This window comes from Vombatus ursinus, unplaced genomic scaffold (assembly GCF_900497805.2).
Source record: "Vombatus ursinus unplaced genomic scaffold, bare-nosed wombat genome assembly UNPS02014909.1, whole genome shotgun sequence".
Classification (NCBI taxonomy): Eukaryota; Metazoa; Chordata; class Mammalia; order Diprotodontia; family Vombatidae; genus Vombatus; species Vombatus ursinus.
In genome coordinates, this window is record NW_020954687.1 from 7,401,473 (window position 1) to 7,473,561 (window position 72,089).

The 72,089-nt window shown below is 36.5% G+C and overlaps 1 pseudogene; it reads left to right on the plus strand.

Moving 5' to 3' along the window:
• Positions 1–13,090: 13,090 nt before the first annotated feature.
• Positions 13,091–54,364, plus strand: LOC114029065 (annotated as a pseudogene).
• The last annotated feature ends 17,725 nt before the right edge of the window (positions 54,365–72,089 follow it).

Below are 72,089 nucleotides of genomic sequence, written 5' to 3' on the forward strand. Positions count from 1 at the left end.
CTGCCCATCAATTGGGAAATGACTAAACAAGTTGGCAGGGTATGGTTGTGATGGAATACTATTGTGCTATAAGCAGTGACAAGCAGGAGGGTTTCAGAGAAACCTGGGAAGACTTATGTGAACTGTTACAAAGTGAAGTGAGCAGAACCAGGAGAACATTGTACACAGTAACAGCAATGTTGTATGATAATCAACTGTGAATGACAGATATTCTCAGCAATACAACGAATGATCCAAAACAGTTCCAAAGGACTTATGATGAAAAAATGCTATTCACTTTAAAAGAAAAAACTGATGGAGTCTCAATGCAGATCAATGCATACTTTGTTTATTTTCCTTGTTTTTTTTTTTTGTCTCTTGTCCAATATGGCTAATACGGAAATATGTTTTTCATGATGTATTTTACATGATTATGCACGTGCAATGTATAATCTATAGCAAATTGCTTGCCTTCCTAAGGATAGGGAAAGGGAGAGAGAGAAAATTCAGAACTCACAATTAAAAATATGTTAAAAATTGTTTTTATATGAAATTGAGAAGAAAATGATAAAAAAAGAATGTACCAACAAAAACCAAAACCCAAATACTAGCTCCAAAGTCCTGACTCTTGGTTTTTATCTGGTGTTTATAGGCTAGCTCAGAATAGGAAGGCGTTTTATAGGTCCCCAGGACCCACAACTACTACTTGCCAGCATTGCTGCCTTAGCATCTTTAATAAGATGACACTAGCCATAACAATACATTTCACTGCATTATTAGTTTTAAAACTAGTATTGGTTTGCTGACATGGATTTCTTACACACACTATAGAGTATATATACTTCACTCACTAGATAGCTTTTTTAACCCTAACTCAAATCATGTTTACTATTACTTTACATACAATTCTAATAAGATTAATTATATAGTTTCGAAACCCAGAACAAATTAGAAAGGTTAAAGACAGGCACATTGTCAATTAAATGAACTAACAGTTAAGACCCTCAAAACAAAAGCATGGACAAAAATGACAAAAATCAGAGATATACACACCTCCCAAAGATGAAAGGCACAGGAGACTGGGAACATTTAATGTAGGAGAAAACAATCCTACTGTACTTTAATAGCCCTTGAAGGCATTCCTGTTAGACAGAAAGGCATGGTAGTTGTTGTTTATAATGATGACACTATGTCAGGAAAAAAAGGTTAAATTATGTTCTGTGTACCCTTTAAAATGCAATGCATTTTAGCAACATTGCCATCCAAAATGGTTAAGATAAAATGTTTGAGTGCTTAAAAGCGTCTAAACTTCAGCTACATGGAAAACTTAGCTATCTGAATAATTTTTCCAGGAAGATCTTGCGTTACCTGAAGTTTCGTTGTATATTGAATTTATTGCCCCTATGAACCTGCATTTGAGAGCCAGCTGATAATGTGAAAACCTTCTAAAATAATGTCTGTTGCTATAATCCATGACAGTCAGTATCAAGAATATTCTGACTGCTCATTTTGTTAGCTGATATGTTCCTCTTGCCTGAGCTTTCACTGTCAAAGTTTTAAAAAGAACATACTTACTGTGTCCATTTCCTATCACACACTTACTCCTCAACCTCCTGTGTCTTGGCTTGTAACCTCACAACTCTATTGAAAAAAATATCTGAGACTATAGCAAGCTCAACATGAATCAGCAGAGGAACATGGACACCAAAAAAAGCTAACATTATCACAGGCTGCTCTAATAAGATACTGTCTCAAGGGAGGCAACAGATTCACTATACTCTCTCCTGGCAAGAGCACATCTGTAAAATCATGAATAAGTGGAGACATCGCATTTTAGGAAGAATAACCAGAAGCTATTTAGAAGTGGAGTGGGGGCGGAGCTAACCGTAATAGACCATGCCATATGATTGAAGGAAGTGGGGATGTTTTAGCTTGGAAAAGAAGAATCCTAGGAAATGCTAGTCCTTGTTAAGGATTTGAAACCTTATCATGTTTTGTTAAATTTGTTTTATTCAGAGGATATGCGTTGACATGACTAGCTTAAGTTGCAGAAAGTCAAGTTCATAGAATTACAGAACTTCAGAATTGGAAAGGACCTCATTGGCTATTTAGTGCAGCTCATACTTGGACAGGAATCTCTTTGCTAGAATACCTCTACTGAAGAGGATCCTGATATTTACCTGGAAACACTGTTCCACTTTTGGATAATTACAATCGTCACAAGTTTTTTACTTCATCAAGATATTGGCAGAGTATGTTGCATTGTGAGGTAGCAGTTCCCCCTTCATTGGAAGTCTTCCAGCAAAAGTTGCCTGACCACCTTGATAGGATATTGCAAAGGGGATATTTGATCAGATATGGGTTGTACTAGATGACCAATACCACCCTTTCCATTTCAAAGGATTTCTTTGTTCTTTCCATGGTCACCAGTGACTTTACAATTGACACGTACAAAAACCTTTCTCAGTCTTCATTTTCCTTGACTTTTCAATCTTATTTGACATTGTTAACTACTCCCTCCTTATTGACATTGCTTTTTTATGGTATTCCTCCTACCCATCTCAAAGCTACTTCTTAGGATACTACTATTTCAGAATAATGGACAAAATGATCAGTAGCTGGGTTTCATTTAAAGTTTATACTAATGGAATGAAATGAAGGTTCAACAGCCTCTTTGACTAGGAGATTCAATCACAGCATGATGTAAATTAGCAGCCCAGTCTTGTATCCCATGAAACCTAATTCCTGATTACTGGGGCCATGGTGAGCCCTTTCAACAATACAATCAGGAAATGTGTGGTCAACAGTCAGGAATGATAAGTAACATACAGAATGATTCTTTTTTTTTTTTTGAAGCAGAGGAGGTTTTGTGGAACAAAGGAGGATTGAGTATGGAAAAAATATATCAGCAATGCACTGAGTCACAGGCACCTAGATTTGGCTATCATGGGAGGGTGAAATGTGATCCATCTTCCCACTTCTTCTCTTGGTTGACTATAAACTCTTTGGAATCATGCCAGAAATGCTTAGTGGGCCTGATCTTGCTCCCCCCCCCCAGTATTCTGGAGGCCATGTTATATTGCTTTCATAAAATATATGAAGGAGAATTAAGGACATTTTGTCTAGACTTCTTCTAGAAGGTGGAGTTGGAAGGTTCTTCCTATAATACATCCAATGGATGATCATCCAGCCTCTCCAGGAGTAACAACTGATATTTATATTGGCTTTGAATTTTATAAAGCCCTTTACAAACATATGTACATATGTATGTATACATAGTTTTCTTTAACCTTGCTATGTTATATTATTTACATACCATACTACTTCTCTCCCTTTGTATCTTAAACAACTTGTGGGTTTTGACAGTTTTGTTTCCATCTTTATATCTCAAGCACCTTCGTATACTTCAAATTTATGGCAGAATTAAACAGGCCATAACATTTACTTGCAGATAGAAATTATGAAAAAATGCATCATCCAACATATATTACTAGTCATATAGTGAGAGCAAGGGCTAAAATATGGACAACCAAAATGTTGTCTTGGTATATGGCAGAATTCTGTATTTGGAAAAGTGCTATATTTAGATGTAGAGGATCTGGGTTCTAATTTTTCCTCTGCTACTTAAAAATTGTGTGACCTTAGACAACTCACTTAAACTCTCCTGGACTAAAACTAACTCATCTGTATGGAGGTTGGAAAGGATAATCTTCATGGTGTATTCTATCTCTAAATCTAAGATGTTTTAAAATAAGATAATGTTAAAATATTAAATTGGCTAGAGAAAGACTTCTTACATGTTAAATATATATACTGTGTAGGATTTAAGGGAGGGCATAGATTCATGGTTTGGGACCACCTGGAGAGGACCTATATCAGTGAGTTCATAGATTCCACAGATAGTCTAAGGAGGTATAAGTATCTCCAACATCTTGCACATTACATAGTAGGTACTTAAGAAATAGCTAAGCTGTTGGATCATAGATTTAGAGCTGGAAAATTACTCAGAGGAAGTCTGGTCTATCCTCATTTGACATATGTAAACCTTGGCCCAAAGAGCTAAGGTTAGAAGAGAAGAAGTGTAGTTCCAAAGACAGTCTCTCCCTTCAAATTGAAAGGAGGTTGGAATTCTGTGTCTTCTCTATCAAAGAGGGAAGTCGGAAGACTAGGATCTTTCTTCTCTCTTTCTCTTACCAACTCCACTCCTCACTCAGGGGTGGAACACCAAAGCACATCAATATTCACCAATAAGGATAGTCCCATGCAATGGGCCCTTTGAATCAAGAGTTTTGAACTAAGAATTACACTTATGAAGAAAATGAGGCCCAACCAGGTTAAGTGACTTGTCCAAGGTCACATAGGCAGTAAGTATCAGAAGCAGGATTTTAACTAAAACTCTGATTTCAGACAAGTGCTTCTTTCCCTTATACTGATTTGTTGATTTTCCTTTATGGCGTACAGTGCCTCCTTGTTCCAACAAAACCTTCACTTTCACAAAAACTTGCTGTGTATTAGTCATATATAATGTGGAGAGTATTTTGTTTAGCTTTTGTTTAGCTTTGTTTAGCTGTCTTAGCTAAGCTAAACAAATATGATTAATGTGAAGATATATTTGTTTCTACATCATGAAATTATCATTACTAACATGGTGAGATGAACTAATTTTATCTTAATAACATTCTGGTATGTTTTAAAATGATACCTAATGGAAATTATGGATTGAATGGGAATTATGTTAAACCAGGCGATACTATCTAATATCTCACAAAATTATATATAGATTACTGAGTAAATGCTTAAGAATTTGCTGTTTTACATATATTACCAACTATTGGTAGGAAGGAAATTCATTTTAGTTTTGTTTTATTTTGCACTGTACACATTAGCCTGATTGCATATGATAAATTGAAGGCTACAGGCTCCTCCCTTTAAAAACTTTTACTTAATCATTTAAAAAGATTTATGCAATTAAAAATAAGCATTCTTCTTAGCTAGCAATATTGACTAATATTAAATATAACAATATTTGGAGACTCAAATTCATGAATGTTACTTTGTTCTTGCTTACTTCTCTTTTTCCATTTGCTTCATAAGCAACTTTTCATTATCTAATTTTGTTGATTTTAACTATTTGCTTTCTCATCTATCCTTTTGTTAATTCCTCTTTTTTATCACACTCTTCCACTGTTAAAGTAGGCTTTTCTTTGTATTCCTTTTCTCTCCATATTCTTTTAATCACCTTTATGGGAAGTTAGGTGGTGCAACTATAGAGTCAGAAAGACTCTTCTTCAGGAGTTCAAATCTGACCCCAGACAATTCCTAGATGTATGATCCTAGGCAAGTCACTTAACCCTGTTTGCCTCGGTTTTCTCAGCTGTAAAAAAAAAAAATAATGAATTGGAGAAGGAATTGGCAAATCATTCCAGTATCTCTGCCAAGAAAACCCTAAATGGGGTCACGAAAAGCTGGACACAATTGAAAAATGACTCAACAACAATCTCTTTTATACTTTCCTCATTCTTTCTCTCTGTATGTGTCCTCACTGTACTAAAGAACAAACTTGGGTTTTAGAAACCATTTTTGAGGAAAAATCAGTCTGTTACAATTTTGGATCATCCCCGAAGAAGTCTTAGGGCTTCAAACACATTTCATCATAGATGAGAGCAATGGATAAGCAATGGTCCTTCCTCAAATAGTCTATTGCCAAAAGGTGACCATCTCCAGTCGTCCTGGACTATATCTTGCCACTGGACCCAGATGGCTCTGGAGGAGAAAATGAGGCGGGTGACTTTGCACAGCCCTCCCTCACTTAAATCCAATTCACTTGCAAGTCATGGCATCACCTTCCTGATGTCACGGTCTTTTTTGAGAATGAAGGACATACAACAATTGCCAAAAGGAAGGCAAAAGCAATGGAATCCAGAATCATTAAGAACAGATAGTTGAGGGGAAGTGAATCATGTTGAGACTTGTCATTCAATTTAAAAATATTTATCTCCTCCAATAAAATATCTTTCATGTATTACTTAAAGTTTGATGGTCCTTAATAGAGGCAAATAAGTAAGTCAACATTTATTAAGCTCTACTATGTGCCAGGCACTGTGTTAAGTACCAAGTATACAAATACAAATTAAAAGAAAGACAGTCCCTGGACTCTCAGCTGGAGCAGTAAACACCATTGACGAGCATGTAAATTTCCCTATTTTATGCCTCACTTAATATTGATGATCAGAAGATGTTAAAAATATAATTTCTGTTGTCCCAGAGGTTGATTTCTATTGCAGAATTGAAGAGATTGGGAACTTGTAAAAAGGAAGGTGATGAGACTGAGTGAGCTTTGAGGAATAAGGATGGGTGTAGTTGTTGTGTAGACAAGCCCTGAAATTGCATATCATGGTAAGAGTAGGATATTACCCAAATTCAGCCTTCTTATTAGTTGATCACACTCATACCCATTTGGGCCAAGATACAGACTCCTTGGGGTCAGGCCATGACTTCTCAGGTAGCCCCAACTCCAATTTTGGATTTAAGCAAAGGACTAAATATTTCATCCTCTTTATTTTTCCTAGATGGATTGTTAGGTTAAACATAAAAATGATGATAGTAACCACCAGTGTCTTCCCCATAAGGTTACCTTATATCTGCTTTATGTGAATTTCTATATAGCCATATACCTGCTGTGTATGTATTTTCGGTATTTGAACATAAGCTCCTTGAGGGCAGGGATTTTGGTTCTGTTTTTATTTATTTCCAGTGTCCAGTGCTTAGGTGGTATCTAATAAATGTTTGTTTATTTGCTTACCGTCATCATACTAGGTACTTCATTAATGCTTGTTGGACTGGATTTTATTTAAAAGGTTTCAAGGTCCTCTGGAACTAGATGGGATTAATACAATAGCATCCTAAAAATGGGGAACCTCTAGAAAATGTCATAATCTATAAAACTTCACTGATGCAAAACTTAATCTTTTTACACTATTTTAAAAGTGATAATATACGTCTTAGAATAATGGAACACCCCAGTCTTTGAAGACTAGCAACTAGGGACTGAACTCTGATCAATGGGGAGACACATGGTAGGTATAAATGGGTTGCAGCATATCACCAACAATGACATCTGTTCAAGAAGTGGTGTAAAAGATACCACTATGAAATGTATAATCAGAAAAGAAAGTAAAAACCTTAGAAATAATAGCTTGAATACTGCAGTGATACTCACAAATTGGGCAGCTAGGAGGCACAGGGGATAGAGTGCCAGGGTTAAAGTCAGGAAGACTTATCTTCCTGAGCTCAAATCTAGCCTTAGACACTTATAAGTTATGTGACCCTGGGCAAGTTACATAACCCTGTTTGTCTCAGTTTCTCATCTGCAAAACGAGTTGGAGAAACAAACGGCAAACCATTCCAGTATCTCTGCCAAGAAAACCCCAAATGAGGACACAAAGAATCAGACAGAATAGAAGAATAATTGAACCAAAAAACCCTACAAAGTATACAAAGATCATAAGAAAGTCCTTTAGTACATGATGTGGAGAATGGAGAATATATGGGAAGACATGGAAAGGAATCAGAGAGGTATTGATGGATTATCTGCATGACTGGAGGGAATATATAAACATTCATGTGGGTATGCATACACATATACACATATATGCACATCCAGACAGTGCATGCATATAACATGTACACGCACATTAAACTATAGGTATAACATACATGTACACATGAATATGTGTCTACTTGCACACATATTTATATATGTGTTTTTGTGACTGTATGTATGTATGCATGCATGCATGCATGTAAAGACTTTTTTGGACATGGTTCTTGAGTGTTATGACCCCCTATTTCAGTGTCTTAAGGGTGTACTCTTAAGGAGACTGAAAAAGTATCAAAATGAGACTTAAAAAAATAAAAAATACTGAACCTTTTCACCAGATAATACATTTCCACAAGAACTCACTCTCAGTTTTCTCTAGTTTCACTGTGATTTAGACTCAGGATACCTTCAGTTTCAGATTTTTCTTTTACATGCAGACACACACTGATGAGGGAGAAAGAACATTGGATTTGAAGGTAGAAGGACAGGTCTTCAGTGCTGGTTATGATACTTACAGGTTATGTAATTAAAGATAATGACTCCACTGTTCTGAACCTCGGCTTGCTCATCTAGAAGAGAGATGTCAAACACGCCACATTCGACACTTCTAAGGGCTGCCCAAACCAGATTAAAACATAATTAGGAAATATTTAACAAAATAAATAAAGTAAAACCTAGATAACATTACAAATAAAAAAAAATCCCTAATAAGCAGTCCACAAGGATCCTTATATGTGGATTAGTGTTTCCCTTCTCTGAGCTCGATGCCACTGACCTAGAGAATGGGGACACTGGCATTTGTATTATATATCTCAGGGGTTTATTTTAAGGAAAATCAGAGGAGTGATGGATTTGTAGTCAGCGAACCTGGACCTAAATCCTTACTCTTCTACTTATTATCTATGTGACCTTAAGTATATCAAAACCTCTCTGCCTCGAGTCTCTAAATAGTTAAAATGAAGGGATTGGACTATATGGCCTCTAAGATCCCTTTCAACTTGGAGTCTATGCTTCCAATGATTAATACTTCGTCAATGTAGAGCTCTATATAAAAATGACCTTGTCCCATTAGGTTTGGCCGTCTCTGCTTGGTCTCCTCCCACAACTGATTTGACTCTTGCTCTCATATTTGCCTATGCTCAAGCCTGTCCTCTACATCTGTTGCTCTGGTTCCCTAGCCTTTATAAGCCAGATCTTCTGGCACTGACACCAGTTAATAAATTTGGCTTCTCATGGCTAAATTCTATACTAGCTGTCCCTATGGCTCTTCCAGCTGGCTATGTTAATAACCAACAGGTGAGATCTAGCTTGGCCTAGGCTCAGTTGCCTTCTGTGGCTTGCCTGCCATATTAACTCTTTATTTTTTACTGTCTTCCAAGTGGACTCAGACAACATCCTATAATCTTTCAATTAATTTTCATGAATAATTATCACTCAGTTTTGACCTGACATGATATTAAATAAATGATCTGATAACTTTTTATCTAGGCCTTTTTGGACTTGAAATGTCTCTTAAACCATACAAGGTAAGGGAAAGGCAGTATAACATAGTGGTGAGAGCCTTGGCCATGATGTTAAAAATGCCAGAATTCAAATTCTAGCTCAGATCCTTATAAACTGTGTGATCTTCAGTAAGTCACAAAACCTTCCTGGGCCTCAGTTTTCTCACTTGTAAAATGAGGATAATAATCGCACCTACCTCACAGGGTTCTTTTGAAGATTAAATGAGATTGTATCTGTAAAGTTGTATTAGATGTCTGTTACTGTTACTTAATCTAAATACAGGACTCTAACTACATGCTTCTTAGATCATGTCTTCCCAACTCCCTGTCCCCTTCTCATACGTCACTCACTCACAAACACTCAAAACATAGACTTTTCAATCTCAACACCTTTCCCCCAGATAAATCAAGCCAAAAAATACTTATTAAGCACCTACTATGTGGCAGGCACTATGCTAAGTGTTATAGGAAAAGATTTAAGTACCAGAGGCCCTATTTATAAAAGAACATAAGATGTTTACAATTTTATTTTATAACTAAGATGAGCTTTTCATACCCCCACACACAAACACACAGGTACCTGTGCGCGTATATCTTCTAGTTGTTGAAAGTACAATTACAATTCTAACTCTGCATCAATCTTTCACTAGGGATTTTCTTATATTGTAAATACTGAGGGGGGCAGGGAGGGAATTTAACTTCAGAATGAGACATTTACTTCCTTCAAGTATTTTTTGAGCATCTTATTTGAAAAAGGCAATGTGCTAGGTGATCTGTGGGATGATAAATAGGATACAAAGCTGTAGAAAATACTGGTGGCCTCAAAGAGCTTACAATCTGGTTTTGGGATATAGGGAACCACATCACTATGAAGACAGGAAGGAAGATCTCTAGAAGCCCATCACAGGGACAGGATTTGGAGTATTTGTGACAATCACAGATTTAAGATTAACAAGGGAGATCATTAGAACTGAGAGGTTAACTTTCTGATTCAGCTAATTTTGTGTGGACAGTGGTTCTGGAGTTGTGGAGGAAGGACGGGATCAAGGTTATCTATTCACTATGGCACCGATCCTAAATGATTCTTCCTTAAATTCTAACTCCTGATAAACAAGTCATTAAATTTCCCCAGTGACAGTGCAGAAGAAGGAGCATCAGAGGAATGGACAGAACATCAGGGTTAGCACTGAAAGTGAAGCCAAAAATGATGTGCGAAGGAAATGAACAGGGAGGAAAGTGAAAAAGGCACTTATTATTACTATTTAATTACTATTACTATACCTCAGTCTTTAGCTATATTTCTAGATAGACAGATTCCTTTGCATGTTATACTCACGAACTGTGCATGCAGCAGGCAGGCTTTATTTCTGACAAAACTGTCAGGGTTCTTGGTGAAATTAGATCAATTGTAGGAACACCTTCACAAATCTCCCCTCCACCTTTCCTCTTTGTTCCTCACCTGCGCTTTGGAGATTTAATCTCTGTGTTGGATCTGATGTTCTGCCTTTCTCCTTGTTCTCTATTGCTTTCTCTCATCGCTGTTGCTAAAATACAACTGATTCTATTCATGTTGCTGGGAATGCTCAGAATGTAAGACAGGTTTTGTTACAAATCAGGCCTTTAAAAAAAACCCTCCAGAGAGAGGCCTTCTTAGCTAGGTCAAGGATTCAGCTCCCTGCTAGCTTTAGCTTTGAATTAAAAACTTGATACAAATGGCCAACTTGGGTGGGCCATCCCATTTACAAAGAAACCATGACTGTCTAATCTGCCAGTGGTAACTCAATGTTGTCACTATACCACTAATAGTATAACACCTCCTTTTACCCAGCAACCAGACTTTAATTTTTGTTTAAAGCCCATTTTAAAAATATCACTGCATACCCTCAGTGTGCAAACCATTGTTGTGAACAAATGAGTTGAGAGGTTAGCTGTCTTTCTCTGGCCTCCTTTGTGAAGAGTAATGAAGTATGTGATTGATATTCTTCTCACTTCAGGCTTCAAGAGAGGCAGCAAGGTGTAAGAGGTGGAGAGCTGGCCTTGAAACTAGGAAGACCTGGGTTCAACACACACCGTCTGTGTGAAGCTGGGCAAGGCACTTTATTTCTCAGTCCTCCAGGCAACTTTCTAAGATTATGTTTTGCTGAAAAGATGCCAAACTTCACTGGTAGAAGGAATTTCCTCAATTGAGAATTCCCTAATCAATGAAATCACAGGTCTAATCCCTATCCCTAGAGGCTTCAACTGATCCCAAACCTAGGTATTGGAGGAAACAATGTGAAAGACAAATTTAGGATGGCTCATATCATGTCAGATCTGTTCCAGTGTTAGCTATTATTATTCCAGTAAATGTAATCTTGTATCAATCTGCACCCTGGTGGAGAAAGCACTCTATCCTGAGAGGACACAGGTTCAAAGCTGGCCTCTGAAGCTTAGTTACTACTTGTGTGAATTCAGGCATATCCTGTAAACTGCCAGACCTCAGTTTCCTCAACTATAAATGACAAATTTGGACTAGATAGCCTTTAAAATCCCTTACATAGATCTATCGTCCTGAAAATGGTGGTATGTTCGTGCACATAGTAGGTACTCTGTAATTGTTGGATTAAATTCCATATTACCAAAATGCTCACATCATTTGACTAGCTCAGAGAAAAAATCCTGCATATCAAGACAGGTCAATATAACCTGAGAGACAGGATTGTATAGTGAACAGAAGGTTGGACTCAAAGTCAAGAAATCCTCTGACTCTACTACAGTGAATAGAGGGGAATCATTTAATGTCTCTGAGCTTCACTTCTCTTATTCATAAAATGGAGAAATATCCCTGCAGTATCTGACTCTCCAAGGAACAAATAAAGGTAAAGACAAATTTTTTAAAGCTCTATAGAAATTATTATCACAGTCATTATCACAGCCCAACTTGACAACAAGGTAGACTTATATAGACCTCAATATTTGTTAAAGCATTTTTATGTTTATTATGTTACTTCTCACAACTCTAGGTTGGTTTTGTATTGGTCCAACATTATATATGGGACAAAAAAAAATGCGTATTCTGTTCCCAAGGGCGAGGGAAACTCCTCACAGCCTCTAGAATTAGGGGAGGGAAAACGGGGAATCCCCTTTGGGATAAGAGGGGATTCCCTCAAGCAGGGAAAGCAGTTTTCCTTCCGCCCACCTAGGCTGGATGGAAATAAAGAGAGGTACCCAGATGCATAGAAAAAAAAGACCCCAGGCCCAGCAATCAGTCGCGTGGGCGGGCTGCTCCCACCCCTCCCTTGGGGCTGCTTCCCGGGGAAATCTGCTAATAAGCTCCCTTCCATTGGCTATCCCCGAGAAGCCTCCAGTGTCGTCACTGATTTATGCTAATGAGAAAAAATTTCATTGGTGGGGGCTCCAGCGGCAGCTCCAAATGACATTTGCGGGGAGCTAGGGCTTGGCGGCGTATCCGCGACTAAAAAAATAGCTTCCCCCTCCCCAGCCAGACTCCCCTACCAGCTGCACGGAGCCTAACCTAGAGCTTGGTCCGGGCTGACCCAGGGAGAATTGCAGCTGGGAGCCCCAGGCGAGAGGTGGAGGGGGAGCTCACCTGCTGCTCCCTGAAGTGGCTTCCCCCTCCCAGCCCCGCCCCTACCTTTCCCCAAGACCCTTTCCCCATTTCCCCTGTGCTGCAAGCTTGCCCCCCCAGAAGTAACTTTTGTACTCTCGCCTAGCCCCCGGATCCTCTTTGCCAGAGGCTGCGGCAAGCCCAAGCCCAGGGGCTGCTAGAAGCGCTAGCTGCTTCTCGCCAGAGTCCCACTTTGCTCCTGGGCTTGGTTTGCATCACCCCTATCTTACCCTCGGTTTCGAGGAACCTGCCCTGCTCCCTCTCAGTCCAGGCTTCCGGCTGGTTACTATTCCACCCCCCTCCCCCTTTCATCCTCTCCTATTAGACCTTTTCCTTTTATTTTTCCTCTCTCTCCCTTCTGTTTCTTCCCCCCTTTATTTTTTCCCCTTTGGCTGGAAAAGGATGGTTGACTTGGAGAGCGAGGTTCCCCCTCTGCCCCCAAGATACAGGTTTCGGGATTTGCTGCTAGGGGATCAAGGGTGGCAGAACGACGACAGGTGAGTGGCCCCGTGCACCTATGTTCTGCAAACACAGCTGGAGAAGAATCGGCGCTGTCTGTAGGAGAGCAAAAAGGGAGAACAAGGAAACTGGGGGAGGGGGCAAAAATCCATGATTGGATTCTCCATTTTGACTGGATAGAGCATTTAATATTAAGGACTTTTTTTTTTTAGTTTTCCTAGATCTAATGCAATTTTAATATAATTTATAAAGCAAAGTGAAGAAAAAGTGCTTATTCTGATTTGTGTTCTTCTTGGCTATATATAATACTGTGTAGCGTTTTCTGCATATTCGATTGACGTGCTGCAACTAATGCTAAATCTTTTTTTTTTTTGAAAAATTTTTCTTAAATGTCTGTATTTAAATTCAACAACGGATCCAACGTGACTTAATATAGATTAAAAACCCCATCTTAGAAACTTCCTGCTGTCATGCACCTTTTATTGCATGTGTCAGAGTTGCCTTATATACCCAGTTTCCTGATAAATTGATGCTATGTAGACATTTTACACAGGTAGGGAAATTAGTTTAAGTGGCAATATGTATACAGCACCTTTATTTTTTTTTAAGGATATTTTCAATAGAAAGTCCTTTGGTAGATAATTGGATATTTAGGGTTAGCATTTATGTAACATTATTAAAATCTGTATATTTCTCATATTAGTGGTGGGTGTATTTGAAAAGTTTGAAGCATAAACTTTGAGAAACAAACTCCTTAAACATTAGTAAAGCATTGCTCAACTATTTCAAGACTTGAGAAAATCACTTAGACTATCTTGGCTCTTATTATTCAGAGTTAAAGCCTACCTTTGTCATGCTTGGCTGGACTTGGGATTTTCTGGAAGTTTTTTCTTGTGTCAGAAGACAAAGATTTCCTTGCTTTGTTACAATGTATGCATAAGTAAAGGAATGAAATAAAATGAAATCTCAATTTGATTGAAATTTATTTCTATTGTGCTGTTTTTTTCAAAGTTTTAGAAAATCTATTGGCCCATTTTGGCCCACAACAATGGGTGGTAGCCTGGGCCTTATTCTGCACTCTGAAATATCTTCTTCCTATCTTTTATCTTCTCTTCCAGTTCCTTTTCCTCTAGTTGCTAGCCTGCTACTCTGGCACATGTGTAAAATTGCCTCAGTTATTCTTCCATACTTTGCTTCTCATTCTCATCAGTATTCTGAGGATATGGATGTGGCTGTGAAATCACAGAGGTTTGGAGTTGGAAGGCACCTTAGAGAGCATCCTCTCATTTTTACTGACATGGAAACTGAGGCTCAGAGAGTTTAAGTGACTTGCCCAATATCATACTCATCTTCTGATGCTCAATCTAATACTTTTCTGCAATAGCATACTATATTATGCTTATGTGTATATAATTGAGTCCTTTTGACTAAACATAGCTATTACTGAAGTTTGAATTATAACCAACCCTATATTGACCATAATGATTGAGGAATATGGTGTTTTGGTTAATAGACTTTTCTGATTAACTAAGATTTAACTATAAAAACATTTTTGATTCAACCAGTTTCCTTATTAAGGAAAATCTTTGTAAAATGTATTAGTCAACTTTTCTGGTTTAGCGAATGTAATTGAATAATAATTGAATTTTTCTTCAACAATTTTTAGAAAATCTTGTTTAGAAAATCTTACAGTAGGGCAGAGAGGTCATTCTTAGTCAAAGGCTGAGCTGCATTGGGGGGGCAGTGAAATTGCTTGAAGTTATAAATCCTTGGTTCTGCTTCCCTTTCTTCTCCCCTCTGCCTTTTTCCTCCCCTCCTTTCCCCTGTTCCTTCTTCCTTCTTCTTCTTATCCTCTTCCCCTTCATCTTCTTCTTCTTCCTCCTTCTCAATAAGCATTTTTTTCTCTTCCTCTAAACCTCCCCATTGAGAAAAAAAAATAAAAACAGAAATCTGTTAACAAACACACAGTTAAAACAAATTCTCACATTGGTCATGTCCAAAAGTGGATACTTTATTCTGTACCCTGAATATATCACCACTGTGTCAAGATGTGTACACATTATTTTCAGCTCCTTGGAATCATGTCTGGTCATTGCATAGATCAGAATTCTTAGCTTTTTTTCAAAGTTACTTGTCTTTAAAATGTTGTTATTGTAAAAATTGATTTCTTGGTCCTCCTTACTTTACTCTACTTACTTACTTTATGAACTAATGTTCATAAAATCTTCTCAAGGTTTCTCTGAAACCACCTCTTTCATCATTTTTTTTTCATTTTTATGGCACAAAAGTATTCTATTACATTCATGTATCATAATTTGTTTGGCCATTCTCCAATTGATAAGCACCCCCTTAGTTTCTAGTTTTTTTCCACCACAAAAAAGAGCTGCTATAAATATTTTTATAGATAAAGGTACTTTTCCTTCTTTTTAAAATTTCTTTGTAGTATAGCCCTTGTAGTAATTTTGCTGGGTCAAAGAGTATATGTAGTTTCATCACTTTTTAAAGCTATTTTTGTTCTTCTTGTTTAGTCGTTTTCAGAACTATCTGACTTTTTTGTGAGCTCATTTAGGGTTCTCTTGTCAAAGATGCTGGAGTGGTTTGCCATTTGCTTCTTCAGTTTGTTTTACAGATGAAGAAATTGAGACAAACAGGGTTAAGTGATTTGCCGAGGGTCACCCAGCTAGTAGGTGTCTGGGGCTGGATGTGAACTTTTGTCTTCCTGACTGGAGGCCTGGTGCTCTATCCACTGCACTACCTAGCTGGTCTTTTAAAGTAATAGTTTCAAATTAGGCAATTGATCCAAAATAGCTAGACCAATTCCCAGCTGCACCAGGAGTGCATCATAGTGTCTTTTTGCCTTGTAGTCCCTCCAACATTTGTCATTTTTGACTTTTGTCAACACTGCCAGTCTGATGAGGGTGAGGTAGAACCTCAGAATCACTCTTCTTTAAAATGGGAATAGTGATACCTGCCTACTCCACAGGGTACTTGAAAGGGAAGCATTCTATAAACCTTAAAGCACCATCAAAAAGTGATTTTATTATTATCTCTAAAACTTAGCGCTATCTTTTATCTCTCCACTCCATATCCAGTCACTTGGCAAACTTTATAATTTTGACTTGAAGATACTCTTGCATCCACCTTCCTTCTCTTAACTCATACTGCAGACAGACCTTCATTACCTTTGCTAGGACTATCATAATACCCTTCTAATGGTTGATCTCTCTTTATCTTATCTTTGCTCTATAATGCATCCTCCACAAAGCTGCTAATACAATCTTTCTAAAGCAACAAGGCTGTATTTAAAGTCTTCCAAAGTCTAGCTCACAGCTATCTTTCCAGTCTTATTAAATGTTACTTGGCTTCTCACATTCTACTCAGACATAAAACTAGGTTTTTGCACCTGAGTTGAGTCAAGGAAGGTACCTTTAGGTTGAGATGGAGTCTAAGAAAAGACAAAAACCCTAGGACACTAAGGTAAATTCGAGAGTGGTGGAGAAAATTCAGATAATCTGGTAGCTTCCAATTCAACCCAATGTAATAAGCATTTGTGAAAGTGCCAGGTATTGCATTAGACTCCTGAGATACAAGGACATAATAAGAAGGTCCTCCTGTCCTTAAGGGAGATACAAAATTGTATATGTAGGTATGTATGTGTATATGTGTTCATATGTGCAGATATGTATATACACACATACATAGACACATATATGTATAAATGTCTTCCTATATAAGGGTAGCTAGGCAGCAGAGTGGATCGAGTACTGGCTCTGAAGTTAGGAAGACACATCTTACTGAGTTCAAATCTGGCCTCAGACACTTATTAGTTATATGATGTGGGCAAGTTACTTAACCCTGTTTGCCTCTGTTTCCTCATCTGTAGAATGATCTGGAGAAAGAAATGACAAACCATTCCAGGATCTTTGCCAAGAAAACCCCAAATGAGATCACATAGAGTCAGACTCAACTGAAATGTCTGAACAGTAACAACTCCCTATATAATGTATGTGTATGTGATAATTTGAGGAGAGAAAACCAACAATTTCAATGGGAGGTTCCGGAAAGGCTTCCCAAAGATAGAGACAAATTAAACTTTGGAGGAAGCTTTGGATGCTAAGAAGTAGAGGTAATAAAGGAGTGGTTACTGATATAGAGGATAGCCTGTGTAAAGCATAGAAGCAGAAGATGAAGTGTTGAGTTTAGGGAACATTAACTATTCCAGTTTGGTAGGAAAATAGAGTGTGTAAGGGAGGTAACATGAAATAAGACTTCCAATGTAGACTGGAGCCAGATTGGGAAGAGCTTTAATTGTCAAACTTATTAGTTGTTAATTTACCTTAGGGATTCCATATATATTATTGACCAGGGAAGTGACATGGTCAAACTTGTACTTTAGAAAGATTACCTTTGCAGCTATGTAGAGGATGCATTAGAGATTCGAGAGACTAGCAGCTAGTCTTGGAGAATTATGATGATGAACTGCATTAAAATGATGACCAAATGACTAGAGAAATGTGGCCACATCACTAGAGTGATGGATATGAAAGATGCATAGGTAAGGACTACAAGACTTGGCATGGAAGAACGAGCTATAATTATACCTTTTTCTGTACCTAAAGCAACCAGTATGACCCAAGGCAAATGGCATGAAAGACAACCCATAGTTAGAGGCATCACTCCATTGGAGAAGCAAGAGATGCCAAGATATCCTGCAGCTGTCTACTCATACCTCAGAGCAAGCCCTTTTTTATTGTCAGCATTGAAACAAATTTCCAGTCCTTGAGAAGTTCCCTGCCCTAGGATGAATATCTCTTTAACCCATTCTTAGGCATTGCTTTGACTCTATGTTTCTATGAAAACTTACACTTTGTAGCTTTATGTTATTTTAGATGCTGTCCGCTATGAGGTTTAAATGCTGAACAGAGAAGATTGAATTTTACTCTAGAGGCAGGAGAAAGACAGTGAAGCTTTTTGAGAAGAGGTGTGACATGACCAGACTTCAAATTGAAGGTTGTGTGGAGGATGGATAGGGGTGAAACTTAAAGGAGCAGCAAACATTAATTAGGAAACATATAAGGCACACTTGGGAGATGATGAAGACCTGAGCAAAAGTGGTGGCCATGTGAATGGGAAGAAGGGGATGGATATGAAATATGGTGTGGAGATAGAATTGATAAGATTTCATTATACAGGAGTCAAGGATGACTCCTCCATTATGAACCCAGATCAATGGAAAAATACTGGTAGCTTAAAGAGAAATAGGGAAAGCTAGGAAGTGGGGTAAATTCAGGAGGAAACTAATAAATTCTTTTTCACATCTGAGATACATATGGGACATACAGGTAGAGATGTCTAGTAACCTGTTGCTAATTCAGTATTATAGTTCAGAAGAAAAGTGAGGTCTAAATATGTCAGTCTCGGAGTCCTCTGTGTAGAGATGATGATTACACCTCATGGAAGTTGAGCGGAGGTCATTAAGAGGGTAAAGAAAGAACTGAGTAGAGCTTGGGACAGAGTCTGTTCTACATTCATGTATAGGGGATAGGAAAAGGATTGTGATCAAGCAAAGGAGAATGAGAAAGAATAGTCAGACTGATAGGAAGATAACTATAGCAGAGCAATGCCACCAAAGCTGAGGAAGGAGAGAATATCTAGGATGGGATAGTTAGTAGTGTCAAATGTTGCAGAGAGGTAAAAAGAAAAAAAGAGTGAGGACTAAGAAGGGGCCGATAATTACTAAGTCCAGTGTCTTTGTAATAATGTTTATTAGTAACCACAGTGATAACATTTTCACTATATTGATGGGACATAAGCCACATTGCAAGGAGTTGAGAAATGAGTTGAAAATGAGAAAATAGAAGCATTATAGACATTTTTCTCTCAAGGCTATCAAAGGGATCACAGATAGGAATAGATTGATTCAGTGATAGGGCAAGTGAAAGGATGGAGGGAGATCTACACATTTTTGTAAGCAGCAGGGAATGAGCAAGTGGATAAGTGGATAAAGATATATAAGCAAAGGGTCAAGGAGACAGGAGAGGATGGGATCATGTGTTGAGAAGAGAGATAGGTGTTGGCAAGGAGAAAGGCTTCCTCATACTTTAGGCCTGAACAAAACTGGAAAGAATGGGGGTTGATGTTGAGGTAATTTAAAGTATGGAATTGGGTAGGAGTGGGACTTTCTGCTATACAGCCTTAATTTTTTCAATGAAGTATGTGTTAAGGTCTTTCACTCATTGGGAGAGAGAAGTGGGGAGGATAGTGTAATGTAAGTGGATGGAGGGAAAAGGTTTAGAACTATTGCAATTTTTAAAGAAATCCTTATGGATTGTTTTATTTTTATTATTGTTTGCTTCAAAATTAGGTTTAGTTCAAGTTCATGCAACAAACTACAATGAGATAAAGCCTTCTATTTGTATTTAATCTGGTCTCTTGGTTAATTAAGGTATTCATCTGGAAAATCCTTCTTAGAGTATAAATCCTTTGGGTAATGAACATTTACCATGTTTGGGGAGGTTGGCATCATTTTTTGAAGAGATTGGCATCACTTTAGAAGTTAATTTATTTATTTCCCATAAAGCAAGAATAGGGACATAATACTTTGAGTTGCCTGCAGAGGCATTTCATGGATACCCATGAGAAATTTTGCTCCAAGGGCAGCTGGGTGAATATTCTCTTCTTTCCCTGTCCAATTTGGGCTGCCCTTTTAAAATGGAGCTATCACTTGATTATCAAGCTCTCATATCTTGTTATCAGACAGTCTCTTAATTAGCAGTTACAATGTTGATGGAAACTTGTAGAAAGCCAGCTTAAAGCAGTGTGAGACTAGGCATAGAATTAGGGGAAGGCAAAAAGGTACTAAGAGAGATGGTGGTAAGTAGGTACTGAAGATTTTCATCCAACTTTATAATTTTTACTCTAGGTAGTTCTTTCTATGTCATTCAAAATCATCTCTGATGCCAGTTGTGGCTCGTGCTTTCTATATATTTGTGTGTGTATAAATGTGCACATGTATATGCATATATTGAATATACATATATATGCATGTGTATATAATATGCTATTTAAAAATCTATAAGAAAAGTAAAAAAATTATGTTAAATTATTCAGACATTTTGCCCTTCAAAAAAAGATATAGTCCATATACATGGAAAGACTTGAATGATTGGATTCCTGTTCTTTATTCTAATGTGTTTTTTTGGTCTGCAGACATATTAATGATAACATTCATTCATTTGGTTAACAAACATTTACTGATCAACTGTGTTGATGGGTTGGGAAATCTGTGGGATACAAAGATGAAAGAAATATAGTCCTTGCTCTGAAAGAGTTTATAATATAGTAGGGAGATAAGATATTTACATATAAATTATAATCTGTGAATTCTACTTTATAAGATATCATTAGTGTCCTCTTGCTTTTTAAAACTTTTAATTCACATGCTATTATTTACATGGCTCTAGATAGATTCCCCTCTTAATCTTAATACAAAAGGTCCTTACTAAAATTGTATTGATTAATTTTGGTTTCGATCCATTCTGGAACTTTTTCTTTCAAAGGAGAATTCACTCCATTCGTAATTATTATTATTATAAGTAATAGATTTTATTTGCTTTCTGTGCTTTTTTCTTATTATTTTGAGATTGCATAGGTGAAATGAAATCTACTTTAATCTATTTCAAACAGTAAAATCAGTAAATACAAAAAGATATGTCTTTTTTTTAAAAAGGTAGTAATTCTGATACCTTCCTTGGATGTAATTGCTTTTTTAATATAAATAGAGGAATTTTGCCTTTCAGACTTTTAGCTCCTTTCCCTTAAATTTTTTTTGTTCTTTACCTTTTTTTTCTGAATCAATGATAATATATATTACCCCCAAATAATGAATTTCAATAGTTAGAAAAAATTCATATATGTATATTATATGTGTATATACATATATATGTAATTACCTCTCTATGTTAAATGTTTTTTGAAAGTTTCATTGATGTCCTATGTTTTCATATTACAAAAATTTATATATTACTACATGAGAACTATCTTATAATACATTAAAAGTTGAGTAAAACTAATAATAGTGACCTCATTTGACAGTGTATGTAACATTTTACATATGTTACACCCCCACTTATTTTTTAAACAAAATGCACAAAAATCTATTTTCTCTCCTCTTTATTGGTTGAAAAAAATAGAAAATAAACATTTAAAAAAACAAATTTGCAGAATTAACCAAAACAAGTTCCCCCAATGACTGTGAATATGCATATATGTATGTATGGGTGCATATGTCTATATGTGTATGTACACATATTTATACAAGCCCTCAAAATTGTTCATTTTTGTAACACTGTTATTATACTATAAATTGTTCCTCAGATTCTGCTTACTTCATGCTGCATCAGTTCACAGAAATCTTCCTATGTCTTTTTGAAATCATCAATTCTTACAGCATGATAGTGCTCCATCACATTCAAGCATCACAACTTCTTCTGCCATTCCTCAATTTGTGGTCATCCCCATAACTTCCAGTTTTTGCCATCACAAAACTAGCTATATTTTTACATTAAGAACAAATATATTTTATATTAAGTATCTTTTTTTCTTTCTTTGATTTCTTTTTGATATAGACTTAGAGATGATATAGCTAGGTCAAAGAGCATATACTATTTAGTAACTTTTTGTTTATAATTTCAAAGTTTTTTTCCCCCCAGAAGAATCATACCCACAAATATTAACTATTAGTAGTAACAGGCTTAAAATATTCATCATCATCATTATTTTTTCTACAGAGAAATGAGTGCATTTATCAATGGCAAAATTGCAAACAGTGTTGTTTTAGAGAATGACCTACCTATATGCAATAAAAGGTGCAAAAATAATTATAATCCTTTACCCAACAATTGTTGTGGGAGATATTTTTAAAAGCCTATAATATAATAAGGTTTTTATAATAAATGGCAAAATATTATAAGTGCTCTGAGGTCTTAACTAGGATTGCAGAAGTTCAGAGGAGAAAAAATTGATTCTGACTGGGAAATAAAGCACAAAGGGAAAGGAAATCTTTGTTCACACAGAATTTTCAGTTTTAAAAATTTTGTCAGTAAGATTCTATATGCTTTATGGGCACAGCATTAACTGTGCATTTTAGAAATATACAGATGGAAAAATAAAATTGTTCTGTTTCAAACTAATAAAAAATCCTTGTGGTACATCTAATAATAAGAATGATGATAATAATGATAGTAATAAGTAGTGTTTGTATAAGAATTTATGGTTTGTGAAGTGTTTTATAAATATTACCTCATTTTATCCTCATAATAACTCTGGGAGTAGGGGCTATTATTATCCCCACTTTACAGATGAAGAAACTGAGGTAGATAGGATAAGAGATTTTCCCAGGGTTCTATGTTTAGTAAGTGTCTGAAGCCAGATTTAAACTTGGGGCTTAAGTGCAGCACTCTATCCACTTTACTGCCTAACTGCCTAAAAAGGGCTTTGGATCTTGAGTCCTGGGTTTGAATTTTAACTCTCTTTTTGACTACTTTTGTCCCTGCTTCGGTGTTGGCTCAACTCCATGCCTGGAATGCTCTTCCTCCTCATCTTCATTCGCTGTAATCCTTGGCTTCCTTAACATTCCAGCTAAAAGGCCATCTTCTGCAGGAAGCCTTTCTCAACCTCTCTTAATTCTAGTGCCTTCCTTCTTGTAATTATTTTCCATTTTTCCTGTATCTAGCTTGTTTGTACAGTTATATTTGTTGTCTCCTTTGGGGTAAGAACTTTTTTTTGCCACTTTTTGTACCCCCATTTGTACCCCAAGCATTTATTACAGTGGTTGACATATAGTAGGCACTTTATAAATGTTTATTGACTGACTGAAGTCATTCCATCTCACTGAGCCTGTTTTCTCATCTGTAATATAAGGGCGTTGGACACAATGATATGTAAAGTCATTTTCTATTTCTAGATGTAATGTTACATTTTGACTTTAGCACTTACAACATCAAACCAGTACCTCTATGTTGAATATGTTATTAAGAAACAGCGTATGACTGAAATGGTAAATCATTATTGATTTCATATTCATATGGAATTCCAGAGCATACTGCCTATGGTATTAAGAAGAGACCTAAGCTTTAAAGAGATCACCTCATCTGTAGACATGTTGGATCTATTGTAATTGATTTTTTCCCCATTTGCTGCATTATAGAATTTATAAGTCAACAAAGACCTTTCAATTTGATTATTTTCTACCATCTAATGATCAGAAATAATAAAAAGTTGTATTCTGGTTTTACTTCATGTTTTTAATGTTTCTAGTTAGCTTGTAATGCCCTATTACACATTCATCATGACTACGATTCTAAAGATTTATTGGGACAACGATTTACTTGACCTGGATAAATTGTCACAATTTCTACTAATGTTAATGGACACTGTCTCCTTATATTCACGGAAGTATAGGCTGTTTATTGAATTCCATCTTTATTCTTGATTTTTAAAGATCAAGACCAGCGCTTCCACTATAGTATTTCAATGACATGCTTCACTTCTGATACATAACATTTTAAAAATAATGGGAACAAATCTTCCAAGTTTATCTTAAACTAAGTCATTAAAAAGCCCACGTGGTCATGGAATAAATACAATTAAGCTAATTAACAGTTTAAAGAATAGTTAAGGGTGGGAAAGTGGGAGTAGCTTTTACTGTATGTAGAATCTAAGATAATAAAATCTCAGAACAGTTTTTTGGTATATACAAACAAAATTGGAAAGAACCTTGATCTGGTTTACATTTTTCATTTTGTATATAAGAAAAAAAAAGCTACTGGATCAGAGGAATATTTGGTCTGTTTTGTAATTAATAATTTTCATTTACAGAAATGCTTTTTTTGGGTTAATTGAAAACATGCTTACCAAATTACTACCATATTCCTTCTAACCAATGAGTTGGACATAGAAATAAATAGGAGAATGGTCTGAATTGCCTAGGAAACTGAACATTATTTTTAATGACTCCCTGAAATGAAAGCTTTTCCTGGAAATAAAAATCTAACTTTTTACCAACAGTATTCTTCCATCCATCTTGTTGAAAAAAGATGATGGCTACTGAGATGGCAATTGAGAGGGGCGTGGTAGGCATGATGGTCTGTAGCACATTACCAAGTAAGACTGGCACAAAAAAAAGATTAAAAAGGATATCATTAGAAAGGCAGACATGACTGAACAAGAAGGTGAGCCATTCATATGGTAAGAGCAAGTATAACATAAAGACAATCTGTGTGCTCCAGTGATATCCATTCAATGTGATCCTCCTTAGGAGGATTTATGGGGTGACATAGAAAATGAGATGGCATGAAGGCTTGGGAGTTGTAACCCTGTGGTAAATGTCTTTATAAATGAGATCAAACATCATCATCATCATCATAATCATCATCACCATCATCATCATCATTAAAATTTATACAGTGTGTCCTGAAAGTCCAAGTTTTGTTTTAAGGTTTAATAGCTGAAAATCATGTGTTAATCCATCTGTTAAAGCTTAAAACTGCACTAAGAATTTTGGGACATGCTGTTTATCATTGTATAAGGTTAGCAAAGCACTTTGAGTACTTAAAACATGTTATTTCATTTGATCCTCACAACAACCCTATAACACAGGTAATACAATCAACCTCATTTTATAGATGAGGGAACTTGGACTCAGAGAGGTTAAGTGATTTGCCTAGGGCTCAACAGCCATTAAAGTATAAATATATGAAATAGGATTTAAACCCATCCCTTCCAAGTCTAGTATTCTATCCTCTCAGTCACATAGGTACATCAAAGAATTGAATAACCTGCTAAAATCTCCAATTTGTATATTTTAAATTATAAAAGCTGAAAATATTTGTTTTTCCTAAAAGTAATATGAATCAATATGGCATAGTGGATAGAAGACTGCCTCTGTCAGCAACTCATATCAAAACTTGATTTAAATTACTTTTAAGCAATTATTTTTTGTTATTCTGTAATTAACAAACACAAACATGAACATTTCTGTACAAAGAACAGAAAAAGAGGATTGCATATGAAACTGTGAATCTTTACTATAAACAGCATTATGAACAGCTTGTCTCTCTTTAAAAGCATATAATAAATTCAGTATGTTAATTTCAAAGCTGCCCTCCTTGTTCATATCCCCCTCTGAATTTCCCTCTGTTCTCTGTTGTGTGTTTTTAAATGCTTCATCACTATCACGTGACCATCTCTGCTCCCAAAGTCCTTTCCCTGAAAAAAACAAAGCGAAACAAAAAATAAACCAAAACCTCCCTTGTATCAAAGAAGGTTTGCCTGCCACCCAAAATAAATCCACATATTTGTTTGGTCTGAAAAAAGTACATTTTCATTATGTATCTTGTATCTATCACCTCTCTACCAGGAGGTGGGTAGTATTTTTTTTAAATGATTAAAAATTTTTTTGAATTTCATTTAAATGAGATTCCCAATTTTAAAAGGAATTACATAGAAATTCCTCCATCCTTATGCAATATAATCAAAGAGTATTTTTTCAAGACATGTAGGTCATTATTTTTCATGCTTAGTAGATTTAAGATATATTTGGTAGACTTAACAGTTATATGATGTACATGTGTATGTAATGTGTTTTTATATACATAGAATTTAACAAGCATTTATCAAATTCCTGCTATGTGCAAAGGCACTGTTCCAGGTGCTGGGGTGATAGAAAGTTAAAAACTAAACAGTCCCTTCCTTCAAGGAGTTTACATTCTACTCGGTGTAATAGCTTGGACATAGAGGGAGAGAGGCAAGGCAAGGGAATAAGCATTTATATATCACTTATGCACCAACCACTTTGCTGAGCAGTTTGAAAATATTCTCTTAGCTGATTCTCTTGATAATCCTGCAAGGTAGGTGCTGTTAACATCCGTCTTTTGGCAGCTGAGGAAAGAGAGGCAAACAGAGATTAAGTGAAAATAAATAAATACAAAGCATATCTTAATGTAACATAGCTAATGTGTATCAGAGGCAAGGCTTGAATTCAGATCTTACTCCTAAGCTGACTTGCTCTACCTTGTGCAATGCTATCTCAAAGAAAACACATACTAAGTTATTTGAGGGGGTGGGGCAGAGAGATAGGGATGGAAATACTGGAAAACTGGAGGGATCAGAAAAGGGCTCATGTAGGACGTGGCAGAAGAGCTGAGCCTTAAAGGAGGCAGGGATTACAAGGTGGAAGTGAGGAGGAAGAACATTCTAAGTGTTTGGGACAAGCTGATGTAAAGCCACAGAGATGAAAAGATGGAAATTCACGCACAGAGAATGGCAAATAGGCCTGTTTGGCTAGAGTAGAAAGTGAAGGGCAGGGGCAGTTAGGTGGTGCAGTGGGTAGAGCTCTGGCCTTGGAGTCAGGAGGACCTGAGTTCAAATTTGACCTCAGACACTTGACATTTACTAGCTGTGTGACCCTGGGCAAGTCACTTAACCCCAATTGCCTCACCAAAAAGAAAAAAAAAAAAAAAGAAAGAAAATGAAGGGCATTATAGTTTGGGAAAGGAGCTCAACTTTTCTGACCCATACTTTCCTCTTCTGTAAAATGAGGGAACTGGATATCTTTTGATTTTTTTCCATTTTTAACATTCTATGAATTTGTGATATGAGTATTATATTACAAAGATTTTCATATCAGTAGATTCAGGCTCGCAAGACCCTTCCTAGTCAGTGTTATACTAAGCATTCCTGTGCTGGCTCAGGACATGATCAGGAAGTGATCAGGACATGACGCCAGGTATTCTGACTGAGAGTCTTGGTTCTTTTTTCTAGTACATTATGCTACCTCTCTCAGGGGAATACTACTCATCATGGGAAGGAACGATGAAAGGGATTGGAATGGGTGAAATCTGTCTGCACAATTTTGCCTGCTGCCAGCTCTGTTTATCTCTAAAAGGATAGAAACATAGAAACTGTCCAAGGTGTCTCTTGCAGAGAAGTAGCTAGTTCCTAGCTCTTAGCCCCTCTCTAGGTTGAAAAGCTCTCCCCTATCACTCAGGTTCTAGCTTCTCTGAATCCCTGTCACTCCTACCACTAATGCCCATCTACCTTTCTCTCCCTTTGAGAAGGAAAATATTCTCTCCTTTTTCCACATGTTCCTAGAACACCTTGTATAGATTCTTCTCCTGTCTCACCATAATTCAAACTATACTTATCTGTGTAAATATATCTCCTTAGGGGAATAGCAGCATTGAGGGCATCTTTGGGGCAAGAACTATTTTTATTTTGTCTTTGTATACTCTCTACCTCACATACTATCTTACACACAGTAGGCCCATTACAAATATTTGTGGAATTGAATCACCACCACTACTCTGAGTCTGCTGTTGTTGCTCAGGGAAATATGAATTACTGCCTTATAACTATACTTGTCTTTTTCTCAAAACTGTCACTGAAAATTTGGAGAGTATTTAAATGTGGACAAAAATGTAGTCTCTATGATTTCTGAAGAGTCAGCATCTACAAAATAATGTAACCAGAGAAAACAAAGACTGAACCTTTCATGAACTTGGCTTTGTTTGGAATCATAATGATTAATTTTATTTCAAAATGTTCTTTAACCTGTCTCATAAATCATAGTGTGAATATGAATAAAATTAGATTAACACATTTTCTCCTCATTTGACTCCCCAAGGGGAAAACTGGATTGTCCACATTCAGAGAATGACCAGTATCTTCAGTGACGCTACATGTATAATTTAGTAATGGACAGCCTGCTGTCTTGGGTCTGCCAAAAATTAAAGTACCATCCAATCCCCTAGGAACCAGATGGAGGTGGATGGTTAATTTCACAAATACCAGTAAACTACTGATAGTGATGACTTTAGTCATTGTTGCTCTGGGCTATGATTAAATTGGCATCGAAGACATATAAGGCTTTTTGGTATTCCACTCCTAAACCGAGCCATTGAAACCTAAAAGATCTTAACTTTTTTTCTTTCCTCTATCTGTGCTGTTGTTATCACAAATGTTTGAGATACTGTACAGGAAAATCAGATGATGATTTAGATTTAGATTTTGACCTGGATTTAAAACGCTAAGTAAGTATGTCGAATTAGGTGAAATATGTTCATTTCAAACTCATTCAAATCCCATAAAGGAAAAAAAAATTGCTGTTCAAATACAAAACATTTGAGGATAGAAATTAATACTTTATTTGTTTCTCTGTAGAGCATCACCACAACAGTACACAGTTAAAAGGAGAAGTTCTTACTCTTTCGAAAGTTGGCAGCATATTTGGTAGAGATATTGATAATAATGATTTTCCCTATATGTTTATTCTGTTAGCAATAGGAATTCTTTGGAGAAAGTAGAATAAAATAAGATAATCGTCAAAAATCTGAGATAAAGTAGTTGGCCATACTGAGATTATAAAATGCATTAAATGTATATTTTATTCATTTAGGCTGGAAACATCTGATCTCTATTTTCATGCTACATGGGATCCCTTAAGTGTGATCTTGTCTTCTATTTTCTTCAGATAGGCTCAGCAGGCTGGTCCTGGATTGATTAAATTTCTGCATTTCTATACTAGTATTGCTTATCATATATTTGACTTTCCTAATGAAATGGCTAAGTTCCATTAGGATATCTGTAATAGGTACAAGATACTGAAACCGTTAAATATTTGGACATGACCATACTTCTGTTGGTTTCTTGCTTAGTCAGAATTGTTTGATAATGTACTGTTAGCTAATCCCTTAAAGAACACTTTGGCCATCCTGATGAACTTTTCTATGTGATGATCTATCACCACAAAAGGCAGTCAATTTAGAAATAACCAAGGGTGTATTATCTAGTGTCTTCATTGTTTAGACTAGAGGCTTTGCCTTTTCTAACTGCTTTGCTACCTCTTGTGTTCTATCTGTTTTTTTTTAAGTACTTTCATGGAACATAAAAGAAATGCCAAAGTCTACAAGCAAATTTTTCTTTGATCCAGTGGATCTGTGTGATGTTACTAATGTAGGTTCTCTTTCTAGTTCTGCAGATAACAACCTACCTGGGCCTTCTAATCCTATCTGATATTTTTCTTGTACTGTATATCCTCCATGGTGCTCTACCCAGTGTACTCAGAGGGCCAGGGTCAGGGTGGGGGTCTCTTGGTACTGCATTCATAGCAGTGACACATTCTGTTATCCCCCAGTTTTATTACATGACTAGCCTAACTCCTTTTCCAGTCACACATCTCTTTGATGACATCTTTTACAAAGATTCTCTAATGCAATTACTTGTTAGTAATGTGTTATGTCCTACTCACATCTATCATGAACCTCCCTGTCTTTTAGGTCACTTTCCACTTTAATTCTTGGAAGATAACATCATTGAAAAAGTATTGGGGTGGAACAGCTGGGGCTTTGATTCTGGGAAAAATGTGAGATCATTGCAAGTATTGTATACTTTCCCAAAGGCAATCCACTTCACTTTCCTCCTCCTATTAAATTCTGGGCCAAGCTCATTGTCTTTGTATTATCTTTGTCCAAGATGCATTTACTCATAACTTGGTTCTATGTGTTGTCCATTCAATGGGATATCATAGTCTGAACAATAGCCATTCTTCATCCACTTGGCTTTTCTTTTGTGGATAGTTAGGTTGAATTTTATTGAGCGACTGTGGAATTTATGAGTCTTTACAATGTCCCTGGCCTTCATAAAATCAGTGCGATGATGTCATCTGCAAACAGGAACATCTAGAAGACCTCACTATCTGTAGGAATCCCTTGTTCCATTTAAACTTTGAACTGGGCATTATTTATGACTGCAGCAAACACTCTTAGCAAGTGAATGTCTCCATGTTTTATGCCTCATTTGACATTAACAATTATGGGGTTAGAGGACAAAGTGATTTCTGTTACATATTTCAAGGAGTCTTGTAAAATTTTGATATGAGCATTAGAGATATTTTGTTCTTTGGGCAATGTTTAACTTGGCTGAATCAAATGTATTTTTATAGTTAACAATAAACAGGATGGGATCTTCTATCATGCCACATACAATAGGGTAATTGTATTAATATAGTCATCTAAATAACATTATATAAAATGCTTACTTATTTGATGATAAGAATTTACACTGCTAGGTGACACATAAATTGAGCATGAATTATATTGTTGCCTTTTGTCACTATTAAAATTAGTAGTCCCAAACTATTATTCCTTCCCAATTTCCTCATTATCATAAATATCATTATCATACCTCCATTCTTCTCCATCCACAGACTTACTCTGGTTGTTTTACTTTTTTTCGCATTTTTGTTCCTCACACTGAGACAGTTGCTAGGCACAACTGCTTCTTCCACCTCAGGCTGTCTTAGATTTCTCTTTGCTTTTATGTTACCACAGCTATTCCTGCAATTCAGACCCTTCTTGCATCATGTCTATGGTATTTTAACAATCTCCTACCTATCCTCCATGCTTCTCATTTCTTCCCCTGAAGTGATTTTTCATGGTGCCTTCTGATCACCTCCTTAATTTATGCTTTCATCTCATCATTTCTTGGTCAAATGACCTATATAATCTATCCTATTACAATCATTCCCATTATCATAGCAAATCCACATTACTTAACATGACGTCGACTGTCTTCTATGAACCTTATTTTTTCCTTATATATTCTCAACTTCATCTCTTATAACTACCAATTCAGTTACTTTGATCCAGTCAAATAAATATGCTTGCCCAAATGCTTGACTTGCTCATTTTTTGTCTCTGTGCTTTCACTCATATCATATGCCTACACAAAAGACCCTCACCTTTCCTTCTTTTACATTCTATTCCTTACCCCTTTTCTTGGTATTAATTAGCAAATATGAAATTCAAAGCCAAACTATTGTTAAAAGTCTAAAGCTTAGTGCCTTAGTTTGCTTAAGTACAACGGCAGACCTTTTGTTAAAATAAGTAAGCATTTGCACAGGGCTGGTAAGTCACCAAAATATAAACCTCTTCTTTTCTTTCTGCCTATTCGAGGCTTTTATCTTTGATTCATAGTGTTTATACTTACTTATTTCTTCTTTACTCTCTATTTCTCATGGAATTAAAACTTCCAAGATGCCTAATTTCCTCTTCTGAATGGTTTCTATTTTATTGTCTTATAGCTCTTACTCCCTCCCCACTTTTTCTCTTGTGCTTCACTGTTAGAAGTATCAGTTCTTGTGGGAGATGGAATGAAGGAGACAGAGATAATAGAAGTATTGTCCTTTGGTAGAAATTTTCCTTTGTCCCTGATAGTTCATTTCTACCCTCTGCCCTTCCATAATCTTTTTTCTCCCGTTTGCCATGAAATCTCTTTCTGTCAATGCCCTCCCCCTTCTGGATATCAATTGTCCCTAGGAACTCTGATTCCCCTTCTCCTGAAGTGGGATACTGTCCTTGGAGGTGTGGTTCTCTCCTCAGTCATCTCTCTACAAATCCAGTGTTCCCACCTCCCATTATAGAATCTCTTCTCCTGTGGAAATTGTTCTTTAATGGGACCCACTCCCACCACTGAATGAGGCTGTCTCCCTTCCTTTTCCCATATTTTAATTCCTCCCTTTGTTAGCTCCCCTATCCTGCTGTTGGTTCTTTCTTCCTGAGAGACTACAGGAGTTATTTTTCTTTCACAGTTCATCTCTGACCCATCTTTTAATGTAACCTTCTAGCATTTATGCAATTATTAGCATCTCTGTTGTTTTCTTGTTTGTTCTCTTTCTTTGTAATTGTTTTGATGCCATTTCAAATGTATGAGTTTTCTCTACAAGTATAACCTAAATTATTTTGTACAATATACATATATGTTTAAATACACACATATATAATATTTTAGCCACTATTCCTTTTTTCATAACTAGTTCAATATAATTGATTTCCTTTATAATTGGATATATTTTATTTTTTAGCGTTGGAAACATGTTTCACCAGACTTCCAAAGGTGTCAGTGACACAATAAAGTTTAAGGGGCAGCTAAGTGGTGCAGTGGATAGAGCTCTGGCCTTGGAATCAGGAGGACTTGAGTTCAAATATGACCTCAGACACTTGACACTTACTACTTGTGTGACCCTGGGCAAATCACTTAACCCCAATTGCCTCACAAAAAAACCAACCCAAAAAACAATGAAGTTTAAAACTCTAGCTTTAAAGTCAAGGAGGAAAATAAGTGAAAACAATGTAAACATATATGCATATATATGTGTATATATATATATACATACAAATATATGTGTATTTATAAATAAATCACATATGTGTGTATTTTTATACATACTTATGCATATGTCTATATGTGTGTATATCTATATCTACATCATGGATAGAGAGGTAGCCTCAGAGTCAGAAGGCTTGGGTTAAAGTCTTAGTTGACATACTAGCTGAGAAGCCCTGGTTGAATGACTTAATCTGTCAATATCCCAAAGCAATGCGAAGACTGTAAGTCATGAAGAAAGTGAGGACCAGCATTGGTAGAGGATAAATCTCCTTATTGTGAATTCCCTATACCAATGAAATCACTGATATGGTCCAAAAAATTGATGTGTCTATGTGTGTGTGTGTGTGTGTGTGTGTGTGTATTCTGAAAATAAGGAGTCAGTTGGTCTGTTTTTTTTAAGAAATCACAAAAAAGATATATTTAATCCTATTCCAAACCCATGTACTATAGTTTAAGTCATTTTATATGAAAATACATTTTCTACTTCTAGTTTAACATTCACAAGGTGGTCTCCCTTTGAAACAGCAAAACAGAATCTTTTTCGGTCCATATTTCATACTGTGACCTATCAAAGGGCTGTTCACGGTGAATACTGAAATTTACATAAGGGATTTGCTCAGAGAAAGCTATCAATCACAGTGACAGTCAATGATATAATTGTCCAAATGATGTGTGGAGGTGTTATAAACGATCTGAATTTCTCCCTCTCAGGTAGGTGTTGGTAGTAATATTTACTTATATAAATGGGGAGTGTAGCAGAATTGAAACCTTATTTGTCTTTAATTCTTTAAATATCTTTGTCTGGGGAGCAGTGCTTGTAGTAGTTGTTTCCCCCCCAGCTTTGCAGTATTTGTTTAAATAACAAATGTTTGTTTGTGTTTTCCTTACAAAGCAAAAATAATACATAAAATGCATATATGGTGATTATCTAAATGTTCTCTAAATGTACAAATGGAAGATGTAATAGTACTCAGAAATATATGGATTATCATTATTTTTTGTGCAAAAGTACAGATGGGTCATTTATTCCTTGCATTGTTCCTGAAGTCACAGGCTAAGTTTTTTTGTTCAGTTTATGTATATAATTTAATTCTCCCTGTCATTTTAGGAAGTTAGAAGTATACTTTGCTACCAGTTTATGGGACAATTAATAAAGGGGCCAGTTACTATTGCTTAAACTGACTTAATACTTAAATGTGTTTGTTCTTACACTTAAATGTATATACCCTGAAAGGATAGCTTATTGGTGCATAGAGCAATGGCAGTACTTGGAATCTAAGGTTTGGCATTTAAAAGGACTTTCAAGGTCATTTGGTGGAATGTCCGTGGGCATCAGTTGTGAAATGACATGCTCCTAGTCATGAAGCTACTTTATAGCTGCTATGTACCAGAATCAAGATTCAAACTCAGGTGTGTTTTCTTCAGTATCAACCTTCTTCCCACTCTACCATTTGTTCTAAAACTTTCTTTGCTCTGCATACCGACTTATTTTAGGCTATGACTCCTTTTTCTCTGCTATATTCAGTGTTATGTATGAATCCAACATGTTTATACTGCAATTGCGCATGGATAGATGAGAGTGAAAAGTATTTTCCTGTTTGGGGATCATAGATTGTGTGTAATTGAGCTCTTTCCCACTCCAACTCCCTCATTTTCTACTATGTAAAATGGGAAAATTCAGGAGTTACCATACATATTAAGTTATTTAACTTGTTCATTCCTATGTAGAAATCATTTTTAAAATTTGAGGTCTTAGAGGGAAAGGACTATGTTTTCTTAATAGATTTTGTCCATTATTCAAAACAGATAAGTTCCTTGTGATACTGACAATGATTTCATATGAATCAACTTGCTACATACACAATAGGCTATCTCACTCTTACTATTCTTGCTCTTTTGACTGAAAAGCTGTGCATAATTTCACATATATTTTCTTATTTATCAAAGCAAAATCCCTCAATCATATTACTTAGATGCACAAGTAATGTTCTGCCCATTTTATCTGTGGAGATACTGAGGCATGAAGAGGTTAAATATCAAGGCAAAAATGCAAATCAAGCTCTAAGTTTATAAAGACAAAAACAATAGCCACCATTCCTACCCTCAAGGAATTCATATTCTACTTCCAATGTTAATGCTAGAAATCCTAGGCTTTGTACTCCAAGTAAAGTCTTTATAAGTTTATTTCTTTCCTTTCCTCTTCATATGAGCGCAAATCAGAGGAAATACCAACTTCTCTAATATCATAGTAGCCTGTACTCCAAAGGTGCTGCTGCCCAATAAATAAGAATGTGGAGATATAGACCCACAGTTCACAGAATGTTTATGTGAAGGAACTTATGTAAATAAATTAAATTATGCTGTATACTGTATGAGCCCGTGACTTGGACCCCCTCCTTTTGCAGACTGCAGTCCAAGATGACTTTATGATGATATCATATATAACCATTTTGTTCTGTATAGATTGGTGTGATGGTAAATGTTTAACAACCTGCTTTCTGAAGGGAAAAAAATGCACCTCACACTTTGAAGTTTAATCTGCATTAATAACATTTTTCTCATCACTTTCTTAAGTCTATTCAATCAACAAAACAATGAATCAAGCCTTGATTTTAACATTTGTTGATTTTGGAGGTATGAATGCTTATACTGAAAATTTAGCAATCTGCGTTGAATTTGAGCTGCTACATACCATACTCTGACACTTGGATGAATAAATCCTTTGGGAGCAAATGAGAGCTGAAAAAACACTGCATATGAAGGTAGAATACCTATATTCAAGATCTGATTGCTACTTGTTAGCTATGTATAACCCTTGGCAAGTAATTTTTCCTTCATGGTCCTTAGCTTCTTCATCTGTCAAATGAGAGATTTAGACCAGCTGATTATAGCCACCTGTTTCATCTTTGTCCAAGTACAGATCTAGATACATTCCAACTTGTAACATTCTCTGAAAACTTCTTTTGATGAAAGTAATGCTAACAAAGGAGAGTTTGGGGGTAAAGTTCTGATCTCCTCAGCTCTAGATTAGTGACAATGGTTGGGCTGAGGAAGAGAAGATTGTGATTCAGTGAGTGAAGCAGGGTTCAGTTTAACATTGATTCTCAGGGCAACCGCAGAGAATGTCTAGTCCAGCGTAGACCTGAACAAGAATTCCCTCTACAACATACTAGTCATCCAGTTGAAGACAAATTCCCGAACATTTATACCTCAATGACCTGGGATTAGGGAAGACAAAACTTGGGTCTGTTACTAGGTAAATGCTAGGCCTCAGAGTAAGGTGGTGACTTCAAGAGTATAATAGTGACATTCCACCTTGCCCAGCCAAGGTATGGTAGGGAAGGAAACCATCTTTTATTTTCATCTCAGTGCTTCTTGTTTCTTTTCTTTGGTAACAATCAATCAATAAGCAAAAGTAGTCCTTGACCTTAAAGAACTTACAATAACAAGGGAGACAATCTGTACATAAATAGGCATATGTATGATATAAATGGGCAGCTAGGTGCTGCGATAGAGTGCTGGGCCTGGAGGCAAGAAGATCTGAGTTCAAATCTGGCCTCCGACACCAGCAGTGTGATCTTGGGCAAGTCACTTAACCCTGTTTAACTCAATTTCCTTGTCTGTAAAATGAGCTGGAGGAGGAAATACTCCAGTTTCTTTGCCAAAAAACTGCAAATGGGGTCACAAAGAATCGGACGTGACTGAAATGACTGACCAACAACAAATGATATATATGAGCAGAAGGAAGATAACCTTTGAGGGAATGGCACTAGCTAGTGGGCTGGACCCAGCTGTATGAGGGAAAGGCCTCATACAGAAGGCTTCTGACTTTGGACATACTGTTCTAACCATCAATGTTTCTATAAAGAGAAAGACCTCATGTGCAGGCATGATATATATTGATTAACATTAATAATTAGTTTAACTTTTTTTCTATTTAAAATGTTTGCCTAATTTTTCAGACTTGAATACAATAAAGAAGAGTCTTTACTAATTAGAAGTCTGGGAGAGGTGATAAAGAATTCTTAATTTTTGTAAAAATATTAAAAAGCAACAAAAACAAAAAATTCCACAAAAATAAAAGAATATATCTCATTTTACAATGGAATTAAGCAATGGGAGAGTTTAATTTACTTTAAAGAAACTTGCTGTATGACAACTTTCCCAAAGCTTATCTGATTTATGGAGTTTGGTGTACTTGTCCGAAAAATAGTGGTCAGCAATTCCTAACATATATAAGGCAAAAGATTTATAGAAATGTGATAATGACTTGTAGTTACCATAACTTGTCAAAGTGGTGTAAATGAGAATTAGTTAATTCTGTCTTCAAAATCTATAATAATTTCCTATGTGTTAAATATATAAAAATGCTAGGCATTTTCAAGATCACATATAACTAAATTTTCCAAAACCCTGTATCTATTTTTGTATCATTGTCTAAGAAGTTAGAAAGTAGACATGCCTCAATTCTGTTCAGAATTCTTTAGTATTTTTTTAGAAAAAATGCAATATTTAATATAAAACTTTTATTTTCATAATTTTGAAAGGCACATTAATCACCACATTTGTTGAAAATACTTCCCCCTAGATTAATGGAATCCTTGTAAACTGGTGGGTCCATGCACTTGTTATTCATAGATTCCTAGGCAAATTTTGGTATCTTTATCAGGTGCTCATCAGTGAATACCTGGGTTATTGCAATAGCTTGCTGGTTAGCCTCCCTTCCTCAAGGCTCTTCCACCCCACCCCATCCTTCAATTGGTTGTCACATTGATCTTCCTAAAAAACTGTAGGATTGATCATATCACTTCCACCTCCTCTCCCCCTTCTAAACTCCAGTGACTTCCTGTTACTTTCAGGATCAAATATAGTATTGTCTGTTGGCTAATAAAGCTCTTCAGAACTTGGCTTCTTCCTTTCCAGTTTTCTTACACCTTACTCTCTTCTATGTACTCTGGTATCCAGTGACACTGATCTCTTTGCTGTTCCTCCGAGATCACTGTATCTCCAAGTGTTTTTTCTCATGTCCTTCATGTATACAATTCTCTTTCTCCTTGGCCTCCTTGCTTTCCTGGCTCCTTTCAAGCCCCAGCTAAAGAAAGGCTCACCTTTTGCAACAAGTCTTTCATAGTCCTCCTTAGTCTGAATGCCTTTCCCCATTGAGACTTCTCTTGTATATATGTCTTGTTCTTTTATATGTCATGTCGTCCCCTGCATTAGATTGTGAACTCCTGGAGAATAGGGACTATTTTTTTCTTTTAAAAAAAATTATTAGCATTTAACACAGTGCATGACAAGTAGTGGGCTCTTAATAAATGCTAGTTGACTATCTGATATAATAAATACAGATTCTTGATTTAGTTCATGAATATTATATATATATTTAAAAGAGAAATCTTATTGAATTAATTAGAAATTTCAATAATTCCATAAACATTTCAAAGTAGATGTTGTTTTGTGTTCTTCTAAGAAATCAATTACTCATGTATTTGAAATAAATATTATAGCACTTAAAATTCCACATCCAATAAGACGAGTGATAGAAATTTCTTTCAGAAAGACTCCATAAACTCCTATTTATTCATAATTTTCTAGCTTATAAGCAATAGGGACCACAACCAAAGATTTATTGAAGTCAACATACATTCTATTTTTCCCCCCCTTGATCCATTGTAGACATCCCTTTGTAATTGCAAGAAATCACAGAATTCATAGGGTTATAATGGGATATGGGCTAGATAACAACAACAACAAAAAATTAGATAGATTTAGAACTGTTTGAATGGTTAGATGAGAAGAGTAGTTGTTAACTTGGAAGTTTGAATACCAAAGGAATTGAATTCCCCAGGGAATCTGTGCTTGACCTTGATCTGTTTAATTTTGTTATCAATGACCTGGATTAAAACATCCTTAGGAAATATGCAGATGACACAAAGCTGAGGAGAATGGCTAGCACACTGACTGGCAGTTGTTTAGTGAACCCAGTCAGCACTAGAAGCACACTGCCTTGTCCATAGGGAATACCACCCTCACCATTCCCCTACTCTGCTCTGATCTGTACCCTAAGCAAAATCCCTCTCCCTTAGGATATCCATGGGAGCAGCCCCAGGTTTTATCCAACTTTGGCCTGTGACCCTCTGGGTGCTAATCTTGGCTTAGGGAGGGCAAAGTAGGACAACTGTCTTGGCCCTAACATTTCTGAGCTTTTACCCAGAACCCAAGGCAGTGGGACTCTTCTACCTGAGCTAACGCAGAATCTGCAACCCACCAACCTGCCTAACCCACCACTGCCACCCTGACATTCTAAGTGCCTCTGGGCTGAAAAGGAGATGAACCTGTACACCAAGGTAGCTGATGCTGCCAGCAACAGCAAGTATCATCTCCTTCCCAGAAGGAAGAGGAAACTGCACTGCCCTGGGCATGCCTCAGGCTCAACCCCTCCACCTGTGTATTATGTAACTCATGGAACAGGGCTAAGTTCTACCACTTGCTACTTCTCTGACTTTGAGCATGACATTTTTCCCCCCTTTACCTGTCTGGGCCTTAGTTTCCTCATCTATAAAATAAGGGAGTTGTATTAGATGAACACTGAGGTCTATTCCAGCTATAAATATATGATTTAACCAAAATCTAGAACAATGGGTCAGTTATGATAAGATGAAATCTAATTGGAAGAATGTGAGTCTTATGCCTGGATTTTAAAAACTCAGCTTTCCATATATAAATTCTGAAAAAAAATATAGTTAAACAGCAGTTTGGAAACCAAAGGATTTGGAGGGTTTGGTAGACTGAAAGCTCAATAGGAAGCAATAATATTCTATGGCAGTTGGAATGCCAAAGGCTGTAAGTTGCATTGAGAGGCAGACTTTCTAGGAATAATGGTGCCAGGATTTGGTTTTAAGAAATATATGCTTATTTTACTGAAGCATTATTGAGGCATTTATAAATTAATTTGTCTGATGATATACCTAGTTCATATGTTGGCCATATAGTAATTATAAGAATAATGAATATTTATCTTGACTACATTTTTATGTAACCCCTGTCCCCAAAATACAGAAAAGTCTTCTTTAGGAATCTTCAAACTTCAAGTCACTTTGGGCAATTCTAGCTTCTTAATTGAGGCTGCCAAAGGAAAAGACTTTGGGAAGATAAGAGAGGAGCTGACAATATCTATCCATCATTTCTCTATCCCCAGCTTGCTATGGTAGAGACCTTGGGGAGTTTCCCTTTATGTGAGATCTAGAACTCTCTCTTGATTGAGGTATTATCTCACCTCTAATGGCAAAGTACCTTCACTCTGTATTGTCTGCTATATATCCTCCCTTTGTATATCCTCTCTAATTACTGTTTTGTTGTGATTTGGATAAATAGGTTTCTTGGCTATGTAGTATGTGTTTTCATTGTGGAACTGGGATTTGGTAAGGGGTCAAGCCTTAGATATAGAGTGGAGCTTGGAGTCATCCTCCCCAATAATGATGTAGTGATCAGAAGTTAAACTGAACCTGATTGTATCCTCTAAATTATATTTAAGGGGATGGATAGATAAATTCTAGCCTGGTACCTCTTCTTTATGAAGACATGAGTGGCCTCTGGCCTCAACTTCCTTCTTCCCTTCCTGGCAAGAATTAAAATCTTCCTTGAAGAAGAGTAAGGGAAAAGAAGCTAAAGATGTCTAGAGCCATATGATGACAACCCCCACCCATGTTACAAGTTGGAGCCCCTTGCTGCACATGGAGCCCTTACATTTATAGCAAAAACATTTATAATAAAAACATTTCATAAATATGCACATATATATTTTGCTAGGTATTATTGTCTGTTGACAAACAAAAAAAACCCTTGAAAAAATCTACAGTACTTTACTGTAGACTAAGAATTTATCATCTAAACCAGTACTTTATATGATAAAATACTTACGTCTTAGACTTTTCTTCTATATAGGTCATGTTTATGATTTATTTATCCCTGGGCTGACAGGACTATTATACTTTTGGTTTCAAACTCCTGCTTGCTTGCTTTTCTTCTTTGCTGACATACAGGTGATGGTACAGCAAAAACTAGAAGGGAAAATAGGAATACAGTATCACTCTATCTTTAATCAGTTTTTCTGTCTGGCAAGTAGACCCTTTATCAAATGCCAGGATAGGTCTTTTAAAGTCCCTCCCCAAATTGTTCACATTTTTACCTGTGAAGGTATGAGCTACAGAGAAAATGAACTCAGAGAGAGGGCAACTCAGCTCAGGTTGTTTTTGTATCAGTGTGAGAGAGAATTTCATTTCTTTAGAGATCTCGTACTACCTTGTGATTTTATGAGGGGGAAGGAAGAAGAGGAGGGTGATATTGGAGAGGATAGATTAGGGAATGCTTGATCAGATGAGTCCCTGAATATTCTTGATGAAATTATGGGGCCCATTTTCAGTTGGTGAGAGTATTACACTTTGAACAGCTTCATTTGCATATGAAAGTGTCAAGAAACATAGCAGAGTATTGGCAGAAACAATGAATTTGCCCTTAGAGTGACTTGCCTGGATGCCTTTTTGTCTCTTATTCATTGATGTTTGAAAGATACTAAGAGTTTAAAAGAGGCAGCTACATGGAACAGTGGACTGGCCAGGATTCCTGGCTTGGAATCAGGAAGATCTGAGTTCAAATTTGACCTCAGATACTTACTAGCTGAGTGACCCTGGGTACTGTAATTCACTGCATAATCATTGCAGATTTTATGACAAAATTTTGGCAGAAAAGTAGGATGCGACCATTATGTGAAGCTTTTAAAAGAAATTGTGCCAGTATCACTTAAAAATCATTTATTACTAAACTGTCTTTGGTGCAAGATTAGGATGCATGGAAGATTCATGAATAGTCCTAACCTTATCACATGACTTACTCATGGCTTCACCTGCCTGCCCTCTTCCCTTGCACCTATGGTTCTTCACTGGGTTGATTAATAATGCTGTTAGTACTGCAGCACTCTAAACAAAGCATAGAAGTCAGCTTTTGGAAATATACTGACAATACCTGTGCACTGAGAATTCTAGGCTAGTGGCTCTCAATGTGTTAGAGACAAATGTACATCCATATGCCACTGGTGAATACATTGCTGCTCTGTTTACCTTTTAAGCAGTGAAACAAACAGAATTATACCATGCAACAATTACATGATGAAAGGTTATAAACCAATTTTTGGACCCCCCAAAACAGGGTGTGACGATTATGCGGCTACAATGATTATGCAGTAAAATATGGTGTGTCACTTAACCTTGTTTGCTTCAGTTTCCTCATCTGCAAAATGAACTAGAAAAGGAAATTGCAAACCACTGTAGCATCTTTGCCAAGGAGATCCCAAATGCGGTCATGAAGAATTAAACATGACTGAAGATGACTAAACAACAAGAGAATGTAAAAACCTGGGAAATTAACCCTGGTGGAGTCAACCTACAAATCATTTTGAGGAGTCATAGATGAAAGATTGAGCTCTTGAGTACTTACTTGTACCTCTGGAAGGATGTAATCTCTTTCTTCCTTTGTCTGCCATTTTGTCCTCTGGCAGAAGCACATGGACTTAAAGTGAAAAATGTGTGTGCATACAGCCAGAGAGGGTAATTCAAGGGCATGGATTCCTGAACTCCAATCTTTTTGAAGAGAAAAGAGTTCAGATTGAGAGAGCGAGGGTCCAGCAAGACCTCAGAGCTCAGACTCTGAGCAGAATTGAGGATGTTCCCCAGGAGTTCTAGGGTAAAGGCTCCATGTTTCTGAAATAGCTTGGAAATGCTTATTTTTCAATGAACAACCGTCTATTTTTTTTTTCTATCTCCTACTTCCTCTCCCCCTTGGAGTAAAAAAAAAAAGAAAAGAAAAAGAAAAATCTTGCAACAAATATGCATAGTCAAGTGAAACAAAATCCTACATTGGCTATGTCCAAAAATAAAATATTCCCCATTGTACACCTTGAGTCTGTGACCTCTCTGCCCTGGAAAGGACAACAGTGAGCCTTAACTGAACACCATATCTAAGACATATTACCCAGTGAGCAGTATTATGCTGAAATCATAAGAAGACATCAGGGGCTTTGCAGCTTCAAATTATGTCCCTTACAATATGGGGCCTTTCATACTCACGCTCTATACTTACTTACTATAGCTAGCTAGGAGTTAAAAAAAACCCAAAAAACTAACTAACATTTATACAGCACTTACTATGTGCTAGGCACTATGCTAAACACTTTACAATTATTATCTCATGTTATTCTCACTACAACCCTGAGAGGTAGGTATTATTATCCCCATTTTATAGATGAGGAAATTGAGGCAAACTGAGGTTAAGTGACTTGCCCAAGGTCACATAGCTAAGGCATTGTGACTCCAGGTCTGGTACTCTATCCACTGTGTCACCTAGCTACCCTACTAGCCCATTAGATGATATGCAAGTTGGTAAGACAGTGTGTGATAAATTCACAGGCACATGGAATATTTTATTTTAAACTTTCTTACTATCCTGTTCCTTTACTTTGAGCTAATTGTGTTGTCTTCTGGCTGACTATTAATATGCAGACCTTTAGGATCCCTTGTTCCTGAGATAGACATCCTTTAAGGAATTTACCCCATAAGTGTGAGTAGAGAGGTACACTGGAATGCAGATGAGAAAAATGAAGATCAGAGACTTCATAATTTGCAGGGCAGAATGACAAAACTAGTTAACACTTTAGTTTTAAATTTCTGGGAATATGAATGATGTGATTTGGGATTATTCCACTTCTCTCCATTGGAATGAGTGATTGAGGGTGGATTGTAAAAGGATATAACAATAATAATAATTGTTTACTTGTATAAATGAAATTAAGTATTTCATGCTGCTTCTTAATGTTGGAGGTTTAAGCTGTCAATATTCCTTTAAATTAGGCCTTGGATCTCAAGTATGATATTTATCTATGTAAATAAGGTTGTAGATGTTTGTTAATTATTAACTCTTTGAAAGTAGTGGCAAATTTTGTCATTCAGTGTTAAATCAAATATACTTATGCATATCCACTTATCCTTACACAATAGTTTATAATTAGCATGCCAGAAAATTCATCAATATCCTATTATTCTTAGGATAGCACATGTTTAGTTATTTATTAGAGAACAGCAAAGTTGTTTTAAATTCAATTTTTAAAAGTTCAAAATACCACCTCTCATTCCCTTTCTTTATCATATCATTTTGTTCACTTCCTTCTGAGAATTTTGTTGTTTACTGCTCTTTAGAAAGGAAAATCAGCAAACTAAGCATCTACCATTTTATGGGCTCTTAGGTGTTAAGGTGATTGAGCAGTAGAAAAAGCTACTGTAAGGAAATTCTTATTTCTCACAGGCAATATGACTTGCATTCTTATAGAAAATCTTGTTAAAATTATGGGTGCTCTTCATTTTAGATCTGTTCAGCTGCTGGAATAAATAAAGGAGGAAAGATGTCTTCTGTCAGTTAAAAAGCATTTTTTTTAAAAGCACTTATTGTTCTAAGACATTGTGCTAAAAGCTGGAATACAAAAAAAGACAACCCCCCCCCCAACATCCCTGCCCTCAAAGAGCTAATTTTCTAGTGGGAAAGAGGACTTGCAAAAAACTGTGCATGTAAGATATAGACAAAAGATGGTCTTAGAGGGAAGGAGGTGAGGGAAAGTTGAGAAATGCCTCTTGTAGAAGAACTGAGTCATGAAAGATGCCAGGAGGCCAGCAGTTTGAAGTAAGGAGGGAAAGTATTCCAGGGTTGGAGGTGGGCTAGGTTCAGTAAGTGAAAAGATACAATGTCCTTTTCCTCTTTCTTTGATATCTTTGGGGAGTAGACCTAGTAGTGGTATCAGTGGGTCAAAAGGTATGCATGGTTTAATAGCTTTTGGGGTGTAGTTCCAAATTGCTTTCCAGAATGGTGAGACTGGTTCACAGCTCCACCAGTAGGATATTAGTGTACCTGTTTCCCCAAGTCCCTCCGGCATTTTTCATTTTCCTTTTTTTCCTGTCATTTTAGCCAATCTGATGGATGTGAGATGATATCTCAATGTTTCTATAATTTTCTTTACTCTTAATTATTAGTGATTTAGAACATTTTAAATGTAACTATTGATAGCTTTCATTTCTTCCCCCCAAAACTATTTTTTTGTCCTTGGACCATTTATCAATGGGGGAATGGCTTTTATTCTTGTAAATTTGACTCAGTTCCCTATATGTCTTTTTTTGTGCTTTTTAGGGAGACAATTGGGGTTAAGTGACTTGCCCAGGGTCCCACAGCTAGTAAGTGTCAAGTGTCTGAGGCCAAACTTGAACTCAGGTCCTCCTGACTCCAAGTGGAGCTCTATCCACTGCACTACCTAGCTGTCCCAGTTCCCTATATGTTTTAAACACGACATCTTTATTGGAGAACTTTGTTGCAAATAGTTTTCCCAGTTTCCTGCTTTTCTTCTAATTTTAGCTACATTGACTTAGCTCTTTTGTGTTAAAAAAGAATTGGACACTGAGGAGATGCTCATCAATTGGAGAATGGTTGAACAAGTTGTTATTTGAATGTGGTGGAATACTATAGTGCTGTAAGAAATGATGAAAGGAATGGTTTCAGAAAAGCCTGGGAAGACTTGTTTGAACTAATGCAATGTGAAGTAAAAAGAACCAGGAGAACAGTTTATATGATAATAACAATATTGTAAATATAATCAACTTTGAAAGAATTAGTAACTGATCAATACAATGAGCAACCACAGACTCCAAAAAACTCATATTGAAACACGCTGTCCATCAGGGTGCAGATTGAAGCATATTTTCTTTCCTTTCCTCACTTCCTTCCTCCCTCCCTTTCTTCTTTCCTTCCTTCCTGTCTCCCTCCTTCCCTTCTTTCCTCCCTCCTTCTTTTTTTCCTTCTTTCCTTTTCTTCCCTTTCTTCCCTTCCTCCCTTTGTCTCTCCATGTCTCTGTCTCTCTTTCTGATGTGGTTAATGTAAGAATTTGTTTTGTATGACCATATATATTTGTAATCAATTTTGTTTTTTTTGCTTTCTCATAGAGTAGAGGAAAGAGGAGATAATTCAGACTGAAAATAAAATAAAATTTAATGTATAAAAAAAGGCACAATGTCAGGATACAGAGCATCATGTTCCAGGAAAAGGAAGACCAGTGTTATCAAATTATAAAGTACATGAAGAAGAGTAAAGGGACCAGGATGTGAAGGGCTTTAAAAGCCAGAGAACTGTATATTTGACTTTGGAGGTTACAAGGAGTCACTGGAATGCTTCAACGAGGAGCATAGTCAGACCTGAGCTTTTGGAAGATTGTTTTGGCAGCTGAACAGACTGGAATAGGGAGAGGCCTGAGGCAACCAGACCAACCAGAAGGTTGCATTATTACAGGGTGGTAACTGTGTGAATGAAGAGAAGCAGTTGTATATGAGAGATGTTGTGAAGGTAAAAATTATAGGACTTGAAGTGAGAGTGAGAAGTTGAAGGTGATATTGAGGTGGTGAGCACTGGGAGGATGGTGGGGCCCTCAATTGTAATAGGAAAGTTGAGAACAGGGTAGTGTTTGGGGGAAAAAAAAAAGATAATATATCCTGTTTGGGACATGTTGAGCTTGAGATGACTATAGGACACTGAGATAGCCAGGAGGAAGTTGGCAATGGGGAAATTGAGATTAGGAGAAAGGTTAGAGCTAGATTAATTGATCTGAGAATCATTTGTATGGAGATGATAATTGAAGGAGCAGTCAGATGGGTAAGAAAAACCAGGAGAGGACAGTATCATGGAAATATAGTGAGATGAGAGTATCCAGGAGAACGAAGAGGATATGGATTGTGTCAAAGGTTGTAAATTGATCAAGGATAACGAGGTGCATGAGGTACAGTATAAATCAACAAACATCTAGAAAGTGTCAACTACAATCCAGGTACTATGAGAATCGTTGAGCTATATAAAGATAAAAATAAAACAGTTCATTCATTTAAGGAACTTAGGATTCTACTTGGTAAAAGGCTGGGGTATTAAAATATGTAAAACAAAATATTGTAGAAGACAGAGTGTGATGGGGACCCAAAAGGGTAAGGAGGTTCTAGAAAAATTTGAGGAGGAACAGTTTCTGCTAGAGGGATCAGAGAAAGTTTCTTGCACAAGATGGAACCTAGGATACATAATTCAAGGAAGATAATGATCCTCAAGGGGCAGCTAGGTGGTACAGTAGATAGAGTGCTGGGCCTGAAGTCAGGAAGAGCTGAGTTCAAATCCTGCCTCAGACACTTACTACCTGTGTGACCCTGGGCAAGTCACTTAACCTTATTTGTTTCAGTTTCCTTATCTGTAAAATGAGCTGGAGAAGGAAATGGCAAAACACATCAGTATCTTTGCCAAGAAAACCCCAAATGGGGCAATAAAGAGTCACACATGACTGAAATGATTGAAAAACAAGAACAAGAAGGATCCTAAAAGGCACAGATGAGTAAGGTTATTATAGGCTCTAAAAAATTTAGAGGCAAAAGACAGATTTTTGAATTTAAAGAACAACCGTTAGTCAGTTTGGCTGAAACATTGAGTATGTGAAAGGGAGGAATGTGAAATAAGGCTTGAAATAAAGGTTTAGAGCCAGACTATCACATTCTTTGAATGCCAGATTCAATAGTCTGCATTTGATCTTAAAAAGCAGTAGAGAACCACTGAAGGTTTTGAAGCCAGAAAGTGACGTGATCAGACCTGAGTCTTAGGAAGGTTATTTTGGTGGCTGTGTAAAGGGTAGACTGAAGAGAGGAGAGACTGAATTATGGAGACCAGTTAGGAGGTCATTTTGGTAGTCTGTGTGATTACAATTTCAGAGGGCAAGGAATAGTTGTATCCTGGAGTCCTGGTTATTTTTCTCCCTGAGAACGCAATTTTGAAATCCATCTAATCTCTTTGCCCTCAGCTGTTCATTGCTCTTGCCCAGCTCATGACAGAGATGGGAAAAAACAGGTAAAAGTTGGCCCATAATAGTCTCTGCTGGCTGTGGGGTAAGGAGGTGGCTGAGAATGCACTTGGAAGTGCCATGATATACTAGCCAAAAAAAAAAAAAATGGATTTATCTCAGAAATGACACTCTCTGCAGGGGGGCAATAGAACATATTGATGCTTCTAAGAAAAGCATAGCCATTTTTTTTTTAATGGAGATGGAGTCTGGGCCTATGATTTAACTGGTGTAAGGAACTTCCACTGTGGAAACTTTTCCTCTGTCATCATTGCAGACTGGCATTTTATAGTTTTAGAGAGTTGATTGAGAGTACTAAAAAGTTGTGACTTGCCCTGCGTCACATAGAACCAATGTGTCTGAGGAAGGGCTTGAGCCCAGGTCTGTAGGGCTAGAGGCCAGTTCTCTATCTACCACCACACACTACCTTTCGATAATAGTAATAGTAATAATAATAATGTAGCACTGCTCCTTTGCTACAAACCATTTCGTTAGTGTTTCTAATACTTTGTTAAACAGTTTATTTGGCTTTTACCTTTTCCCCTTTGCTATTTTCACCTTAGTGAGTATTCATAAGCAGGTTTGTTGTTCATTTGTTTCAGTCATGCCCGACTTTTGTGATCCCGCTTTGGGGTTTTCTTGGAAAAGATGTTGGAGTGGTTTGCCATTTCCTTCTTCAGTTCTTTCTTTCTTTTTTTTTTTTAAACAAATGAGGACCTGAGGCAAACCAGGGTTGAGAGACTTGCCCAGGGTCACAGAGCTAGTGTCTGAGGCCAGATTTGAACTTGGCTCCTTCTGATTACAGGGGTAGCACTCTAGTCACTGTGCCACTTAGCTGCCCCAAAGTAGGGAGAGTACTCCAAACTGAGGATGGAAAGAGGGCCATGTTTAATCCACATTAAGTCAGTCAATTAACACTTATTAAGTACCTACTAAGTTCTAGGCACTATGCTAATACTGGAGATCCAGTTACAAAAAAGAAAGAGCGTCCCTGCCCTCAAGGAGCTCACAATTTAATAATCTAATGGGAAAAGACAATACACAAAAGATGCTTAAAAGGTATTTGTGTAGGGGAGGTATCTTGGGAAAGGAAGAAATCTAAAGTAGTGTATGAAATGAAGAGGTGGCTGGCCTGGTGGCTGTCTTTAAATGGGAATTCTCTCCCCTCCATTCGAAGGAGTTCCTGGGGTCAGAGTACTAATGAAGTTTGAGTACCAAGGCTGATTGATCTTGCAGGATAATAAGGTTACATTGGTTATGAGGAAAGGTCATCAAGACTTTAAGGAGTTGAATGTATTAATTTTGAAAAATAGAAACAAGTTAGACAAATTATTTCAGAACACTGCTAACCCTGTAGAATTAAAAGGCAATTGAAGACCTAAAGAAGGGATTTATTTTTGTCATTCTTTGTGCAGAAAAATACCCATTGTTTGCAATCAACAAATGTGAGGATTTTCTATTTCTATTTCTCCTATCAATTATAATGCCTTATACAAAGTAGGAATTGATCAATGTCTTAATGAATGAACAAATGAATGTTTTAATGGATAAATGGATGAATGAAGCTTTGGTATATTTGTTGAAGAAACAAAAACACTGATATTACTGGGGACATGAAATCAATCTAAATATTTTATTTTTACAGCAGAGATCCAGATGTGTCAGTGGTGATGTCCAATTAAGAACCTGAGTGAAGCTTAGATTGGTGAACTTTGTGGGTGGGTAGACGACTTGTTTTTGTATTTAAGTAATTATATTCTATAATGTAATCCCAATTACTATATTCCCAGTTCCTCAGTGTTTTTTATGATTTCATTTTTGTTATCTTTGTAATAAATACCCAGTCAATTAAAAAAATCCATTTTGCCTAGGTTTGTATACCCAGCTAATTTAACTGTTTTGACTCAAGTACCAGTCAGGTTAATTAAACAATCAGCCAATTCATTGAAATGAAAAAATAGAGAAGTTATTTACATAAACTTTATAGTCAATTCAATCAAAAGATCAAACCATTTATATGTGTAAACAGTCTTCATTTTCTAAATATGTATCTACACCTTCTGTCTCCTCCCGCCCCAGATCAAACCTTATTTCCTTTGTGATATCTTTTCCCTGACTCCTGGCCTACACTGATTTCTCTGCTTTCTGAAATGCTAAAGCTCTATCTATACCAAACATTTGATACTGAGTATATATTACATTGTATTGTGTAATATGCTCAGTATGGGTCAACATTGTGAAAAACAAAACAAAACAAATGAACGTTCTTCTTCCCTTCCCCCACTCAAAATAGAGAGAACAAGAAAACCCTAATGTTCCAATTCTGGTTTCTAAGGTACATTAAGAAAGTGAGGACAAAGAAAGTGGTAGTCTTGCTATAGTGTGCCCTGATCAGACCACAGCTGAAATATTGTGTTCAGTCCTGGGTTTCGTGCTTGAGGAAAGACATTGGTAAGTTGGGAATCTAACCAGGATGAGGCTCAGGTGAAAGAACTTGGATATTTAACCTGTAGAAGAATAGATTTAGAGGCAGCATCATGATAGATGTGTTCAAGTATTTGAAGGGCTGTCATTTAGTAGAGAGATTCAATTTATGCTTGATCTCTAAGAGCGAAAGAGAAGCTATGAATGGAAGTTGCAGAGGGTCAGATTTCTATTTCATCAGTCAACAACATTAATTAAGCACTTATGATATGTGCCAGATATCATTCTAGGTGCTTGGGATAAAGAAACAAAAATAAAAACATTTTTTTGCCCTCAAGGAGCTCAGAGTTTATGGTGGAGACAACATTTATATACATATTATTGTTCAGCCGTTTCAGTCTTGTACAACTCTTTGTGACCCCATTTGTGGTTTTTCTTGGCAAAGATACTGGAGTGGTTTGCCATCTCCTTTTCTAGTTTATTTTACAGATGAGGAAACTGAGGCAAACAGGGTCAAGTCATACAGTATCTGAGGCTAGATTTGAACTGAGGAAGATGAGTGCTCCTGACTCCAGGCCTGGCACTCTATCCACTACGCCATCTACCGACCCACCTTCTATTCATACATACCTATAAAATTAATACACAAATTTTATTGGGTAGGGCAGAACAGCTGGAGACATCAGGAAAGGTCTCATGTAAAAAGTACTGCTTGAGCAGGGTGTTTGATATAAGGAAAACTTAATACTTAGGATGATACAAAGTAGAATATTCTGCCTTGGAAATTAGGTAGTAGCTTCCCCAGTAGGGATGCTTAAACAAAGACTCAATGAACACTTGTCTGGGGTCGGTTGAATTCTATAGTCTTTGAGGATCCTTTCAGTTGTAAGATTTGATGACTTAGCTTATTATATATATATATATGTATTTATATTTATACACATATGTATATACATTTATATATATGTATATATATATATATTGTAAAAATAAGATATATATGTACATATATATATATCTTATTTTTACAATTAGATAGTAAGTTCTTTGAGGGCAGGAATCCTGTTCTTTTTCTATCTTCAACTGCTATTAGTGTAGTACTTTGCATATACTTATTATATATTTGAGTATTTTTTGAATATAGTAATTTGTGAAATATGTTAACAAGGAAAATTTTTCTTGAGAATTTTCCTGTAAACTCATGGCCCCTGAATGACTAGCAGCCTTGTGTATTCTCTGACAGCAGTTTATTTGAGGGAGGATTGATTATTCTCATCTCAATGTGTGAAGATTTAGAGATTTGTGCCTCCTGTTAATCATCTGTTTTCTGTCTGCTTATGTACACTTCTAATAGCAATAAGAGAAGATAAAGGCAAGGTAAAATAATTAGCTATCAAAGCATGAAAGAAGAGAATGAAATATTTGCTAGTTGTTAAATGTGGCTTTCAGTAAATATTTGTTAGATAAAAATAATTCCTACTCAAGCACAAATTTTCGGCTCTTGTAAAAGATGAGGGCAACTGAAGACTATGGGACTTTTCTCTCCATTCCTGGCTATATAAGGTCATATGGTTGGAAATTAAATATTAGAATTTAGAGCGTGAAAATAGAAATGAAGATGCTGCTAGCTCTTAACTGTAGTAAACAGTTCCTAGTTCCCTCAGAATCACTCCCACCCTTAAGAACATATAAGAGAGCCCCTGTAATCCTTGGGATTCCCTAGGGCCCTGGGGTTGGAGCAGAACTGGTCTTGACTGGGGAGGTAGATTTGAGAAGGTAAGACATTGTTCAATCTGTGATGTTTACCTCAATCTATGTATTTTTTGATCTTCCTAAAATACAGGTCAACCCTCCTTCAGTGAACTCTAGTGGCTCTCTATTACATCCAGGATAAAATATAAAATCTTCTGTTTGGCTTTTAAAGCCCTTCATAACCCGGCTCACGTATCTTTCTAGTCTTTTTACACCTTAACCTCTGCCACAAACTCTGATTGATTCAATTACATTGACTTCACCCAAGATAATCCATCCTTTGTCTTTGGACATTTTCCAGAATTCCTCATTCCAGAAATTTTTTTTCCTCTTTTCTGTCCCTTAGCTTTCCTGGTATCCCTGGTTTTCTTCAGATCTCAGCTTAAGTGCTGTCTTCTGTAAGAAGTCTTTCACAGTCTTTTGTAATCTTAGTGCCTCCCCCTTGAAATTATCTCCATTTTATGTTATTTGTACTAGTTGTTTGAATGTTGTCCCCTCCATTAAATTGTTAGCTTCTTGAGAGCACAGATTTCCTTTGTATCCCCAGCACTTAACCCAGTGCTTGGTACATAGTAGGTAGTAGGTGTTTAAGAAAAATATTTATTGACTTGATTTAACTGGATTTTTGGACTTGCCCTATGATTTTATTGCTATAGTGAACTCTCAGGAAGAAATTACCTCATCCAGGGCAGATAAGCAAGTTCTCTACTCCTCAGTCTTAAAAAAGTAGTTGTCTGGAGCTGAGGCCTAACTGATCTGGGTCTGGCTTGGCCTCTTCTGTCATTGATGGCTCAAATCTGCTAGGGTTGTGTTTGCACCATGGTGATGGTGGGCATCCCTTGAGTAGCTGCCTTTAGTGATACCACTTTACATTGGTGTAAAAACAATGGGCCTTTGTTTCGAGGAAAGGCTTGAGGTCATTCAAAGAATTCTTTAGTTTCCCAAAAGCAGTCTAAGATGTTATATTCTTCCTGTTTTATCCTGAGTTCAGCTCACTGTCCAGTTGCAGTGTCCGTGCAAGATAGATGTACTGAAGGGCAACTTCTATTGAGTTTTCCAAACCAAACTGCCTATGAGAGTCTGGAGAAAAGACATTCTGACGTCACTTCATTTGTCCAACATGGATAATGAGTTGAATAATTTGATGTAGTGAATATAATGTCATTTACTACCAAGATTATCTCAAGAACCTTACCATCTCTATGGAATCATTCTACCACCTGGTCTTAGCCCTGGATTTCTCCTCCATGACTGGGGTAAACAATCATGCTGCTAGTGAGAAAAAGGTACAAGCAAAGCTTGAATCCCCTATGGAAATGAAAATACAGTCAAGATCCTCACCTTCCACCGTGCCTCCAGGGCCATCCATCAACCTTGGTGCCCCCTGTCCAGGCTCCTTCATCTCTATAGCACTGTCCAATGGGATTAACTATTCACTGTCCATCCTGAATGGTGCTCCATCCTCACCCCAGAGATTCAGCAACAGTACTGTGTCATCCTCATCTTTAGTGCTAGCCAATCAGTGGCTTTCTACTACTTGAGTGGTCTGACAGCTCAGTAAACTAATGACCCTCTAACAATTTAGTAGCGACACTTTCCCCAAGATTGAACAGAAGGTTCTGACCCTCTTTCTGGCTTTGGTAAACTCCATGGTGGCTATTGAGGAATTCCACTGTAAGTGACACCAGCTTTCCTCTTCATCCCTTTATGATTCCATTCTCGAAGGCCAATCTTACTCTGTTGCAGAGAAAATTGCCTCACTGAGCCTGGGCAGTCAAGCAGACCCTTTCCCAGGACCTGACTCAGCATGAGCACCTTCTGCTCAACACAATTACCACTTCCCCAGGTGACTCTTTAGAGCTACTGATGGAAATACATGGGAATGGAAAGAGACCCAATCCTAACAGGAGATAAGACAACAGCTTTGAGAGAGAACCAGTCCTTCCCGAGCCTCCCACCAAGAGAGTGTCCACCATTCACCCTGTTCACCGGCACAGCCCTGCCATCCCATTCTACTCTGTCATTTCTACAGCATTATATCTTGGAAGATATTGCCACTTCACACTTATACAGAGACCCTACCAAGATGCTGGAACATCAAAAAATACATGAACAACATCATGGGTTTGGCTTACATGGAAGATATCAGATGAACCACCATTTGACAGAGAATAGGCTGATGAGTAGGAACATCTCAATCACTCGATATTCCATTACTGTTCTGCAGCGCTGCTAGGAAATGGATAGGGAAGAATTCAACTTTTAGAAGAGATGATGCAGTAAGAATACAGAGACCAGGAAAGCAGATCTCCAGGCGGTACAGCCCAGGGAGCTCAGACTCACTCAGCAATGATTCTTTATGTGTGTTCAGCAGTAAGTCAGAAAAGGCTATGTCACCAAAGAGATCTGGAAGAAAGGGAAGATGAGATGAAGTGGCAGGCCATGTTGGAAGTGCAGGAGGCTATGGTGGGGGCTAAGCAGAAGGCCTTTGAGAAGATCATTGAGAAGGCATTGAAGAGAGCTCACATGGAGCATACCATTGCAGACACCAAGCACCAGACTTTTGAAGATGTGTTTCTGAGAGCTGTTGGAGGTCTGAATGCAAAGCCATCAAAACGTTCAGTGGTTACAACATTGCCCGGTACTGTGGCTCTTTCTGTCAGCACAAGAACTGGGAGCATCACCACTGCATCTACAGCCAGGGCCCCCACAGTGAGAGCAAACCATTCCTCCCTCCCACTGGGTAAATCTCTGTCACTGAACCCACTGATAGAGGGCTGATCCCAGCCCTGGACAAGACCTCAGTGGCCACCTCATAGTCTTTGACCCCTGCCTTTGTCACAGCTATAGACACTAATGGACTCTGAGCAGGGATGGCCATCGGCTCCTTTGTGGTCACTTTTTTTTTTACCACCACAACTAGCCCCTTGTGATACCAAGAGAAGGTAGTCATTTCAGTTGAGACGTTCATTTGTCAAACTATTGGCACCTACTGTCAGGCCAGACGGCGGGGGACAGAGACAACTACTTTCATTATCAATCATGTTCTCCAGGGGACAAGATGCCCAGCAGCTTTCCCCATGATGACTCATGGCTTCTCCAAAGTGTTTTTTTTTCCCATGCAAGGCAGCTAGCTACTCTGCATAGAAGTGGTTACCACTGCATTCTTCGTTTTGGATCACTAACGCAAACGACTCTTGGCTCTAGCTTTCCCCTTCCTTCCTTCCTTCCTAAACGCCTTTGTTCTAAGCTAATGTATTTTCTGTCTTTTCTGACCCACAAGATCCCCAGTGTGACTTCTCCTAGAGGCTATAGAATAGAATCAGTCACAAAAGCACAGTATTTCAGATCTGGAAGGAGCTTCAAAGACCAGTGGGCCCAACCTGTAGCTTAACAGGAAGCTCCTCTGTGGTATTCCTGATCATTGAATGAAATAGACTTTGCTTTAAAGACATTCATTTATGGAAACCTGCTACATGCTGCCAGCATAGAGCATGGTGTTCTCACCCTCATGCCTAATCCCTGATGAGCACCAAGGAGCCCAGTTTGAGGATGCAGGGAGGATGCAACCACAGAAACTATTTAGCTCATTGAAATACATTGTTGTGCTGGTGTCCAGAAATTCCAGGCCTGGCAGGACCTTCTACAGGGAGAAAAGCATCTGTGCCTTGTTCTCTCACCTGTTCCCAGAGCCCAGTGTAGGGTCAGCTCAGATTTGGAAGGGGAGAAGGAATTGAATGTCTCAATAAATGCACTAGTTATGATTTTTATAGAGAAAAAAAGTTGCCTGGGTTATAGAGAAATCAAATGACTTGCCGGGCATCACACGTATGTGTCAGAGGCAGAACTTGAACCCAGGTGTTTCTGACTACTAGGCCATACTCTGCAGTATGCCTTGCTGCTTCTGATGCCTTACTGTTAGAAGACCAAAAATTCTCTCCTGGTTTTAATGAAATGTTTCATAGTGTTTTCTCCAACATGGTATACTGGAATTATCACTGGATTTGGGATTGGGAAACTCTCTCTGTCTCTGTCTCTGTCTTCTCTTTCTGATATATATTTTTTTTATCCCTATGACGTGAAGCATGTCGCTTAATTTCTTTGGGCCTCAGTTTCCTCATTGATAAAACGGTTTGACTGATGATGTCTTATATACCTTCCAGATCTTAAAGTTATCATTTTAATGTGTTTCTTTTTTACTATATTTTGTATCCTGTGCAACATTATTAGATTCTTCAAGCTTCTTGTTTGTCAGTACAATGCCAAAATATCTTCACGACTGGTAAAGTTGTTGTGATAAAATGATCCAAATCCAAATATTTCAAAGCAACTTAATTTTTAGGTTTATAGAGATAAATCACCAGGGTGGTTAAAATTGTCATTTTTTCAAATACATTTTATTTTATGTGTGTCCATGGTTTGGTAGGATATAAACAGACTTTGGATGACTGTAATAAAGGCAGAGAGCTACATTGTAAGAGGCCTAGAAATTAACTTATAATCAACAACATGGTAATAGGTAGAAGATATGTTCTTTCTAACTTCTTTTAAGCACTATCTATATTTTGGGTAACATATTTTTATGTCACTTGTGATTCATTCAGTATAACCAACACAGCTAGACCTAGCTGATGAATTTTTAAAAGAATATGAAATGTATATTATTGTTATCTTTCTGTGTGAATTCTTATTAATGCCATATAATGCACTTCTTTTTTAACTGATCTTGAAATTTGATCTTAAAATTAATTGGAGGAAAGTTTATTCATCTATCTATCATCTGTCTGTCTGCTTATTTACCTATTTTATCAAATTTCAAGGTCATAGTAAAGAAATACATTATATACCATTATCAGAAATTCACACAGGAGGAAAACAATAATATAATTTGATATTCTTTTTAAAAGTTTATTTTTTAAAATTCATCAGCTAGATCTAGGTTTGTTGGTTATACTGAATGAATCACAAGTGGCATATAGATATATCACCTGAAAGACAGGCAGGGCTGGAAAGAAGTTAGAAAGAGAATATCTTCTTACTATCTATCTATCTATCTATCTATCTATCTATCTATCTATCTATCTATCTATCTATCTATCTATTTATCTATCTATAATCTATTATTAGAAAACTAGATCTTTCCATCTGGCCTAGGTTGGAAGTACAGGGACTACTAATAAACCTGCTCTTGCTATGGATCAGTATAGAACCTTTGACTTGTTCTGTTTCTGAACTGCACTGGTTCACCTTTCCTTCGATAACCTTGTGGCCTCCCCATGCTTGGGTGCTCACCATATTGATACTGAAGTTAGTGTGGATACCCGATCTCCATAACTCACTGCAGCTTGGAACTCCTGAAAACAAGAAATGCTCCAGCCTTAGCCTCCTGATTGGTGGGAGTAAGGCATGTGCTCATATGTTTATCTGAGGAAAGTTCTTTTTTTTTAAAGTGATTAGCATTTTTAAGTGATTAACCCTCCCCATCCCACAAGTCACACCCTCAAAAATTATGGTGCAATAGAAGTAGCATTAGACCAAAATCCCAGAATCCCAGAATGTGAGAGTTAGAAAGGAACTCAGCAACCATTGACTTGAACCCTTCCCCTAAAGGAGTGTCCCTTACAGCATACTGGACAGGCAGTCTTCCAACCTTTGTTTGAAGACTTCCACTGAAGGATAAACCTACTACCTCTTAGGGCAGTGCAGTTCAATTTTGGACAACTTTAATTGTTAGGAAGTTTTTCCTGACACCAAGCCTAGTTTTGCCTTTTTCCAGTTTCTACCTGGCTCCTGGTTCTGCCTTACATGTCCAAACAGAACAAGTGTGATCTCTTTCATATGACAACTCTTGAGTTCTAGTTACAGTTTTCCTACTGATGGAAAGAAACAAATTCAATAGTTTCCCATTTCCTCATCTGTAAAAGGAAGAAGTTCATCTTTATTTCTAGTATACTTTTAGCATGCACATTCTATAATAAGGTGCCACAGTGAATAGAGCACTGGATCTGGAGTCAGGAAGACCCAAATTCAAATCTGGATTCCAACAGAAGCTACTAGCTTTGTGACCCTGGGCAAGTCACTTAGCCTCTGTTTGCCTCAGTTTCCTCATCTCTAAAGCAGGAATAATAATAGCACCTGTGTCACAGAAATGTTTTGAGGATCAAATAAAATAATAATTGTAAAGCACTTAGCACAGTACCTGGTACATAGTAAGTACTATAGAAATGTTAGTTATAATTATTACTTCTATTATTAACAATAACAAGGTTAAGTAGTTTTAATTTTATCAGCTCTCTTAAAATTTCTCATTTTTTAAATGTAGTAAAATGGACTGAGCAGGGAGTAAAAGGATACAACTAAAGCAAAGGACATAGTACAGTCACAAATTAAATAACTCGTATTTGAAAATCATTTCCTATTTGGTTAGTTGGCCAAAACAACCACGAAAATAGAATAAGATATTACATGCTGTACAGAGAAAGCACAACAAAGTGAGCAGGGCCATAGAGTACTTTATGTATCTATTTTTATTCAGTGAGTGCTTGCAATGTTCTAATCACATTGCAAAAACATGCTATTTCATGACCATAAAGAGTTTCTTTTAAAAGTACTAAAATGAGTAGAAAAACTGATTTAGAATACAATCCCAGGCAGCTCAATGAATTGTGTCACACTCATAACTGGTTTAGAAAATGTAATCATTAGAATAATCATAATTCACAAGCAATAGACCAGCAGAGCAAAAGTACTAACCCTGGGTGATGGTATAGCTAACACTTATCTTAGGCAAAAGCATAATAAAGTCTAGATTTAGATCTATATTATCCTAAGAAAAGTGTCAGGTTTTCTTTGACAGAATTCCAGCTGTGACTAGAACTGCCTCTCTACTGGCACCTTAATTTTATATTCAGTGGAACTACTAGAAAGTTAAAAATAACAGTAGAACTCATCCCAGATAGAAAGATTTAAGCGATGGTATAAGGTCTTGCATCCATTCCTTTCCCCTGCCCTCATCCCAACTACCTCCTCCTCTATCAGGCAAAAAACCCCAGAATCATATAGCTAGAAAGTATGTGCAGCATTATTTGAACTTGGATTATTATGCATTGGAATCATTAAATGTCAGAACCGGGATAAATGTTGAGATCATATAAGCTAAGTGTGCCATAGTAGAAAAAGCACTGGATCTAGAGCTAGAGGACTTGGGTTCAAATTATAGTTTGGAAATTTATAAGACGAGTTGAAATTTTGGGAATTTAGTTATTTATAGTTGTGTAGCTTCATGTAACTCGTTTCACTTTTATAGATTTCAGGTTCTTATCTATGAAATGAGATTTGGACTATGTAACCTCTAAGGTACCTTTTAGTATGAACAGTACTTATATACTACTATTATATACTACTATACTTATATACTGCTACTGCTTGTACATACCGCTATATATCTACTACTATATACTCCTATGTAGCTGGGTTGCCATTAATGTGAATTATAAGTGGTCCCCCGAAATGGTTATATGGATTTGAAATCATACTATTCAAAATTATAGTTTTTTAATTAATTTATTTTAATTTAGCAACAATCACTTCCATAAGCTTTTGAGTTTTAAATTTTTCTCCCCCTCCCTCTCTGCCTTCCTCCCCAAGACAGCATGCAATCTGATATAGGCTATCCATATACATTCCTATCAAACATATTTTCACATTAGTGATGTTGTAAGGAAGAATTAGAACCAATAGGAGAAACCACAAGACAGAGAAAACAAAACAAAACAGAGGAAAAAATAACAAATAGTATGCTTCGATCTACATTCAAACTCCATAGTTTTTTCTTTGGATATGAATAGCATTTTCCATCATGAGACCTTTGGAGATGTCTTAGATCCTTGCATTGCTGAGAAGGGCTAAGTCTATCAATGTTAATCATCACAGAACATGGCTGTTACTGTGTTCAATGTTCTCACTTCACTCAGCATCAGTCCATACAAGTCTTTCCAGGTTTTTCTGAAGTCCACCTGTTCATCATTTCTTATAGCACAAGAGTATTCCATTACGTTAATATACCGCAATTTGTTCAGCCATTCCCCAGTTGATGGGCATTCCCTCAATTTCCAACTCTTTGCTACCTCAAAAAGAGCTGCTATAAATATTTTCGTACATGTGGGTCCTTTTCCCATTTGTATGATCTCTTTGGGATATAGCCCTAGAAGTGCTATTGCTGGGTCAAAGGGTATGCACAATTTTATAGCCCTTTGGGCATAGTTCCAAATTGCTCTCCAAAATGGTTGGGTCATTTCACAACTCCACCAACAATGCATTAGTATTCCAGTTTTCCCACATCTTCTCCAACACTTATCCTTTTCCTGTTTTGTTATGTTGGGCAATCTGATAGGTGTGATGTGGTACCTCAGAGTTGTTTTGATTTCATTTCTCTAATGAATAGTGATTTAGAGCATTTTTTCATATGAATATAGATGACTTTAATTTCTTCATCTGAGAACTACCTGTTCATATCCTTTGACCATTTATCAATTGGGGAATGACTTGTATTCTTATAAATTTGAATTAATTCTCTATATATTTTAGAAATGAGGCCCTTATCAGAGACACTGGTTGTAAAAATTCTTTCCCAATTTTCTACTTTCCTTCTAATCTTGGTTGCATTGGCTTTGTTTGTGAAAAAACTTTTCAGTTTAATGTACTCAAAATTATCCATTTTGCATTTCATAATATTCTCTATCTCCTGTTTGGTCATGAATTCTTCTATTCTCCATAAATCTGATAGGTGAACTATTCCTTGCTCTCCCAGTTTGCTTATAGTATCAGCCTTTATATCTAAATCATGAGCCCATTTTGACTTTATTTTGTTATATGATGTGAGATTTTGGTCTATGCCTAGTTTCTGCCATGCTCTTTTCCAGTTTTCCCAGCAGCTTTTGTCAAATAATGAGTTCTTATCCCAGAAGCTCAAAATTATAATTTTGTAAAATACATCATCATTGTTGTTTTACTTGCTTTTGAGTCATGTCCAACTCTTCGTGACTCCATTTGGGTTTTTATTGGCAAAGATACTGGAATGGTTTGCCATTTCCTTCTCTATATCATTTTATAGATGAAGAATTGAGGCAAACAGCGTTAAGTGACTTGCCCAGGGTCACATGGCTAATAAGGGTCTGAGGCCAGATTTGAACTCTGCAAGATGTTATCTCCTCCAATAGGATGTAATCTCCTTGAGAGCAGGATTTATTCTATTTTTTAAAATCTTTGAATGCCTAGTGTTGGTTTCAGTATCTGTCACATTGTAGGTACTTAATAAATCTTTGTTGATTGGTAGAATCCAGTTCTGATACCCAATCCTCTGCCTTTCTACTACATTATCTGTATATATTTCTACTTATTATATGTCATATCTGTATGTATTTCTACTTATTATCTGTCTACCTGTAAAGCTTAGAGAAGTTGGCTTAGAATTGAGCTCTCTTCCACAAGCCAGAGAATAAAGAGCAGGGAAACTACTGACCCTGAGTGAGTGGAGACAAAATAAAATATTGGGTAAGCAGAGCATGTGAGGAAGTGCCTAGAAGTGAATTGTTCAGAAGCAGGTGAGTAAATGCTACTGAAATGGCAAATCAATAGCTAAAAACCATTGTCTTTACTTCCACACACAAGTGTAACCCCCCTTTTGTAACCTAAGTCTATTATGATTATAAAACATAGCTTAAGACACGTGTATAGCTAGGAAAATGAAGTGATCATGGTTAGGCTAGGGCAGTAAGGACTAGTGGTACTGAGCATTCAAACCAGATCCTTCCCCTATGTAGAGGAAGTAATGAATCTTCCTATTCTCTCGCTCCATATATGGCAGCAGATGTGCTCTTTGAGGGCACATATGCATGATCTAGAAGTGAAAAGCATTATCTTGGGTTCCAAAATCTGGGGTCAATCATGACTCTACCACAGTCTCTTGCTGGGTCTTAGTTTACTAATAAGGACTAGACAATCTCTAAGGTCCCTTATAGCTTGAACATTCTGTGATTATGGTTGAATGTTTGTTGTAGCTCATAAGAGACATCTGCTATTTTATAGATAGTCACACCTGTCTTACAATAACCAGAAGGACCTTACTCAAGCATTGGGGAAATGTTCAACATTTGTCCAATACAGTTTATATTTGGCCAGATTCCCAAACTTACTCTTTCACTTCTGAGAGTTCAGCTGTGTCTAAAATTTAAATTTATTGCTTTTCTGTTTTTATCCATTGTGCATTATTGTACATGTATCTTTTATATTTTTGGATAGTTTTGTTTTTAATAGGAAAAGAGGAAGTAATGGGCCATAACAAATATATTCTATACAACATTTCATATTCTGTACATGTTTAATATTGATTAGTGAATCACCACTAATCCCCCGACCTCCTCTGTAGACTAAACATCATCACTGTAGTACAAGTTTCTTAATGTTCTTATAGTACTTAAAAAATAATGAACTCAATCTATGACTGAAATTCAGAGCTGATACATCATTTATATCAGTGAAAGGGTAATAACTATCTTCTCTTAAGCTTGCCTTTCCTCATGAAACTTTCCTGGATGTATTCTAATGCAGCATAATGCCACAGCAGTTTTACATTAATTTGCCTGATTTTTATTTGTCCTTATGAAGATGTAGAGTTTTAAAACTGAGTGAGACAAAGGAAACTCCAGAACTAATCTGTTAGTTAAATTAGGAGAAAATAAAGGATTGGTGGGAAAACAAAATTATGATATTTCTTAGACAAGCTATTAAAATGTCATACTTCATTAAAAAAAAAAGTTGACCAGGATCCTGAAAAAGGTGTTGCCTCAGACCCAAATTTACATAGATCAAGAACCATTTTTCCAAGAGAAACATTTTTTTTAAATTCAAGAAAAGTTTAATTAATTTGGCTAAAATTGTAGCTTGAAAAAGAATAGGCACGTAGAAATGAGAAAATATCATTCATTAGAAGGATTGCACTGGGAATTCATGAGCTGACTACCATTTAAAACATAGACTGCCCCAAGCAGTGCCCACAAATATAAAAAAAAGCTTTAATCTACTGTATAGTACAAACAGATAGCTCTAAACATAATCTAATATGTTTATTCTATTGAAAATAGAAGGACATGGGGCAGCTAGGTGGTGCAGTGGATAGAGCTCTGGCCTTGGAGTCAGGAGGACCTGAGTTCAAATCCAGCCTCAGACACTTGACACTTAATAGCTGTGTAACCCTAGGCAAGTCACTTAACCCTAACTGTCTCACCAAAAAGCAAAAAAAAAAAAAAAAAAAAATAGAAGGACCACACAAAATGAGGGGAAAATACTGAATCAGTGGTGTAATATGAAATGCATTTTCACATTTTAAAATGTCATCATTTCTAATTTTGAATGTAGGGGGTGGGGCTTGCTTCATCAGCTATCTTTTATAAGATTTCCACATTTTATGTGACTTTTTTCTTTTATGCGTGATATCCATTTTCATGATAAGGGTGAACTGAGAATTTCATTGGAAAACATCCTGCAAGGAGCATGGAAAGCAGAGTAGTTTGGTGCAAAGAGTATTAGTTAAGGAATTACAAGACCTTGGATTGATTGCTTGAATTTCAACTAAGTCACTGTGATTTTTATGGTACGAAACAAAGAAGACTGGTTCTATAGTCAGAGGAATTATGTGATGCTTGTCATCTATATGACCTTGCACAAGTCACATGAGCTTCATTTTCCTTATTTGCAAAATGAGAGCATTGGACTAGATGACATATATGGTGTCTTATATCTCTAAAGCTATGAAATCTTACTTTTATAGATCTCAGTTTTCTTGTCTCCAAAAGAGAAATAATAGTGAATACTTCATCATGGAGGCAATACTGCATAAAGGATAGAGAGATGGACATAGATCTAGGAAGACTTGGGTTCAATTCCTGCCTCTCACATATGGACTGTATGACCCTAGACATGTCACTTATCTTCTCAGTGCCCCAAATAACTTGCTAAGAAAATTTGCAAGTAGCTGCTGCCCTATTTTCATTGAGGGAGATTTCTTGTGGGGAATTCAGTATACAAATCAAGTCATTGTTCTAGCCAATCAGTCAGCCATTTAATAAACATTTATTAATTGCATACTGTGTACTAGGAACTGTGCTAAATACTGGGGATGCAAAGAAAGGCAAAATACACTCCCTTGTCACTAGGAGGAGACACCATACAATCAAGTTGGTAGAAGCAAGCAATATACAGAAAAAAAAATTGGAAATAAATCCAAACTACTACTATAAAAAAAATCAAAAAGACCCAACATGATTGAACAAGGTCATGGTAGGTGACAAATTCACAGGAATTTGTGGAAGCTCAAGTAAGATAATATATATATAAAGTCCTTTATATACCTTAAAAACTTTAAAGTATTATCTGTCAGACAAGGTAGCAAGCATTTATTAGGCTGTGGAGATCAAAAAATACAAGCAAATAAAAAGACAGTCCTTGCCCTCAAGGAACTTATTCTGTGATGGAGGAACACAGCACACAAAAGGGACCTGAAAAAAGAGAGAAAAAAGTACCCTCACCCAGGCATGGTGTCAAAGTCCAGAAAGTCCAAAGCATATCTAGAAGGGGATTGAAGGGGGCTGGCCTGGGTCCTTCCCCAAAATGGTGACTGTAGAAGATACTCACCATTGGGAGAAGGGGACCAGAGCACAAGGAATTTCTAGTGTGAGAAGACCTCATGCTTGAAGAGATCTGGATGAAAAATATACTTTTTTAGGTACTAATTATATTGGAAGACTTTATAGATAGAATTGCCAAAAATTCTTAGAGATGCAAAACGATATGGACAACTCAATTCTTTACTCATAGCCACATTTCTAATTGAGTAAGTAAAGCTCCATTCTCTTCCTTTTCAGTCTTTTTTCATTCCAAACCTCACTCTGATTCTTTAAGACATGAGACTTATGCCTTTCTTGCTTAATGTGCCCAGAGTATGACATTCCTTTTTTCTTTTTGCCTTTCTATCTGCTTGTACTCCATGTCAGAAATATTTTCCTACCTCATCTCTACCTCATGATAACCCCTAGATTCCTTCAAAGCTCAGCTTAAGTTCTTAAAAGAGAACTTTCCAGAATGTACCAGTTGCTGGGACTTATTTGTTTTATTAATTAACTTTAATTAATTTGTATTATTCTTGGATGATTTTATATATATTTACCAGTAAATAGTTACTCCAATAAAAGGATTTTTAACCTGTGCTATATGAATGAGGTTTTTTTTTAATGTTTTGATAATTACATTTTTGATAAAATTGGTTTCATTTGTAATCACATGTGCTTTATTTTGTTCATTTAAAAACATTTTTCTGTGAATACATCCATAGGCTTCACGAGATTGACAAAGGCTTCATGATATGCAAAAAAAAAAAAAAGTAAAGAAAATCTGCCCATATCATATGGAAGCGTCTTGGAGAAGGAAACATTCTCCCGGAGCTCCAACAAGGAGATTATAATGCTTATACAGTCATAATGCTTAGACCCAAAGTCAGCTAATTTATTTTGCAAAGCAAAGACTATGAGGGCAGTATTCAGACTTTGGCCTGGATCAGATATCTTTGGACCCAGTGAGAACTTGCAGGTCCCCAGTCTGAACTGCCTCATAGATTATTGAAGAGCACATAATTCATTAGAGAAAACATCAGCAGGACCCAAAAAGATACAAAACAGTACTGAGTGAAAAAGTCTAGATATTCTCTCAAATTGTATAGAGCCTTGCCCTGATGCACTGTTCATATTTGGGAAGTAAGTTTAGAAGAATAAATAAATAAACAAACAAAAAGAATCCTACCCCAACAACTATGACGAGGACAGAGATTTCTAAGACTTAAATATACAAGGGAATGATCCCAAAACATGTACAAGTAAAGTCTCAAAGAAAAATACTGCTTGATCACAAGTACACTTAGAGTTTTTAGAAAAAAAAAATGAAGCAAAAGTTTAAAAACATGTTATAAATGAAATTAGAATGCTAAAGAAAAAAGAATTAGAAAAGAAATGAGAAGTGTGGAGGTAAGGTTTGGAAAAAAGATTAACATCTTAGCTTAGCACAAAAGGTATAGGACCTTATACTTTTTTTTCAGAACTGATTTTATTTGGGTAGGTAACTGACTGAGGGAGTCTCATTTGTAACCAAGATGGAATTCACAGTATGATGTTACATTCACACTTTAAAAAAATATATATAATCTGTATGCAGAGGAATTTATAAATAAATGTAAGGATACATTACTTTCAAAGGTCCAGTTTCCATTCCCTTGTCTTCCCTCACCAAAAACCAACCAAACAAAAAAGTCCCAAATTCAGCAAGGCCAATCTGTCCAAAACAATTTTAAAATTAAAGGAATGTTAATACCGGTTAAACCAAGAAAGTCTGACAAGAGGATCATGTATCACTGGAGAGTATTCATGAAAGAAAATGGAATTTTGACTTTAGAAGATATTTGATCATTTAAAACTTACTTTTCAGTAAAATTAGGCACTGGTTTTTAAAAGGAAATTTACTCCTTACAGTTAGTTATTGAGCCAATATGACTGGTTAATGTTTTCACTAGTATAAAGTAATACAGTGAAGTAACAACTGCTTTAAATTAATCAAGTGTATAAAGTTAGATTATAATTGGCTTTACAATACTTATACAAGAAGCCATACTGTAGAAGGCCCACTAGAGTTCAAATTCACCATTCTATTCCCTTTCTGTACTGCAGCCGTGTATCGTTATACAAGGTACCCTGTTATTATTTTGCCCTGTTACTATTTTGCCATTTAAAATGTATATCAAAGCAATGAACAAGTAAAGAATACCATGAAAATTAGAATGGACCAAAAAGAAGTTAGTAACTCTATGAGACAACAAGAAATATTGAAAGAGTCAAAAGAATAGAAGACAATGTAAAGTATCTTATTAAGAAAACTGATCTGGAAAAAAGTTCAAGGAGAGTTTTTTTTTTTTTAATAAATCCCTGACCCTTCCAAAAAAGAATCTCTCTCTCTCTCTCTCTCTCTCTCTCTCTCTCTCTCTCTCTCTTTCCCCCATATATATAAAAAAATATAAAATTTATATAATATGTCTCATATATATATATATATGATTTTTAAAGAAATCGTGAAAGAAAGCCCCTGATCTGTTCAAACAAGAGGCCAAAGTGAAAATAGAAATAATCCACTAGTCCCTCTGGAATGAAACACCAAAATGAAAACTGCCTGAAACTTCATGGCACAAAATCCAGAGCTTCTAAGCAAAAGGGAAGAAAAAATACTACAAACAACAAGAAAGAGAGCTCAAATACTATGTAACTATACTTAGTATCACACAAGATATATCGGGTGCTACTTTCAAGAAGCAGAGAGCTTGGAATAAGACATTTCAAATAAAAAGTGATATAGAATTACAACCAAAAATAACTTACTCAGCAAAACTGAATATAATTGTATGGGGGTGAATGGGCTTTTAGTGAAATTAAGGATTTGGAAAAGCAATCCTGATGAAAAGACCAGAGGTAAGTAGAAACTTCAAAATACAAACATAGGAGTCAAGAGAAACATAAAAATATAAATATGTACAAGGAATCACAAGGGACTAAATAATGATAAAGCGTTTACATTTTACTTGAGAGAGGGGACACAAGTATCTGGTCAGAAATCTAATATCAAGGATCATAAAGGGAGTCAAGTAAGACATAGGCCCTTGGTGTGGTTTTGCTATGTTTTGATGATCCCAATAGAAGAAAAGGAAAGGGAGGGAAAAGGAAATACCCTAGACATAAAAAGGAGTGGAGGGTGAGGGAAATTATTTTACATAATCAGAATTTGCAAGCAAAGGACTAGAAATAAAAAAGAAGAGTGTGGGTGAATGGGTAACACTTGAAATTCACTTTCATCTGAACTGGCCAAAGGAGGAAATAACCCAAATACACAAAGCTGGATGCAGAAATACATTTCACTTAAAAGAAACCAGAGGGAAAGAGGAGAGGGGGAAAAGAGGGATAAGAGAGGTTCATTGAGGGATAGTCCTAAACAAAATAAACATATTAGAAGGTGAACTGGGAAGAGGGATTTAAAAGGAAAGAAAGGAAAAAACGGATAACAACCTGTGATTCATCTCTTTGGAAGGGAAAGCGAAGAGAAGCAGAGAAACAAAAGAACAGAAGTTGATTAGTTGATTATATTAAACCTAGAACACTTGGGCTGATCTAAGAGAATAGAATAGAATAAATTAACAATTAACCATCACAACAGTGAGTGTAAAGGGGATAAATTCATTTACAAAATGGTGGATGATGGCAGAATGGGTTAGAAAACAGAATCAAACAATATATTGTTTATAAGAAGCACTCTTGAAACATAAAGATGCACCCTGAGTTAAAATAAGGGGCTGGAAAAAAATCTGTTATGCTAAAATGGATTTGATTTAAAGTGACAAATAGGGAAACTACATTATACTGGAAGGTACCAGTGATATAATATCAATACTATACCTATATCCACCAAGTGGCATAGCATCATAAATACTTAAGGGAGCTAGGTATGGTGTCATGTAACTATAATCCCTGCTGTTTGGGTTGAAGTTGAAGCTGGTGATACTTGAGCTCTGATTTTCTGATATAAATTTTGCAGCAGGGCAAAAATCCATCGTTTGTTTGTCCTGACACTTATCATGTGACCCTCAGAGTAGTGGGCCAAATTGTGCAGTAAACATGTATAGGGTTAATGTCACTATTGCAACTGTTTTTTTTTAAATACATTAATATTTGTTTTAATATATTTTGATTTTACATCACCTAAATTTCTTCTTGATATCCCTCCTCCTCCTAGAGGGCCATTCAGCATAACAAAGTGTAATTCAAAAGAAAAATAATAGGAAGGAGAGAAAAAACCGATCAATAAATTGACAAAAAATATTGAAAATTTATTCATTGTTTCATACTTGTGAACTTCTCATCTCTGCAAATGAATGGGTTCGTTGAGATATTTTCTTATATTTCTTCTTTGGGGACATGCTTATTCTTTGTAATTTTGCAATATTCATTTTTTGTTATTTCATGGTTGTTCTTTTATTTATATTATTGTAGTCATTGTGCATATTAATTTCTTGGATCTGCCAACTTCATTCTTCTTCAGGTCATGTACATCAGTGGTATCAAACTCTTGCCTGCCAACAAAACCCCTACTCCTGAATGCAGTCAAACCAGATTAAAATGTAATTGGAAAATGTTTCACAAAATCTATAAAAATATTATACAACATAGTTTATGTTAATTTGTGGTTTTCTAAATCAATATGTAGCCTGCAGGACCATTTCTATTTGAATATGACACCAATTATGGACATCTTTTAATGTTTCTCTGCTTATCACGTTCATCGTTTCTTGTAGCCAAGTAACATTTCATTGTATTTATGTACCAAGGTTTATTTATCCCTTTGCCTATGTATGTACATATATTTACAATCCTTTGTGATACAAAAAGCACTGCTATCATTATTTTGGTGTATGTGAAGTCTTTCTGTTTTTCAGTGGCCTTCTTGTTGTATATACCCAGTAGTAAAAACTCTGGATCAAAGGGTATAGGCATTTTAGTCATTTTATTTAGTCATTTAATTCCAAATTGCTTTCCAAAATGGTTGCTCTTATTTCATAGCTCTACCAACAATGTAATAGTGTGCCTATTCTTTCACAAGCCCTCCAACATTGACTGTTCCTGCCATTTATCATTTTTTGCTAATTTTCTGAGTGTGAGGTAATTTTGATTTGCATTTCTTTTTAGGGATTAAGGGCTGTAGCTTTGGTTTTTCTGGACTTGATAAAAATATAGAAAGCTTAGTCTGTAGAGCTAAGTGGCTTCCTTTTAAGTTTCATCAACTATTAGTTAATGTGAGCTATCATATCCCATGAAAGCTTTAATTTTTTCTTTGTTATTTAAATAGATCACTTAATATTTTTATTTGTACTTATAGACTAGAAACATAATTCATGCTGTCAGGGAGCTTACTTGGTTAGAATTTGTTGATTTTAAAACAAAAGATAACAAAGGCCATCTTTGTTCTGATTCAAGATGGGCTACAGCCCGGGTGAATTTTATCAGAGTTGGTTGGTTGATTCTCCACTGAAACAAATGGCTCATGAGTATTCGTACTGAAACTGTTTTGCCTCAAAGGCAAATAAAAGGAATTGGCAACTTTTACAAATGTTTCGCACTAGAGTAATCAGACTGAAACCATACCAATTTGTGAGGAAGTTAAAAAATGGATTTCCAGATTAGAAAAGCTCGTTTGAAGTTGAGATTACAACTTTGGGTTCATCATCAGGCTGCTTAGCCAACTTAGAATCAGGAAGAGCTGTCTCTTATTACCTATGTAACCTTGGGCAAGTCACTTAACCTCTCTGTCTCAGTTTCCTTATCTATAAAATGGGGATAATAACACTTACCTCCCAAGGTTGTGAAGATCAACCAAAATGACATATGTAAATCATTTTTCAAGTCTTAAAGTTTTATATAAATTCTTTTGTTATTTACTGTGGCACTTTCTATCAATGTACCTCTTCTTCAGGAGGAAGGGAAGAAGAAGGACCCCAATCTGGCATTATATATAGCTTGTATTTCAAGGTCAGCTCTAGCAACTAATTTTCCTTTTGATCTCTTTGAAAATTGAGGTTATCTAAGAAAATAAGAACCACATGGAAGGAAATACAAGTCAATTCAGTATTTGGAATATTTCTTTACAATTGTTCCAATCTGGGCCTATGAACCTTGTTACATTGTTTTTGTGAAATAAAGGGGATTTACTTAGTATAGTAGGGGGAAAAGGATTAGAGATTTAGATGGAAAGTAGTACTTTAGAAATAGCTGAAACTTCATCTTATAGATGAAGAAAACAAGGCCTGGAAAATGCCACAGCTTGTTCAAGGTGAAAGAAGTAATAATAGTTGACATGCATATACCATTTTATGGTCTAGAAAGTACTTTACATACATCATTCCAACTTTCTGATGTAAGTACAACAGGTATTATCATTGCCACTTTATACATTGTGGAACAGACTAAAAGAGGTGAGATGATTTTTCTCTGGTCACACAGATGTCAACAGCAATAAAATCTTACCTTCTTCAGGAAGCCTTCTTCAACCACTTTTTTTTAAATTAAATTTATTTTTTGTTTCTATTTTAAGTTCCTGTCTCCCTCCCTCCCCACCTCGCACTTGCAACCACTCTTAATTCCAGTGCTCTCTCTTTTAAAAATTATTTTGTGTTTCTCCTGTACATATCATGCTTTGTATATATTGGTTTGCATGTCTCCCTCATTAGATTGTAAGCTCCTTGAGGGCAGGGACTGTCTTTTGCCTTTTTTTGTGTCCCTATCTTTTAGCATAGTGCCTGGTACCTAGTAAGTGCTTAAAAAGTTTATTGAATAGTAGAGTTAGGATTCAACTCAGGCCTTCTGAAGTTTAAATTCAAGTCCTTTTTCTATCTTTCCGTACTGCCAGAAGAATTGAGTACTCATTCCATTTATGTTTAAGTATCTCCTATTTGCTAAGAAATGTGATAAGTTTTTATTTATTTATCTGCACAATGGGGATAATAATAATCCTGTTTTACAGAACTGTAGCAATTATCAAATGAAAGCTTGCATGTCTTCCTTAATAAAATGATAAACTCCTTGAAATATCAGTATTTCTTTTTTCTATCTATATCTCCAGTGCTTACCACCATAGTAGGTGCTTAATAAATGCTTTTTGAGTGCTTGGTATCTTATGTATAATAACTATATTTTAATTTTTACACAATAAATTTTTTAAAAATAAAACTTCACACTTTCCAAAATGAATTGGTGATGTTTGAGCACCACATGAGAAAGAAAGGAAAAGAGGAGGGTGGGCACATATACAGGAGAGGTAAGAGGTAATAATATTTCCTATTTGTTGGACTGTAAAATCATAAGACTTTGGGCAGCTCTAAGTAGACATAGACTATAGACTCAAATTGAATTTCTTTGTAGGAATTTCAATGCTTAGACGTATGTATTGAATCATTCAAAATAAAGTAGATATGAATAGATCCATAATCAGTTTGAACAGATTAAGGAAACTTAAAGGTAATTGGATAAAGTCAGATGATGCCCAACAGAAAATGTCTTGTGATTGGTTGAAGATTAAATTTCATCTCTTGGGCTACATAGAAGAACAGCAAGCTAGTTTAGAGGCAGGAAGTTCAATGGGACAGGACTTGAAATTTAGAATTGAGCATTCCAGGGCCCTAAGAAGGATTCTCTCTTGGGGGAATTAAAGAATGCCTCCCTATTGAGTTTGTTACCGAGGAAACAAAACTTGTAGGAATCAACACATATAACTGGGAGAAGAAAAAGAGACATTTCAAGGGTAAACAGAAGTTCTCCTGAGAAAAGGCAACTGAGAATCTAGAGGTGAAATTGACTTCAAGGGTTAAAGGAAGACCTGAATATTCTATTGACATTAAGTAGCAGTGTTCACTGGAGCTAGCAGAAGTATTCTCAGAATAGGCACTGCTGTGCCTGATGA